At 36.4% G+C, this 72,089-nt stretch overlaps 3 protein-coding genes across 3 annotated transcripts in view; 2 read left to right on the plus strand and 1 right to left on the minus strand.

Annotated features, from left to right (window-relative positions):
- GEK1 (D-aminoacyl-tRNA deacylase) overlaps positions 1–8,708 on the plus strand; it is a 10,350-nt gene extending 1,642 nt beyond the window's left edge. Inside the window, exons 4-9 of the mRNA XM_086442695.1 lie at positions 1–17; positions 1,758–1,810; positions 3,185–3,240; positions 4,854–4,928; positions 6,404–6,592; positions 8,174–8,708. The exon at positions 1–17 is cut by the window's left edge and continues 47 nt beyond it. Of these exons, the coding sequence (XP_086298821.1) occupies positions 1–17; positions 1,758–1,810; positions 3,185–3,240; positions 4,854–4,928; positions 6,404–6,592; positions 8,174–8,261 (478 nt within the window). The 3' untranslated portion in view covers positions 8,262–8,708. The remainder of the gene's footprint in view (positions 18–1,757; positions 1,811–3,184; positions 3,241–4,853; positions 4,929–6,403; positions 6,593–8,173) is intronic.
- Positions 8,709–18,195: 9,487 nt separating this feature from the next.
- Positions 18,196–52,584, plus strand: BIG (auxin transport protein (BIG)). Its single transcript, XM_086442697.1, has 14 exons — positions 18,196–18,676; positions 18,787–18,893; positions 24,565–24,724; positions 24,913–30,995; positions 39,186–39,803; positions 39,899–40,079; positions 40,832–41,066; positions 41,141–45,679; positions 45,766–45,988; positions 46,286–46,690; positions 47,160–47,303; positions 47,577–48,602; positions 50,581–51,084; positions 51,538–52,584. Exons 1-14 carry the CDS (start codon positions 18,436–18,438, stop codon positions 52,366–52,368), a joined length of 15,297 nt encoding a protein of 5,098 aa, XP_086298823.1. The 5' UTR covers positions 18,196–18,435; the 3' UTR covers positions 52,369–52,584.
- A 5,616-nt stretch (positions 52,585–58,200) lies between these two features.
- Positions 58,201–59,704, minus strand: LOC147401401 (dof zinc finger protein DOF5.4-like). Its single transcript, XM_086442698.1, has one exon. It carries the CDS (start codon positions 59,207–59,209, stop codon positions 58,316–58,318), a length of 894 nt encoding a protein of 297 aa, XP_086298824.1. The 5' UTR covers positions 59,210–59,704; the 3' UTR covers positions 58,201–58,315.
- Positions 59,705–72,089: the final 12,385 nt, after the last annotated feature.

Here is a 72,089-nt window from a genome sequence, read left to right on the forward strand (position 1 = left end):
CATGTTTATAGAGATTGGTAAACTCCCACATCAACTTGATGAATTCTATGACTATGTTGCTTGACTTGCCATATGAACACATTGTTTGAGTTTGCTACATATATATATAATTGAGGAAAAGAGTTAAGAGTTGGATTTTTCTTTTTAACTCACAATGGTTTAACTCCTTTCTCAACCATCGTATGTTACTTCCAATTTATTGTTTTGTGATCCTATTTCACATTGTCAAACGACCACTTTTTGTTCCATTATGATTTGGAATTCCTAGCTAGTAATATATTTGTTATGATCTTACTATTGTGTAAATGTCTTGTATTTTGTTTGCGCTACATTGCGGGGGTGCAGAGGGCAACGCCCCCGCCAGTGGTCCCAATTTTTTAGGGTTGTGAAAAGGGAAATTGTGTAAAATTTTCTTAAGGGTGTTCTATTTTTTGGAGGTTTCTATTTTTGGGAGATAGATGTGTTTTAGCAACTCCCGCTTTTATAAATAGAGATCTCTAGGACTGTAAAACTTAAAAGAAAATAATGATTGTTCTTGATTTGATCCGTGGACGTAGGCACACTACCAAACCACGTAAATCCTTTTGTTTTGTGCGATTTTGTCCTCTTTGTTGTTTCGTTTTCTTTACAGTTACCTATGGTTCAATTCATTTAGTTATTCTAGTAACGTTTTCTAGGGTCTTAAATTCATTTCAACTTATCTTTACCGCATGGATATGGATCTGTATGGGAGGTTTTGCTGTGCTTTTCCTTGGACAGCTCTCGACCCATAAAATCTTTAAATACTAGAGAATGTATTAGCGGGTTTATTTTTGAAATATGGTAAATTCTATGGAAGGTTCAACAAAAGGCAGATATATGTAGAATTCATTAGAGGACTTGGGTGGTAGTGACCTCCCCGTCTGTTCAAAACAATGAATTTCCCACTACTCCTGACTTTTACTACTTTGAGATTGCATTTCTGTTCCTTTCGGAGAAGCCCCTTTTTAACTGCAAGTTAGAGTCTGGTGCTCTTTGTCGGGGGACACTCTGACCTAGATCTACCATGGTTACCCTTTGAGGTGTTTTCAGCAATAAAGTTTAAGTTGCACACGTAAAATTTAATCTTGTACAATCCATGATGGTAACCCATATTTCTCACGATTTTTTAATTTTTTTCACTGGTATCTCGGCAGTTAACTAGCACTGGGTTGATCTGGAAAAGTGCTTAATGTGGCTCGGGGAGGCAGACACGTAACCAACATCTTATCTGCCCTCCTTGGAACCTTAGCCAAAAAAATTACTGTAACGTGCTGTTGCTCCTACATAAATTGGTGCCGTGCAACATAAACTTCATTTTAGCAACTTCAGCTACATACCCCGGTTACAAGCAGCCATAAGACCTACCATTGGTTATTACCCTTAGAGGTGTTTCTAGTAATGAAATTTAATTTGCACACAGAAAATTTAATCTGGTACAATGCATGAAGTTAACTCTTACTGGTTTTCTTTATTGTAACCAGTATTTCGGGAGTTAAATAACACTTGTTTGATCTGAAAAAGTGCTTAATGTCCCTATGTGAATCAAATTGTTATCTGCCCTCCCAAAATTGTCTTTTATGTAAACTTGTTGACCTCTGGATGTGTGCACCTAATATGTTGGTACAACATTTAATTTGTTTGGAGTTGTGTTTTTTCCCGCATTACTCGTGAATTTATGTTAATATATTAGCTGGTTCTATCTGAGTTATGTCATTTGTTTCTTTTGGTTATTATAGGTAGCACAGAAGAGTATTGGAAGAGACAGGATGCTGCTCAAGCCATTGCTCTAGTTGGGTAGCCATATAATTTTTCATATATTTTGAGCATTGGTGCATGTCCTTTATACATATATATTTCTTTTCTTTTTCTTTTTTTGGGCCGGGGGGGTGGGGGATGGGATGGGGTTTGGGGAAGGAAGAATGAAAAACATGTCAAATATGTGATAAATAGAAGTAAACTAATCTTTTAATCAAGAAATTTGACTTGTGAATACATTTATTTGAGCATAATATTTTAATATTACAAAATTTTGTGATAAATCGAAGTAAACTAATCTTTTAATCAAGAAATTTGACTTGTGAATATAATTATTTGAGCACAATATTGTAACTATCTGACTTTGTCAATAGGAGGCTTCAAGTGTTTTGAACTGAATTTTGTAACTTGTGTAGTCATGTTCTTACATTTGGATTATTTTCTAACTCTCGTTTGAGCTAAATATAAGTTGCATTTCAAGACTACAAGTACAAATGCAGACAATAATGTACCTGTAATTCAGTCACAATCCTCAAAATCTTATGTTTCTTTATTTTAGATACTATAGTCATGAAATCGCCATCAAACATCTTGAAACAGAAGGAATACGTGTAAACTAGAATACTTTTATGTATGATGTTATAAGGGTACTGGTACACAAATGTGTGCATTGACATACAATTAAAAAGCATATGATATTCAAATAAGTGTTAAAAAAATTCGTTTAACATTACTTGTAAAAAAATTATATTAATTATAAAATTAATAGTGCTGGAATATTGATTTAAATTAACCAATTGTCAAAACTTGGTTAACCATTGTCTTGAGCTCTCTAATCTATAAAAATCTTAGTTTACTTGCTTTGATTTGACTAGGTTCCCGAGTCCTATCTCATTTATCAAACAATTGTCAAAACTTGATTTGACTTGGCAAAGTAGAAAATGGAAATTGGAAGGTGGTCTTCAGCTTCAGTTTCAAGTTTTTTAACATGCATTCAACATATGCATTGAAAAACTTCAATTTTATCTTGAAAAGAGGACTGTTACCCTACTGAAATTATCTTGGAGTTTAACAAATCAGTTTCATCATCTAAACTGAATCTTGTAATGCTCTTCACTTGGAAGACATCACATGCTTGTGACCACATTTTCTTTTTTTAAATTTTGGCTGAGGCAATTAAAGGGGATCTTGAAGTACATGTCGTGCTGAATTCCTGAAAACTACTTGGACATTGATTAGCAGCCATTAATGTGTTTGCTTTCAGCACCATGAGTGTAGCAGACTTATTTTTGACTATCTAAGTCTGTTCTTCCCGTAGATATATTCATGAACTTAATTTCATTGTTTGGCTTCTAATTGTTTTTCATTTAACAATTTTTAACAAGCATGTTGTTGTTGGTGCTTGAAGTTAGTGTGGGAAGGACTTGGGCTTGGGGGAGGTGTTGATCTGGGAAACTGGAACAGGTATGATTCCATGGCTTTTCTAAAGCAAGTGCCTATGCAATATTTGATGTCTTGATTTGAAAATTTGAATTACAACTTGTTGCATTATATGCAAACATGTTTCCTGTGTAATAGTTAATAAGTCTATAGGGGAGCATTAGTTAAACTGTGTTCTGTGTAACTATTTCCCTTTGATATAAAACATTTCCCACATTATAATGTGTCCTTTTGTCACACTTTGGCACTATAAGTGTTTATGATGAGCCTGCCCTTCCACTTTTATGTCAATGACTTAATCTTGTTTTTTATTCTCGTTAGACATGACACTTCCATGGATGAAGCACTTATTAGGACTGACTAAGGAGCAATACCCTGAGGGGACCAATTTTGTTCTTTGGCTTTAATCTTTACTATTATAATGACAGAAGGCAGAGTAGAAGTGGTTCAACACCAAAATTTGGATTCCAAAAATGCTTCCATCTTAATATTTAAACTTAATATAATCAGGGTGGTCAAAACCAAGAAAATTGAAATCTCACGTCCCTAAAATCACGTTGGTTAATTTTCAAATTTATAAAAGCGTCCTTTTTACTATGTAATCTTCAAAAACGCTTTAATCAATATTTTGAATTGCCTATAAGCCCTTCTGATACATGCGTTTGCACATGCAACTTTCTAGTTATATATAAAGATGGAGAGTAGAATTATGTTGGGTGGATGTAATGGAGGAGCATTTTTGGAATGTTATGTGATTGACATGTACTGATCAAACTAAAGGAAAAAATTTATACGAGCAACAATAAGGCCAGTCATGCTTTACGGATCTGAATGTTGGGTGCCAAGAAACAAAATGCTCATAAAATGTGCATGGCCGAGATGAGGATGTTGAGATCTCTAAATGACCAAAATGATGTCCAATATTGACATGGATGGAGGTAATAAGAAATATATTAATATGCCCTGAAAGAAGATGTGGTTCATGATAAGGTAAATCAGAGAAATAGGATTCATGCTGCCAATCTTGGTAATTTAGATAAGGTGTAGACACTAGACAATGATGTTGATTTGTTTATCTAATTGTCTAATCTATCTGTCTGTAAGTTCATTTTGCACTGTTTTTGTCCTAACTAAAAATTATTATGATAAAATGTGGCATGTGCAAACGCACATACATCAAAAGGGCTTATTTGTAATTTAAAATGTTTGTGTAGGTTAGATAGTAAAAAAGGATATTTTTGTAATTTTGAAAATTAAGAAACACAAATTCTAGAGTAGTGGGTTTCTAGGCTTTTGACTAAAATAACCCCGATTATATTAAATTTAAATATAAAAATGGGGGTATTTATGACCACTCAAGTTTTGGTGTCCGACCACTTCTACTCCGCCTTCTCATTATAAGAGTAGAGATGTATCAAAACGCTAATTAATGTGATAATACATTGTTTTACTATATTGCATTATTTAGAAGACCCCTAGTTGTCAGGTTTTTTGTTTGTTTGTCAAATATGAAGGCCCTATACTAACTCAAGTTTTGTGAACTTCAATAATTTGTTCTCGAACTGTTCAAATCGCTCTCATTTTCTTGTGTTGCAACCACCTTCGTTCCCAACCCCCACTAACACTTAATGATGCAGGGACAATGATAAAGGGAAAGTACTTCTTGGAATAGGAGGCGGACATTATGCACCTCGGCATATGGATATTGTTTTGTAAGTTTTTTTTTTTTTATCAGTTATTATTTTGTAAGTTATTATTATTACTAGCCCCTTTTCTACGTTGTGATCATTTATTGAGAGAACTGTTTCTCTTACTTCAAGCTGTGGGGTCCACCAACAAGATGGGTTCCTGAGATTGGTTGAATCTGGTGAAGGAACAATAATGACTTTGGTTGCTTGATAACTTTCAGATTTTGTCCAATACATTTAAATTCAACCAAAATTATTCTCTTATTTAAATTCAAAAAAGAGAAGGCAATTTCAACCAGATCTTGGCTATTGTCCATGCAAATCCATTGCTCTAGGGGGAGAGTTACTAAGGCTTTCCAATATATCAGAGGGGCATTAGATGCTACATCCAAAGAACAATGTGGATGAAACTGCCCAAAGTACTCTAAAGTTATGTGCAACTTGGCATGTATAATCATATCATCTTCACCACCATTACCTAATTCTTATCCCAATTATTGGGGTTGACAACATGAAATATATGTCACCATTCAACTTTATGTTGAGCAACATCTCTAATTAAAGCATGTACCTTCATATCTTTCTGTTACCTTCATCCACATCATTTTCAGCCTTCATCTTACCCTTTTACGGCCTTCAACTTGCACCAAAACACTTCTCACTATTGTTATTGATCTTCTTTGCACACTGCCAAAACATCTCAAACGACTTCAATATACTCGTTTCTGACTTTGCTTTTTTCCTTATTCTTACCACTGAGCCATCTCAACATCCTCATCTCTAGTTCTCTACTACACTCAGGTTCAACATATTGTTTGTTGATAGTCCAACATTCAACTCAATAAAGCATGACAAATATTATTGTTGTCTTGAATTTTTTCCCCTTTTAGTTTGATCAGTACACGTCAATCACTTAATACTCTAGAAGCATCCTCCACTTTAACCACCCAATACGAATTCTTTTTTTACTTTTTATAAATACACCCAATACTAATTCTATGAGTGACTTCTTCAGCAATTTCTCCATGTTCATGGGTAATGAGTCTAAATTAGTGGAAGTGGTCTCTTTTGAGTATTTTATACCCATCAATGTTCACTGATGTCTCCTCCCTTGAAGTGTCTTGAAAAAAGGTACACTTGCATACATTCTGTCTTGGCCCTGCTTATCATAAAACCCCTATTTCTAATGTAGCTTTCTATTGTTCTACTTTTGAAGTTACTCCTTATCTAGATTCATATATCAATACTAAATCTGCATATAACATACTCTTGAGTATGAGTAGTTAGTCCATCCATGACAGTAGCGAAAAGGTGTGGGCTTAGTATAGCTCCTTGGTGCATACCCACTGGTCTATGAACTTCAAATTTTATGCTGCATAAATTGTCTTATTCTCTTTGTCCATCTGGGACTGTTTTTCTACAACAAACAGATCATGCTTAACTATTTGACATGTTTTGTTCTTTATGTTGATGAACCATTTCATTGGAAATATTCTCAGGAAAGATGGTGTTTGGGTGGGTCACCTGCTCTCTGGATATAGCTTGCCCATGGAAGATCCAAGCCAATCAAAAGCAGATAGAAATTCAAATGGTATTGGTGGAACTTGGAGACAATCGATCAAAGTTTCACTTGAAGCTACTAAATCAGCTTTTCCGAACGGAGAAATTTTGGCACACCTCGATCACAAGTAAGTTAATGCAATCTCAAACTCTAGATTTCCCAATTTGGTTTTCTAGGGTAACACACGTATCTCGAGGTGACACTTTGCACCTATCAAAAGGAGTGCATATTGTAGAGCCCACATTTACCTTTTGATAAAGGGGTTAGCTTTTCATCAAGATCTGATTTCTTTTGTGTCAGCAGAATTACATGAATCCCTTTCTTTTTTTTTTTGTCAGTTCTGGTTTGGCCATCAGGGGGTTTGGTTTTTCATTGAAGATGAATGTGGGTCATCTTGGTTTAAGCAAGCAAACCAGCCCATAGTGTGGGTCAGAACTGTGTTACTGGATTCACTAATATAGCCCCAAACTGCAAACTGGTACAAACCGAACCAGTTACGAGCTTGTAGTGTTTTCATCAACATCAGCAAACCTGATGAATCCATGTTAGAGATTCCCCCACAGTTTGGTCAATATTAAACATAGCCCTCCTTTTGGAAATCCCGAGATTTGGTCAATAGTAAAGATACATCTCTTCATTTTCAAATTGATGCGATGCCCCCTTGACCCGGGTCTTCTTCTATGGCATTAACATAAATGACTTAAATATCCTCTACAAACCTGGTTCGTTCAAGAGCGGCGCTGCGAATTCAAGCCGAGCAAACCAACGGACCAGGTAACATAGGGTCAGAATGCCCCAATACACTTAAGCTCACATTTGGATGTTGCAGTTCTGGCTACCACAAAATATAATGGGCTGAAACATTAGGGTAAAAGGAGAACAAAATTGCAAGTTGTTGCCATGGTTGTTTTGGGGCCATTCAACTTGCGAGACCAAAGGCTTAATTTGCTAGCTCTCATCCTAAAAAGGTCCACTATCTATGCTTGAAAAAACATTCGAGGAAAAATGAAAGAAATTTACAATTTGGTGACATAATTTTTTGGGTTCATTGTGTGGATTTTCTGTATAATGTGGTGCAAGCTTCTGTTTAAATGCATGGGAAATCAAAATGCAGTTGGGCTTTTAATTGAAATACTTTGAAGAATGATACCAATTGCATTTTTTTTTCCATAGTATAGGTTTCTCATCATGTGTTTTGAGCATCTTTTTTCCATGAAGCATGTTGCTTTGAGCTTGCATTAGGAAACCAAGCTGTTGTTCCCAAATTAATGAGAAATAGGTTGTCAATGGATCAGATCAGACCCGAAATCCGATCCGTTCCGATAACTTGGGGTCTGGATCAATGTTTTGGATTCCGACAAGGATCCGATCCGATATCTTATTGGATCAGATGTGGATCAACCATGTCCTGATCCAATGAAATGTTAGAAAGTATATAAACTATATTATATATTTGCTGAAATATTTGAAGGTCATTTAGATTTAGTATATAAAATTGGGTTTGGTCCGATCCAATTGTTAATGGATTGGGTCTGGATCTTAATATTGAGATCCAATAAGAGCACAATCCCATACTTATTGGATCAGCCACTGATCCAATCCTTATAGAATCAGTACCAAATCGACCACGATCCTGACCCGATTCATTGACGGCATTCAGAATATTTGAATTATAATCAGTTTCCCTTTCTCTGATTGGTGGGTGCAGGAGTTTCAAGAGCTGGCAGAAAAATGCTATTACAGGTTTTCTAGCCGAACAGAATGTAAAGGTTGGCAAGCCAAATGATTTCTTCTAATCTTCATGTTAGCTTTGCTTATGGTCGAAGACATCTTTTCTCTTACATATGTTGACAACATCCTGATTACCGCAGCACAAGAGACTTGAAGTTACATTTGTCTAAGCAAGCAAATTATGTTTGTTTCATTTTTCATTAATATTTCTACAGACCTGGCAGAGGGGGGAAGTATACTACACAAACAGAAATTATAGATTTCTGTCAGGAATGTTTATAACTTCTTCATATTTCCATTTTATTATTCAGAATTTCAGATTAAACAGATACTGGAAGCCATACCTTTGCAACAGATTGTTAAGTAGTTTTTTTTTTTTTTTGGTTGAGAAAGATGGAGACATCATGGCAGAGATTTTTGCTGTAAATGTCAAGACCATAGAACATTATATGGCTTTATCAGATTAGACGTGCTCTTCCACATTTTGATAAATAAATTTAACATGTCCATCAGACCTTGGTCTTTTTTTAATAGACTAATGATTAATGACCTAAATGTCCTCATCTTCAATCTCTAGTAAAAAAAACCTTTGATTTTTCTATATAAAATCTATCTAATTTCAAGCTCTTCAGTCGCTATGGTAAATTATGTTTAATGTATTCAACGTCATCTTCAATATCTCATTTCGAACTTTAGGTTTAACCCCATTAGAAAATCCTATCCTGTTCTTGAGGTTTGAACTTCAAAGTAGATAAAATCTTTAGATTGAAGATGAGGGTGTTTATGTCATTTTTCATTTATATAGTTAGAGAAGATTGAGATGAACGGACATGTCATCCGTTAGAAACTATAAGATTCTCACATATTCACCAAATACGTGGAGGGTTACCCTGTATTTAATTGGATGGTCTTCAAATCTTAGAAAATATAATTTAATATCCTCTTTTGTTTGCTAACTGTTACTTTCTTGACCATCTCTTTCTAGTCGTGATTTCCAGACTACCCCTTTGACATATAGTTGAAAATTTTGGTTCTAAGTTCTTGGAACAAATAGATTTTAAATAATATTAGAGTCTAAAAGTAGGAAAAATTATAAAAACTTATCGATATCTAAGGTACGGAGAAGTCGTAATCCTTAAAATTAATTTTGCCTCTTTATGAATAAATTTTCAATGCAGTCGATTTTAGGCGTCTGATTTCTAAGATTCAACAATCACTATTTTTACTAACCGTGCACTCTAAAATAATAGATCTACGTCGAACTCGATCAAATCGAATGTTGTACAAGATTTTTCGGTCTCTCAAACATTATGGCATGATTTGTTCTATAGACAGTAGGCCCAACGATCTACTATGGTAATAATAGATACATTTGGACCTTAATTGGCTCGTTTCTGAACGTTGGAGGATCCAAACGGTCAACACATTAACTCCAAAGGTCAGGCATATCAATGGTTGAGATGAAAAGAAGAAATTGACCTAAGGTTTTCCTACACATTAAGGTTTTCCTGCAGTCCCACGGTGCCTTGAGCCCTCATGTGGGAGCGAGGCCCATTCTATTTCTCATTTACATTTACACTGTGTTTGGATTGAGGGAAGGAAAGAGAAAATTTGCAATTTTCTCTTCCTTTCTCCTGTTTGGATTGTTAAGTTAGGAGGGAAGAGAAGAAAAATGGAGGGAAGGGAAGGGAAGGGTAAAATGGCAAAATTTTGTTCCCCCAAAATCGGGGTGACGAGGAGGGAAGGGAAGGGAACAAAATTTTGTTTCCAAATTTGTCCTCAACATTTTCTTAATTTCCAAAGAAACATGATATTGGCACTCCAAATTTTACTAGTTACACCCTAAGTTATAAAATACAATGAAACCGTAGAGAATGGATGAAGAAGACGAGGAAGAAACTTAGAGAAGACGAAGAAGAAACCCTAGAGAAGGGACGAAGGCGGCGACCTTGACTAGGAAACAAACTTGACTAGAAACGACCTTGACTAGGAAACGAACTAATGTATTCTCTCTCTCTCTTCCTCATTATTCTGATTTTTTTCAAAAAACCAATAGTATTATTAGCAAATATTTTGATTTTTTTTCTCTCTCCCCATTTTGATGGTTTGGGTTTGCTGCATTTGCTCTTGAAAGTTTTGAAATTTAGTCATTTTATTTAGATTTGTGTGTTTCTGTAGATTTTAGAGGTTTATGAGTGTTTGGTAGTTGGGAATTTGTAGTTGAGAGTTTAGAGATTTGGGTTTTGCTTAATAAAATAGATTGTTGATTTGGTATTAAAGATTTGGGTTTTGTTTAATAAATTAATTGCTGATTTGAGAATTTGTAGTTTAGATATTTGGGTTTTGCTTAATAAAATAGATTGTTGATTTGGTATCAGAGATTTGGGTTTTGCTTAATAAAATAGAATGCTGATTTAGTATCATTGAAAGCTCTCTACAATTGTTGAGATATAAATCCAAATAGGAAGGTAAGTTACCTTCACAAAAGGCTGGATGAATTTCATACCTTAGCTGCTCTAGTAGAAATGTAGAGTTTTTAAAGTTGTTGATGGTACTCGAGTTCAGCTTCATCGACAATAACTGCATCATTACCAAAAGTTCCTAATTGCTTTAACACTGCCTGCCAAGCAATATAAAACTTTAATGGTACAACAAGATACATGATGGAAGTCGAAAATAAGAAGAAGTAATTTATGCTCAAAAACTTAATTAGGAAATAACTTCTTTCTGCTTCTATAGAATTACAAACGGAGAATGTAATCACTGCTTATAAGAAATATCAGAGCATGTTAACCTTATCATTTATCATCAATGACACACCACAAAAAATTTGTGTTGGTCGAATGAATCTAGTTCCCCATTCATTTCAGTCTAAATCTCCATATTCATCAACCCAAAATCCCAGATGTTTTCATGTCTGGTCTCACTACCTCAATCCATTTTTTTTTTTGGCTTTCTTCACTCTCTTTTATACATTCAACTTGATGATTCCTTCTAATAAGGGATGTAATTAGCCTCCGTTTCACAGGACTAAACTATCCCAATCAGTTTTCCCCTAGATTATCATATATGGGGCTAATCCTAAATTTTCATGAATACATTCATCTCAAATTTTATCTTATGTTTTCCACGTATCTATCTTAGCATCCTCATATTTTCAATGCTTAATCTATAAATATGTTTCTTGATTTTCCAACATTCAGCCCATTAAAGTATGGCTGATCTTACTTCTTATAAAGCTTCCCTTTTAGCTTGATTGGGCTGCACTATGACATTGCACTCCAAAAGCACACCTCCACGTTAACCATCTATCTTTAATTTCTATGGGTGACATCCATTGTTATCTAAACATACAATAGATCTCCAAATCCAATTTACACAGTTATCAAATTTTTAAACCTAAGTTGTCCAAGTTTCTCCAAACTAAATAAGCAGCATTGGCAAATGGGCAGATCACTTTAAATATACAGCAACTCCGAAAGCTTTGTTATACAAATGAAATAATAGTATATATGGAAAATTTTCATTCCGTGTAGAAGGTACAATTCTGTTATACAAATAAACAATCATGTACGTGGAAACTCTTGATTCCGCATAGAACATGCCAACTTGTAGTGAGTTGGTGAAGTCCATGAGTGGCAGTACCACAGACCCCGATCAAAATCCCACCTTCACCCTATTACCTATCAAACAGAAAACTTTGATTCTGTGTATCTTTACAGAATTGTCTGAAAAAAATCTCGCTTAGAAAATTTCCCGTTGTTTTTATAACAACTGTCACTACATAATGCAAATGCAATCACTTCTTCCAAATCAGTCTGAAACATAGGAAGCAGTAAAGAGAACAGACACTCGCGCACAGAACACACGGATTCATGTGGTTCAACAAGTGTACCTATATCCACAGATCAGATCAAGAATCCAATCACACTATTATTTTTTTCGAGTTTTACATCCCTAGAGATCTTGAGCACAAACAGGAGTAGAGAAAACGTGTCTAACCCCTGCACTCTCGCAGCTCAGTATACCCCAAACAGAATACAAGAAATTTACACAACAGTTGGAACGGGTGATCAACTCCACCGAAAGCAAGTCTATTGGGTATCCTGGGCCTAGTTGGCTGCCCAATTGATTTTCCCGCAATAATAGTCAATCTAATGTTGTTCTACTGTCCTTCTCAATGGATTCACAAATTACTCCTTCAAGAGAATCATTTTTGTTAATAATTTCTTTCTCCTAATTTAACTATACTCATGCTTAAAATAGTATTAATTGGTCAGTTATACTTACTATTTCTAAGAATATTATTACTTTATTTACTTGTATTAAATTGAACTTTTTTTTTTGTTGTTAAAATGGAATTTAGCAATAATAATTACTACAATTTCAAGAACAATGGGTTCAATAATGCATTTTAACAAAAAAAAAAAAAAACATAAATTAACAATAAAAAGTTAGCGAAAAATGATTCTAACAATGAATGTTATAACCATTGATAACATCATTATAAGGCTACGTGATTGATGAATTAACATAAAATAATGCAAACAAAACAAAAAATAAAAATAATAAAAGAAAAACAAATTTTATCAAAAACAGTAAAATAGATAAAGAAATTCAATGGGAGAGACGCAATTTATGATTAATACATCAATCAAAACCCAATTCCCATATTTAAACTTGCCTACAGCTTAGTGACATCAAATTTATTTTCCTTTTTTTGTGGTATTTCTGAGTTTCCAAGATTATTGAAGACACTTATTTCATTTCTAATGATCTTGGTGTGGTTTACTTTTTTTCGATGATTTAGATGGATTTCTTATTTCTAATTGTTACCATTCTCATATTTTTGATCTGGGTTTTTTGGGGCTAATTGATTCCAATCTTGAATATTTCTGAAGATGGTAGTTGGTTGATTATAATAAACGTTTATTGGGATCGAGATTATTGTTCAGTTGGTTTATGTGCTCTGGATTCAATCTGGACTTGCCAACTAGAAAACAAAAACAAGATGGATGTTTTTTTTTTTCCTTTATAATTTCAAAATTTATGAAGATTCATTTATTTTCTTGAACCACATGGTTATGGATTGATTGCTTTTAATTATGTTCCATGATATTAATTTTAATTGAGGACATAAATGAACGAGGATTCCTCTGTATGGAGATGAAAAATAGTTTATGTTTTTAGTGTGAAGTACCAAAGTTGAAACCTTGAGCTTAGAGTACATATACTTATTTTCCATAATTTTTCTTTGTAGATCAGACTATTGATGGAGAAATCAGCAAAAAACATATAACTATCATGTGTGGTGGTTAAGCAAGAATTGATCCCCACAACCTCATAGTTGGTTTGAAATATATTTCAACCAACTAAACATAGGCCCAAGCCCTAATGATTGTTGAAGTCTGTCAGAGTTAGTAATTCTTAAGTTACATAAGGATGGTTTTAAAAAGATAGGAGAGTTCTCTAAATATTTGGATACGAGTAGATGAAGGGTACTACCAATGGTGATTTTGAAAGATGGTATTGTTTTTTTATAGATATTTTTTTTCTTTGGGTTCTCTTTGATTGTATACTATCTTTTAATTTTCATTAAAAGAGGGGCATAAACATATAGATTGTACCCATTCACCTCACCTATATGGATTTAAAAATTTCTCGTGTTATAATGTAAACATATATGTGTACAGTTAATTACTACATAGTTGTTATAATTACTATTGTAATTGTTGTAGTTTGTAGATGGATATAGGGGAAGAATTGGATGAGTCATTTTGTGAAGATTATTTTCGTCGTCTTCAAATTTGGAAAAAAATTGTTGTGGAATGGGATCGAAGGCGTTGTATGGCTGCACACGTGGTTTTGTCTTGTGGCTGCCTATTGATCAAGTGATCAAGTTTGTTTCAGTAAGAAGTCTGAATTGTCAATCTTGAGGAAGGTGTACCCTGAAATGCTTTGCTGCACTCTTTCGAATCCACTGACCTTGCCAGTATTTCACCCACCCCTTCGGTGGGCCTTACGTACTGAAAATCTTTGTTTATTTGTAGACATTGAATTTCAGTATTTTTCAGACATTGGATTGCATTGTGATAATGGGTTTGAAATAATTCTTTATTACTTATTCGAGTGCCCATTATGTAAAATGCTGAAATCTAGCTAGAAATTGCTCATCAGGTACTTTTTGTCCACACCACTTCTGAAGTGGCATAGGATTTTCTTGGAGCGGAGTAGTGTTTGACTGGCTCGAGAACTTCAACCTTACTATCACGTGTTGTGTGATAGCTTATTGGTCGTGGTGGTCCGAAGCCAAATCGTTGATTCTAGAGAGGAAGTTTATATGTGCTTTCATCGTCTCCAATAAAGTTGTAGACAATGCTTTCACGCTAAGATGCACGAAATGAGGTACAATCTTGAGGTCACTGTAGCTCATGACTCAATTAATAATGAACCCAACCATAAAAACATAGAAATGGTTTAATCATGTACAACGAAAACCAATAATAATTCCCATAAGAAAGAATGTATAAATTGAAAGCTCTAAAAGAAACGATAATGCTTGGACAAGCATGCTATGCACGGCAAGGGTGCCATCAAGGTGAGTCAAATTGAATGGTACTTTATTAGATAAACGGTCCAGATTTTCCACATCAGCCATCCATGTGAAAATAAAAATCCATCTTCACAATTTTTCTTATTTTTATGCTCATTTCCCTTGCAAATATAAAGTAATAAAGTTGATTAGATAGCTTGCGAGACACTAAATCCTATCTCATTCAATTTGAAATAAATTTTTCTTTTTAAGTTGGGAAAAAATTTGAAGTTTTCCTCTAAAAAATCAAAAGGTTTTAACTTTCTTCTTTATTGAAACCTTCTTCTGATATTTTGGACTATGAAGGGTATAATAGTCATTTGACAAGAATAATTTCTCTTCTCTTATCTTATGAATCCTATCCAAACAAAATAAACTTGACTTTTTCTCTTCTCTTCCCTTTCAATCCAAACAGGGTGAAGAGAAACTAGCCTTCTCTTCCCTTCCCTTCCCTTTATGAGTTTCCCTTCCCTTCCCTCCCCTTCCCTCAATCCAAACACAACCTTAAGCAAGTGAGAGAGTGAGATTATTTATTAGGTAAACAATACTCTTGTATTTATCCAATTTGAGACTAAAATTTGAAAGAGTTTTTTCTACAACTCTCATAACGAAGAAAGCAAAGGAATCTTTGATTACAAATAATAAAAAAAAAACTCATTTATCTTAGATTTATTCAATTAAGAAAATATCTACAATTTACAAATAACGACTTAAGAGATATTGAGTTCAAAACTTGGCCCCAACAAATACATAAATAAAAATATGATAAAACTATGAATTTTACGACACCCTTTACTCTTCTAACGTGACATGTGTTAAAACCATATATTTTTTCCTCAGGATGCATGTTAGAGTGGGGGAGTTAAATAATCATTTTTTTAGAGTGTTGATTTCTAATTAGAAAGTCTTCACTCGATCAATACTTGGATGACGTGTCATGGACACGGAACCATAGTTCTTTTTTCTCAGGATACACAAATGCACTTCTCCCATAAAAGTGTAGTTGTGTATCCCAAGGAAAAAGATCTATAGTTCTGTGTGTGCCACGTCAATTGAGTATTGACCTAGTGAAGACTTTCTAGTTAGAAAATCATTTTTATTTTATTTATGAGTTGTAGAAAAGAAAAATAAAAAAACAGTCGAGGTGGTCTTCATTACAAGTAAAAGGAAATGAACAAGGAAAGAACAAAGAATACAACAAACCCAACTGTAGTTATGCATGACACATAACATCCCACTTAAAAACAACACCCTCAAAGAAAATTCCAACAAATTCCTTGCTTAACCTGCTCTTATGGAAAAGTTAGGCCAAAATGCCTAATATGTCCTTTTGGATCGACTTCTTCTTTCAATGGAACACCCTACCATTCATCTCTTCTCAAAGATCCTAACATACTCCAAAGGAAGAATAGCCTACAAGTATTTCTTTTTTTATTGGAGAAAACGTTATGAGTTCACCTAATGAACAAGGATAGGATATCCAAAGGAAAGACCAATTCCGAGTGAAAGAGAGAAAACAAGAGACCAAATTAAGGTCGAGAATGAACAATGAATAAGGATGTGATTCCTTTACTCTCTTGCCCTTTTACAAAGGAAGCACCAATTTCAGGGTTGAAAATCCTTTTTTAATCAGATTATCAAGAGTGATAATTTTTCCAAATGCGGCTGATTATATGAAAAAAGCCAATTTTTTAAGGGACAAGTGAGGATCAAATGGCAGTTTGTGGGAAAAATAACTTCATATTTTTAAACTTATGACATGCACCTTTACCTCTTAATCTATTATAATCGAGAAATGAAAAATAATGAAATTATATTTGTACCTTTTATATTAAAAATATATTTTTCTTAAGGTTAGAGTTTTGGTGCAAATTATTTTATTTAGATCCTATATGTAAGTTTAGATAAACCTTGAAAATATTTCATTAAAATGAAATTTCTCTTAGTTTTGAAAATTTTGAACTCTACAATTTTATTTGAAGAAATACTTCACATTATTTAAACATGGTGGACACAAACGAAAAAAAAAAAATTTGCTGACAAAGCTAAGAAATCTGGGATCCACCAATCATATATACCCACGTGTATTGAATGGTATTTTTAATTTACAAAAATACTCTTATTAATTACAAAACTACCCTCGAAGAAAAAAATCGATTCCCATAAACCCTCTTAAGGAAAGCAAGTTTGTGGGTTGATTTACACGTGGCAACATCAGGTCTGTTTTCATTTACTTTTTAGAAGAAAAAAAACAAGAACTCTTACTTGTCTTTGAGCTTTTGAATGTGCCGAAAGCAAATAAAACGAAGAAGTAAGAAAAAAGAATAAAAAGTCGTAAAAGCAGCCATGAATCAATAGATAGAAAAGGTGCTCCATCTCACACACCACCTACGCCTCTATTATAGAACCGTGGATCATTTATCTCGAGATATGCATAATTAAAAATATTTTCTTATGTATCTCGAGGCAAATGATTTATAATTTTGTGATTGAGACGAGGGGGGGGGGGGTGGTGCCTCTCTTCCTCCCTCCACCCCTTTCAACTTTATTATATAGTTAGTAGGTAACAAAAATCAGAATTGTGCGTGAAAATAGACAAATGCATTATTAAATCAAAATTAAAGTAAAAAAAAATTGACCATATTTTTCAATGAAATTTTGATATTTTAAAGAGTCAAGTAACATTGAAATGTTCATCATTATGATGTGATGGTGTACACAAAACCATATATACTTTTCACTCGTATCCCGATGAAATCACTCACATTTTAATGTTACTCTAGCATTAAATCATTTTTAAAATGAAAAATACTGGAATGACACAGGGTATATATTGCGATTCTCACAAATTTGACATGGGATGTGCATATAACCATTGATGTATTTTCTCACAATACGAGTAAAAATTATCTATGGTTATGTATGCATGTCCACATCAGAATTATGAGAATCACAGTAAATCCTGTGTCACCCCAGCACGACTCTTTAAAAAAAAACCTTTCAAAAATTTAAATTATTAAATTTTTTTTTTTTTCCTTCAAGATTTCAATTTCACCGTTAAAGCATGAAAAAAAAAAAACCTTGTCTTTATTCTTTCCTTCGTGCTAACCTTGCAGAGAGTTGCTATTGTCACACCAAATTTTATTATAGCCACATCAACTATAAGTTGACGTGGCAATAGTAACTTTCTAAACCGACTATCACGAATTTCGTAGGGTATTAGTAAATTAATAAGCTTTATTTTCAGGTCTGAAAAGAATTAAAATACGGAACTTCTCTTGTCACATTATGATGTTTCAAATAGAATGAGTGTTCTTACAAAAAAAAAACCTTGGTGTGGCAATAGAATCTCTCTAAAAATTATAAAATTACAGAAATGATGCAGAACGCGAATCCCGTATGTATAACGCAAGTATTAAAGCATTTTTGCTTTTATCCAAGTGTTCTTCCACCGCAACTTACTAAATTCTTCTCCTCTAAATTCTAAAACCCTTTCTTGAACATTGAGAAATTCTTCTCCTCTAAATTCTAAAACCCTTTCTTCTCCTCTAAATTAATCTGGGGCGTTACAGGGTTTAAGATTCTGATCGAAATTACAAAAGCCACAAACAAAAACAATTCTCCATTTCTTTGTTCGATTAGAGATCATGGATGAAATCGCTGCACTCGTTACGATTCTTCAAGAAGAAAAGACACCTAAAGATCTAAATCAGAGATTTCTGTCTGATTCTATTAAGGTTGGATTAGAGAAATTTTACTCGATCCTCGAACAAGGAGTTCGTGATGTTGGAGATGGAAAATTAGGGCTCCAGAGCTGGAATCAGTCGCAGATTCAAGCAGTGATGTCGATCGCAAAGTCAATTGTTTCTGCCACTCGATCTCTTTCATGTATTTCTCTTCTTTATTTTTTGATGCTAAGAGTTTTTATTTTTTATTTTTATTGTATAGTTTCTGTGATCGGATTGAAGTATTTAATTTCGATTGATTTTGACAAACAGTTGAGCAAATGGAACCGATAGTTGTGGCGATCGTTGAACAATCATTGGAGTTCTCTACTTGTTTTCTGGAGAAATCGATGTTTAACAGTGACGATTTGAGTATTCAGGTCTGTCTCGATGTGAAGTCATACTATTTAACTATGAGGATTAATTAGATAATGCATTCTTGAAGTGGTTTTTTTTTTCTTTTTCTGTTCTGGTCCGTAGATATTGAATTTCTTAGTTCAGTTTAATTTGGGTCCGTAAAAATCACTGTTTTGTCGAACTGTAAGTGCTTGATGAGAATCCAGAATTTTGATAGTCCTGTATGCAACAATAATTTTTTTCCTAATTTGGTTTTTGTTTGTTATGAAACTTATTTTGTTCTTTTTTTTCATTTAAAGTTTTGAATGTAGATAATTTGTTTTTGTGTTATATTAGTTTAAAAACTTTGTTGACTTTTGATTATGATTGCCCATAGTTTTTCATAGCCTTTTGGCTAGAATCAATAGTCTGGGAGCTTTGATCTCTCGTTGGGACATTTTCTATTACCAATTGGAGTGAGAAGCTTGTGCGCTATTACAGGTAAATTTGGACACACTTTTTGTAGGTGTTAAGTTTGGGAAACTAGAATCTGTCTGGTAAAACTTCGTTGGTTTAGACATGTATACTTATGTACACATAATTCACAGTGAAATAAAATAATAATTCACCCAGAACAAATCTTTTTGATGGTGACATTTTAGTCCATTTAACGTGTTTATGGCTCTATCATTTAACGTGTTTATAGCTTTGAAGTGCATCTATCATCGTGAGAAATTAAGTTCATCAATGGAATTTGTACATATTCCACGGAGGACATTGGAAGAATTAGCTAAAACACATACAGGGTGATGTGAATTTTGTTCCTTAGCTAAAAAAAATTATTTTTTTACAGGACAGGTGTTCTTGTTATGTTGCAAGGAGTAGATTATGCCTTTTCAATGTATTGACCTGGATTAACAAGTAAAATGGTGTCATTTTTTTAAGACAGTTATCACATGCAAGATCCAGACCATGACAATATAATCCAATTTGTGGTTGTATTACCATTGCAATGGACTAAGATTCGCGATCACTGATCAGTGGGGACTAATCAAAGCAGGTTAAATTTATAACATCTTGAATTAGAGATTTATTTTTAGGTTCAAACCCCCTTGAATCCAACTTCATTTGCTAACCACTAACTTTATAATTATAAAAAATATAAAAATAAAAATAAAATAAAATAAAGGTTTATATGTTTAGAAGTCCGAGATACTACTCTAGCAAATATATTCCCTTTTTTTTTTTTCCTTTGAAAAATGGGATAGTGTAGACATTGGAACTATCATCTTCTGTGATAGCGTCCTTTAGTCATTTTTAGTCTTGCTGCACTTAAGCTTGTTTATGCGGTTGTAGCAAGACCATGCATTTTTATCTTTGAGGTGAATAGTTTTTTATATGAATTATATTGTACTATTTTATCCTCTTACTTCTTTATTATTATTATTAATTTTTTTTATTTTTATTTTGTAATAAGTATGATGTACGAAACAAATACAAGCAAACAAGGTGAAGAAGACCGTTGATGCAGGACATGAGGGAAGAAGAATTAATATGGGGTAGGTGAACCTGGTTTGGATTTGAGCTACGATAGGGTTACTCTAAAGGTTTAGGGTAAACCCAAAAAGGTTTGGGTTGCGGGCTTTAGTTATGACTTTTTGCAATTAGGGTCAGGGGTTTAGGTTTATAGGGTAAATGTTTAGGAAAAAAAAAAAAAATAGGTTTGGGGTTTCAAGAATTCAAGAATCAGGAGTTTAAGAGTTCTTGAATTCAAGAAAATTATGAATTAGAAAAATAAAAGAAAAGCAAGAAGAGAAAGAGAAGGAATAGAATGATGGAACATTAGAATCACACCAATGGTTTCTCAAAATCACATTCAGAATAATGGAGAACTCATACCAAGAAATTCTATTGGAGAGTTCACACAGAAAACTCATTGAAGAAACTACTTCTTTATTCCATGAACTCTATTCTTCCTAAAACAATATATTACATTGTTTAAATAGAAAGAAGAATTTGCTAAAACCTAAAGGACTTCAAGATATTCCGTGAATCTTTGTAAAAGCAATATCTTTGGCATTGGGGATATTCTTATGTTAGACATATTGGTGACTTCTATTGGGTTCTAGGTTGGAGAGTTTCCTACTATTTATTTGGGGTTCCCGTTGGGAGCTATGTATAATAGTAAGGAGATGTGGGACCCTATTATTGAGAGGTTAGGAAAGAGACTTAGTGTGTGGAAGGCTAGATCTCTCTCCAAAGGCAGTAAGATGGTTTTTGTGAAGAGTACTTTGGCGAGCATCCCTCACTTCTTCTTTTCTCTATTTTCTATACTGAAAAGAATTGAAGTTAAGCTTACTAAAATTTGTCACAACTTCTTTTGGCTTGATAAGGATCGAAAAAGGAAGTATCATCTTGTCAGCTTGAAAAAATTGTGCTCCTAAAAAGTGGGGAGGTGTAGGGTTTAGAAGCTTCTTTGCGATGAATGCAACACTACTTGGGAAGTGGCTCAGGAGATTTCATCGGGGGGATGGAGGTTTGTGGAAAGAGGTCATTGCGGTAAAGTTTGGAGTGCGTAATCAGGGTTAGGAAAGTGGAGATGCAATATGGTTGTGGGGTTTGGAAATGTATCATGAACATAATCCATTTGTTTGGGACAAAGGTGAAGTTCAAGGTGGAAGAGGTAACATAGTCGAATTTTGGGAGGATTGGTGGTGGGGGGAAGTCTTCTCAAATACCAATTTCCTGATCTTTTCCAACTTTCGTCTAAAAAGGAGCACAACCGGTTTCTTCTTTTGTAAGGAGGGAAAAGGGGGGGGGGGATATCTTGGGACTTCGGTTTCAGAAGAGCTTTTAATGATTGAGAGTTGGATAGCTTGGAAAAGGCTTACAACATTGATGGAGCCCATTTCTTTTAATTAGGACGAGAATGATAGTCGGGTTTGGGTTGGAACTAGTAATGGCCAGTTTATGGTGAGATCTTTGTACCATGCAGGGATGCTGAATTAGGAAAGTGAGTTTCCACATGCCTTTATTTGGAGTTGTAAGGTTTCGTCAAAGGCTTTTTTTTTGTAGCACTTGAGACGATTTTGACCCTAGTCTAGCTCATTAGGATGGGTTTTGTCTATCCTGGTTTCTGTTTCTTGTGCTAAGAAAGTGGGGAATTGGTGGATCATATCCTCATTCATTGTGCGTATCCTGGATATTTTGGAGTAACTCCTCTAAATCCTTTTGTCATCTATTGGAGTTTATGGAAGGAAATGAATGGGTGTGTTTTTTGAAGGAAAGGAGGTGAATGTGCAAGATCTGTATGTATCTTATATGGCGTTGTTGTACTTTTGGTGTAAATTGTTTGAGGAATTTAGGGGTATCTTTGTGAAGATTTTCTTGCAAGATGGGATAGGGTTTATAATATCAAGGTGTCGGGGTTGCTTCTTGGGTTTGTTTTGCGTCTTTGGATAGGTTTTGCGTGTGTTTGTATCTTCCAGTTGGTCATCTAGAGCTCCATTTTGTTCTAATGAAATTATCTTTACCTTTCAAAAAAAATAAAAAAAGTTTGGGGCTTAGATTGTGGTCTTGGTCGGTGAATTTGCTCTTTTTGTTTCCTCTTGTTTTTTTCTTTTTGGAATTCTTTGGGTTGGTCACCTTGGTCACCCTTTTCAAATAATATGTCTTTGCTTATAAAAAAAACCCTAAGGGACTTCTAATTTGACTCTACCTTGTACTCCAAGGTAACTTTCCCAAAAATGTACATTTCCCAAAATAGAAACAATTCCGATATTGAAACTTTAAAAAAATAATTCCTTATTAAAAAAACTTTACTCATTTAAAATACCTAATAATAAACATCTGAAACAAATTGGACTCCAAAAATATAAAATAGGCCTAAAACTAAAGCCCAGTAACTAAAATGACATAAAACACTAAGACTAAACTATAACCCAAATATGATAGGCCCATGTCTCCATCAACCGTCCTACTTTCAAAGAGAAAAAAACCTACCCCTATAAGTTTCTTTTTTGAAGATTTTAGGAATTTCTTTTTTGAAGAATTTGTTTTTGGATTGGTGCTTCTGTGTAAGGAGAACTTGTAAGTTTGCAGGTATCCTGAGCTGTAGCTCCCCCCTTTCCTTCGTATTAGGCAGGTCTTCTTGATCTCTCTCATTTCTTTTGATTGAGAAATCTTATATCTATAAAAAATACAACATCCCATAATTTGATGAATAAAAGTTGCAAGGGAGTGGTAATCTACAATTTCCTGAAAAACCATTCTTCAACCACAATTGCCCATGTTCCAAACTTTTGACAAGTACTACTTGGATGTAATGAATTTATATCTCTTGTACTGGTACACCATTTTTGAATGGATGCATCTTGTTCTTATTGTCATGTAGATTAGGTGGTATCCTTCTTGGTAGCAGTTGCTGAAATTTATAGTTATTTTTATTTATCAAATAAAGTAAGAGTTGTTTTACTTGGATATTTTTTGGAAAGGAACAAGAGATGAAATTTGACTTCGTAATTATTTTTGCTTATCAAATAAGCTAAGATTTGTTTTAATAAGAGAATTTTATGGAATGAAATAAAAATCTGTTGTCGAGACTGTCAGTAATGAGGACAAATTATATAGAATTAGCCATCCAACATACAAGTTGAATCCCATCTTGAAATAAAATCTTTAAAGAAAACACACTTGAATTTCTCAAACACCTTACACCAAAGGGATGTAAAACACAAAATGCTAATAATGATCTCCTAAACTGGTTCTTCCTTCCCATCGAACACTCAAGTGTTTCTCTCCTTTCAAAAGCCCCGCAAACAACAAAAGGTAGTAGATGCTGTAGAATTCCCACTCTTCCTTGAAAGGTCCATCTCCGCCAACTTTCAAAAAGCAAAAAAATCAATGAAGGGAATCAACTAGAGTTGAAAAGACCCCCGACAAAATAGGACTACCCAATATATGCCACATTACAATCCATTAGGAAATGATTATTTGCATTTATTTTAATTAATTAGAAATATCAGTACTTACCTCTCGTTTGTTCTGATGAATTTTTCTTGATTCTTAGGGTGCATTACTGTGTCTAGGTCGTATGCTATAGCTATGAGTTTGCAGTCCAATTTCTGGTTCCTTTTTTTCCTGATCTTTTAGTTTGGCTTATGTATTGTGAATTATTTGTGTATTTTGCTTGGTTCTCTTGTGTGATCTATTGTTCTGCGATTATTTTGTAAGTGCAGTCTGTTATTTTTTTGAAGTGCTGTTTTAGTTTTTCCCTCCCAGCCTCTTTTTTTTTTTGGTGACATGATATGCCACACTATGGCCCTGCTTGATAGCATTGTATAACACCGAAATTCTTTGTAAACGATGAGTTTTACGGTGTTATGCATTATGAGAGCGCTAGGTAGCTTCTTATTGAGGGGGCCCACCTGTAAACTATCTAAAAAACTCTTAAAAAATGATATTTTTCTTACATAGTTTTTTACTGCCAAAAATGGTCCGCAAAATGTCGTAAAAAGAGAGTCGCAACCTATGCATCAGTTGCTTACTTTCTTCACTCTGTCAAATCAATCTTTATTTCCAATCTAATTTTAGATTATGTCTAAGAATAATGTTCTCCCCTCTCTTTTATGGAGATGATATGACACACTATATCAATTGTTTACTCTTCTTTCAGATCAGTCTTTATTTCCATTCTAATTTTGGATTACTTCACAGAATAATATGTTGCAACTACTGGAAATAGCATTGGTTGATGGAGTGGATGGTGATGCATCACTGCCATGCTCAGTGGATACTTTTGTAGAATCATTACCAATAGTTCCAGTTAAACCTGGTGGAGTGGAGTTGGATAATCACATTAAATGCAATCTGCAAGGTACAATTCATTAGTTTCAATTATATTGATATATAAAAATATATTAACCATCAAAAGAGAACGGAGGTCTGGAAGATTTACTTGCAATATAACTCATGTATTGACCATACAAATATAATTCGTGTCTTATTTTTAAATTTTTTAGAATACTTTTGTTTGACGTGATTTTCTTGGTTCTTTTGGAGAAGGGGTCAATTGCGCAAGGGAAGACGTGGACAGGGTTTTAATGACCCTAGCTTCTGAATGTCTGCAACCTGATAGCCAGGCCCCAATTTCTACTAAACTTGCTTTCCGCCAGGATTTTAATAGCATGCTTTCTTTATCTCAGCATTGGGCAGTTGTTCATACTAGCTGCATACCTCGCCTTGTTATGCGGTGTAAAGAACTCCTCGATCCACCGATATCGTTTGATGATCAGGCAGAGAGTGGAAATTTCCATGCAAGATTGTCCTTAAGTTTAAAGATTTTAAAGTTACTTGGAAACCTTACAAGGGTCATCTCATATGTTGCATATGATGCTGAATTGTTACAAGCAGTCGCTTCCTGTGCTGATGCATTCCCTAGCTTGTTCAGGCCCAACTTTGAGTTTGCTGCTGAGAACAGCTTTGAGAGTCTCATACTGTTGCTGTTGGAAGAGTTTCTTCACTTTGTCCAAGTTATTTTCTGCGACGGAAACATCTTCCAGAATATCCTGACATGTATCGTTGCTTCTATATTTGACATTTTGTATGCTGATGTATGGAGATACGACAAAACTGCTACAGACCTAAAGCCTCCTTTGGTTTACTTTCCTCGAAATGTTATCTACCTACTGAAGCTCATTGGGGATGTTAAAAAGCGGAAATCTCAGTCTCTTAATTGGCTGGAGAAACTTGAGACAAATCCTTTTGATTGTAGTGCTGGTTCTGAGGTTATTGATCCGTCGTGCCATGTTCGTTCTGAGAAGGTTTCTTTGCTTAAACGGTACACATGGGAGGAGCTATTGAAGATAATATTCCCTTTATCAAATCAATGGGTTGATAATTTAATGCATCTTGCCTTTTTCCTCCATTCAGAAGGAGTAAAGCTCAAGCCAAAAGTTGAAAGATCATATTCCAGTTGTTCGAAAACTGGTGGCACCTCAGACTTGGAGAGTGCAATTAGCCATGATGATGAAGCCCTTTTTGGAGATCTTTTCTCTGAAGCTGTTCGCACCGCCGGATCTACAGATGGATTTGATCAGCCTCCTGTTGTAGTTAACTGTATCTCAAGCTATTGCCATATGACCATTCAAGCAGCGACGGAATTATTGAGCTTTCTAAAATTATTTATCTTTTCTCCAGAATGGCACCCTTCGGTTTATGAGGATGCGTGCAAAAAACTTGGTGAGAATCATATCGATTTCCTGCTTTCCATTCTTAACTGCCAAACCTGCTTGTCTGAGGAAAGGAATACTGAGAGTGGTGCAGCATTACCCATGCAGAGAAAGCTTGGGCATATTAATGAGGTCTGCTTTGAACTGTTGCACAGCCTTCTCATGCGCCGTGCTTTTTCCAATGCACTGGAAGAATACCTTGTGGATCAAATCCTGAATGTGGAAAATGGCATCTTTGTCTACAATGATCACACCCTTACTTTGTTAGCTCATACTCTTATTTGCAGGGTGGGTTTTGCTGGTAGCCAATTGAGAACAAAAATTTTCAAGGGATATGTAGATTTTATCATTGAAAAGACAAAGAACGTGAGTTTGAAATGCCCCAGCATCAAGGAACTTCTTGAGTCTCTTCCATGTATTTTCCACATCGAAATTCTTCTTATGGCATTCCATTCATCTCCTGAGGCTGAAAAGGCAACTCTAGCAAACTTTATATTTTCTTCCCTCAGAGAAACTGATGCTCCTACAGCTGGATATAGCAGCATGGAGCTATCATGCTGGGCTTTACTAGTTTCAAGGCTGGTTGTGATGCTGCGTCATATGATCTTTTACCCGTCTACTTGCCCTTCATGGTTACTGCTAAATTTGAGATCCAAGTTGAGGGAAGTCCCATTTACTGTGTCATGTCTTCCTAGTTATGTAAATGATCAATTGTTGTCTTGGCCATCCATTGTCATAGAGGATATGATGGGTGAATGTGTCAAAGAAGAGCCTGTCATTGGTAGCTTGCTTCATCAACTAATTGATGTTGCTACTCTTCCTGCTTCAGTCTGCAGAGATGATCAGGCTTTGAGGCGTTTATGTTTAAGTTGGGATGATTTGTGTTCCTCCTTTTCAAGGATTCTTGGATTTTGGAGAGGTAAAAAGGCGGAGTCAGTGGAAGATCTCATTCTTGAGAGGTACGTCTTTGTACTTTGTTGGGATATTCCTACCATGAGCTCTACATCATCCCATATGCTTCCTTTTGGGAGTAGTTTGCAGATTCTTGACACATCAAATATGGAACATTTCTTTCGCTTTAGCCATCTACTACTGAGCAATTCTGATGTTATCGACAAGGATATAAACTTTTCAGAAGTTATAATGGGTATGCTTCAGCACTTCAGCACTTTGCATTTACCTGATGACATTCAGGAATTGGGTTGGGATTTCTTGAGGAATGGAGCGTGGCTGTCTCTAGCACTTTTCTTGCTTCATGCTGGCACATGGGGGTATTGTGTAAAGAATGGAATCTCCGGGGTGGAGCCGCTTTGGACAGGAGATACCTTGAGGGACAATGAGTTTGTAACTCTTGCTGAAAGTATGGTTTCCACTATAATTTGGGGTAATCATGTTGCTTGGCTCTTCAAGGTACTGTCATCTTTATTAAGGAGATATTTGCAGGCTCATCAAGAAGCTTTTCTTTATGCCCTTGACCGTAGCAGGGGCCATTCAGATAAATTTTCACCTCTACTGCTTCTCAAACACTCAGAGTTTGACAATTGCACGCAAAATGATCTTCTCGAGAAGAATGGATCGGATCCTTCTCAGCTGGAGTCTGTTTATGGTCTATTATCAAAGTTGGATGGAATTGTTACCAGAAGAGGTTCAGGAAACATTAATCAGATCTTTCTTAGTTGTTTGCTGCATGGTTTCCCTTCTCATTCTAGAACTCCAAGTGGAGTTCTTCTTTCTTGCATTCTCACAGTGAGGGGGATTGTATGCACTCTGGATGCACTTGTCAAAATCAAAGATGTGGGAGAGAATGTTAATCCAGACACTGAGGTAGTTCGCCAGCTTCTTGATTCAGTAATGACTGTTAAGTCTGACAGGATATTTCAATCCGTTCATGGAAAATGTGAAGCTATTTATCGTAGCTTGAGTGTGTACCAGGATAATTTGGACTACAGTTGTCTGTTTCCTTTGAAGCACATGGAAAATTTCATAAGGGATATCAATTTCAGAGGAGTAACTGATAACAATACCCATGAGTGGTTAATATCTAGGACTATCGATGCTATGGAGGGTCTCATGAAAGATCCTTTGAAAGCTGGTGTTTTCAAATTTTATCTGGGTGCGAACGAAGATGTGTCTGAAAAAGTTAAGGAGCTTTTTACCGAGCAACGTGGTAATCTGTTGGTTCTCATTGATGCATTGAATGAGTGTTACTCTGAGTCAGTAAATTTAAAGGTACTTGACTTCTTTGTTGATCTTTTATCTGGAGAGCTTTGTCCCGATCTCAAACAAGAGGTTCAAAAGAAGTTCCTTGGACTAGATTTGTTTTGCCTGTCCAAGTGGTTGGAAAGAAGGCTTTTAGGCTGCACAACAGAAGCATCAGGTGGAGTCTCAACTGCAAAAGGAAGTTCTGCTTCGCTCAGAGAATCAACCATGAGTTTTATTGTAATGATCATGTCCCCATCTTCGGATCTGCAATTAAGAGAACTCCACAATCATTTTATTGAAGCCCTGCTGATGTCACTTGATAATGCATTTATGTTATATGATATTCATACAGCCAAAGCCTATTTCCAATTTATAGTCCAGCTTTCAAACGGGGAACCTTCAATGAAACAGCTTTTGAAGAGGACTGTGAAGTTAATGGAGAAACTGGCTAGTGATGAGAATATGCTTCAAGGGCTCAAATTTCTCTTCAGCTTTCTTGGGTCTGTATTGAGTGACTGTGGAGCAAGTAAGAATTTCCTGGATAAATTTTCTAGGAAGCATTTGTCTAGCAATAGTCTTGGGACGGGATCTTTGGTTTCTAGGTCAGTTGGTTCAACGAAAAATGCAGAAACTTTACTTCTTTCTGATAATCGGGAATCTGGATCTACATCGATTGATTGTGATGCAACTTCTGTAGACGAAGACGAAGATGATGGTACATCTGATGGGGAGTTGGCTAGTGTAGACAAGGATGGCGAAGAGGATAATAACAGTGAGAGGGCACTTGCCTCTAAAGTTTGCACCTTTACATCTAGCGGTAGCAATTTCATGGAACAACACTGGTATTTTTGTTATACTTGTGATCTAACTGTTTCGAAAGGTTGTTGCTCCGTGTGTGCCAAAGTTTGTCACCGTGGTCATCGTGTTGTCTATTCTCGTTTGAGTCGCTTTTTTTGTGACTGTGGTGCCGGTGGTGTCAGAGGAAGCGGTTGTCAATGCTTGAAGCCTCGAAAATTCACTGGTAGCAATAATGCACCGGTTCGCGGTGCTAGTAATTTTCCGTCATTTCTACCCTTCTCAGAGGATGGAAGTCAGCTACCAGATAGTGATTCGGATCTGGATGAAGATATTTATGCGGATATGGACAACTCCTTCAAGTTAACTATTCCAAGAGAAGTGCAAGAGGGAATCCCTATTGTTCTTGAAGATCTTGATTTAGAGGGTCAGGTGCTTGAACTTTGTAGTGAACTGCTACCCTCTGTAATTAGTAGAAGAGACTCTAAACTTTCAAAAGATAAGAAAGTTATGCTGGGAGAAGACAAGGTGCTATCTTACAATGTTGATCTTCTGCAGTTGAAGAAGGCTTACAAAAGTGGATCGTTGGACCTGAAGATCAAGTCAGATTATGCGAATGCTAGAGAACTCAAATCTCATCTAGCTAATGGTTCTCTTGTAAAATCATTGCTCAGTGTGAGTCTTCGAGGAAGACTTGCAGCCGGAGAAGGTGAAAAAGTTTCTATATTTGATGTTGGGCAACTCATTGGACAGGCGACTGTTGCACCTGTGACAGCAGATAAGACCAATGTTAAGCCTCTTTCTAAGAATGTTGTTCGCTTCGAAATTGTGAATCTTATGTTCAATCCGGTGGTAGAAAATTATCTTGTTGTATCAGGCTATGAGGAGTGCCAGGTCCTCACTGTGAATCCTCGTGGTGAAGTGACTGACCGTCTTGCCATTGAACTTGCTTTACAAGGTGCCTATATTCGACGGGTAGATTGGGTTCCAGGTTCTCAGGTTCAGCTAATGGTAGTGACCAACAAGTTTGTCAAGATATATGACTTGTCCCAGGATAATATCGGCCCCATGCATTACTTCACATTGCCTGATGATTTCATTGTGGATGCAACACTTGTTTTGGCACCTCAAGGGAAGATGTTCCTTCTTGTTCTGTCGGAACTTGGATGCCTATTTAGGCTAGAATTATCAATGGAAGGTGATGTTGGTGCCAAACCACTAAAGGAGATCATTCAGATTCCTGATAAAGACATGCAGTCAAAGGGCTTGTCTTTGTACTTTTCATCCTCTTATAGATTACTTTTCTTATCATATCTAGATGGAACTACCTTGATTTGTCGGCTAGATGCCAATGCAACATCTCTAACTAAGATATCTTCTGTTTATGAGGATGAACAAGATGGTAAGCTGAGACCTGCTGGACTGCATCATTGGAAAGAGTTACTTGATGGTAGCGGGTTATTTGTTTGTTCCTCAACTGTTAAATCAAATGCCGTACTTACCATATCGATAGGTTCTCATGAGCTATTCGCACAGAACATGCGGCATTCAACAGGCTCAGCCTTGCCTTCAGTTGGGTTCACTGTTTACAGGCCTATATCCAAAGATAAAACTCACTACCTTGTTTTACACGATGATGGCAGTCTTCAGATCTACTCACATGTTCCTGTGGGGGTTGATGCTGGAGCAAGTGTTACTTCAGATCAAACAAAGAAATTGGGATCTGGAATTCTTAGCAATAAAGCTTATGCTGGCTTAAATCCTGAGTTTCCGCTTGATTTTTTTGAAAAAACAGTTTGCATTACAGCGGATGTAAAACTGAGTGGTGATGCCATAAAAAACAGTGATTCTGAAGGAGCTAAGCAAAGCTTGGCATCAGAAGATGGGTTTCTGGAAAGCCCCAGCACTGCAGGATTTAAGGTAGTATTGATTTTAAATCTGCACTTGCTTTGCTTCTTTTCTTATGGTTAGATGCTCTTTTTACCTTTACAAGTGGTAAGGTGGTGTTGCTTTGTATCTGGATATATGGTTTTTTTGGGTCTTAATGTCTCATGAATACTTTATCGTTTAGGATAGTTCTTCGTTTGACCCATATTGGCCAGGCATTACACAGTTCATCATCACCACCAGAGCCTTATGCCAGAGGTTTGGGTAGGGTAAGCATTACACACGAGGCAAAAATCTAATTTATCCCTTTTCCTCTTATTTTAAGCTATGTTTATCTAACAATGTGTGAGGGCATGGATTTTTTTACTTATTGGTCGTGTCAACCTATGTGGCAATAAAATGGTTGTCTGTTCGCAGAAGAATCTTGTTTTGACCGGCCACAGAAACTTTTGCTATATGTAATTGCTTTTCATAAGTACAGTGTTTTTGATAATTAGTTCTAAAACAATGTGAAGAACTTAAAACTTGGGACGAATTCTAATTTAACTATGAATAATAAATTTAATTGATGACGCATTGGTGAAATTGGAAAAGATTAAAAAGATATAAACTCTGACTTACTAAATTAGAAGCTGGATAGAATTTAATTCTACTTCAAAGGATCACTTAATCTAGTGTTCTAAAAGGCAAAGGCATAATACAAGGTGTTGGGAGCTCAAAATGTATGGCTTGTTTTACATGGACACAAAATTGGGTGAAGTACATGTGTCAGGCACTTATTAGATTTCGACTCTCAACGGTCTCTAGTGAGAAGCTTCAGATTTATTTTACCTTCTTTAGGTCAAGATATTGACAAGAATTTATCATAGAGATAATAAGTTCTAACCGATATGGATGATATTTTCAATGCACAAGTATTAAATTTTAGAATATTTATTCTTTTTGTCTATAGGCATATGATACATAGCATTTCCCATTGAAAAATCTGTTATTAATTAATTTGATAAACTATCCACCTATACTTCCTTTTTTTTTTTTTCTTTTTTGGTGCGTGTATGTGGGGGGGGGGGGGGGGGGAGGGGAAGGGGTGTTTCTAAATCCAACACTTCATTCCTATATCCAGAGAAACATAGGAGGCATATCACTTCCAGAGCCACCTTAGCTGGATTTGATGAATTAAGGGGAAGCAATTTCCTCATCTTAGATCATCCAAAATCTAGTTGATGATTCATTATGTATGAATGCAAATCATTTCATTTCACTTGGCACAAAGATATTTTAGCTTTGCATGAACGATTTATTTGGAAGGATAGAGTGATCGAGGAAGATGTTGCCCATAGAATATGATCTGGATGGTTAAAGGGGGAGGTGCGCTTTTGGAGTGCTATGTGACCTTTTTTTCTTCTTTTCTTATGCTTCTCGTGGGTATCCCCCCACCCTTTGGGTGAAACTAATCCCACGATCACGTGCAACATCCTCTCGGAAAGTCCTACGTGCAAATGGTTGTGTCGAGGGTTAACCAGACCCTGGAGGGTGCCCCCAAGGAATTCATTGCTTCGTGGGGTTTTGAACACTTGACCAACCCTTCATGAGGAGCTTATCAAGGCCCGGCTTGCCACCAAGGGGTTGAGTGCTATGTGACCTGCGCATGCCCAATCAAATCAAAAGGAAAATTCTATATGACGGTAGTAAGACCAGTTATGCTTTATGGAGCTGACTGATGGGCGATCAAGAAACATTATTAATAAATTGAGCTAGCAGTCACGAGGATGTTGAGATGGTTTAGTGAAGAGACTAGAAAAGGTAAGGTTAGAAACAAACACATTCGAGAAGCTGTAGGAGTAACTTCAAGAGGCGATAAACTATGAGAAAGTCGATTGAGGCATGTTTTCATATGTTTTTCTTTCGATAAATATAAAATTATTCAAAAGTAGAATAAAAGGAGGTCGAGAAGATCTGCCTAGTACAAGAAAAGAAAAAGGAAAACATAAGAAAACTGAGAAAACACTACACGAACGAGAGAACAACATCCCTCCTTACTCACTTAAGCTCTCTTTTGAAAGGAAATCTCCTAGAAAGATGCCCTTGAATTCATCAAAGGCTTTGCACCCAAAGATGAAGATGCCCAAAGATGTGTTTGAGTCTTGGCTGAACTTGGGTTACTCCTTCACGGCTTCAAAGTGGATTTTGTGGTCCATTATGCCCTTTGCGATTTGTTGGGGTGTTTGGAGAGAGAAATTGGAGGATTTTTTACGGGAAGGACTTGGCGGTTGAAAAGCTTCTAGTGTTGATCAAAAGTTTCTTGTTCCTCTGATGTAAAGTGTTTGAGGAGTGTTAAATAAGTCTGTAGGGTTATTTTAGTCTTTTCATTTCTTTAGTTATCTTATGTAATTCTTATATAGCCTAATTAGGGCTAATTAATCGAACTAATCTTCTTCTCTCTAATTCGAACTTGGTATCAGAGCCAAGCTCTCTACCTCCATCGAAACCCTTTAAAAAAAAAAAAATCACATTCTCTATCATTACAAACCCTAATCGCATCATGCGATAGGGAGGTATCATCTAATCGAAACCTGCGATCAGGCTGTATAGGGAGGTATCATCTAATCGAAGCCTGCGATCAAGCTGTTCTCATAGCAATGGCTGTATATAAGCCCTACGACACCCAAGGTGACTGTCTATGGGTATTGCGACACTCAAGGTAGTGATTTTGGTAGTGTGCGATCATCGTAGGTTGTTGTATGAGTTGTGCGATCACAGCGGGTGACTGGTTTTGGTTTTTTGAACATCGTAAGAGGCTGTTCTGGCTTCTGCGACACAGCAGGTTGCTGTTCTGCTGTCTACGACCATAGCAGGAAGTTATTTTGTACTTACGATCACTGCAGAGGGCAGTTTGATATCCTGCGACCATAGTAGAACTCTGGTTTAGACCTACAATATCTGTTTTTGGACCTGTGATCACTGCAAAGAGCAGTTTGACGACTTGCGACCATAACAGAAGGTTGAGTTGAGGCATACGATCACTGCAGAGGTGCAGTTAGAGATCTTTAGTCACTGCAGAGAGTAGTTTGATTGTTTGCGACCATAACAGAAGGCTGGTTCATCGTTTTGGAGCATTGTTTGAAACCTGCGATCAGCACAGGTTGTTATTTGGATCTGGTTCGAGGGCTACAATTAGCATAGAGGCTGTTTGGAGACTGTACTTACAACAAGAGTGCTGTTAAGAGCTTTCCCTTGTTCTCTTTGAACTCCCTTCAAACCAAAAATACGTAGATTTTTTTTATATATATTTAATATGGCCTCTGAGACGTCATCTTCTTCAGTCACTGATAATAATAATGACTCAAGTGGTCTTCCTTCTCACTCAACCGACTTTCCAGGAATTCAGATTACCACCGTGAAATTAAATAGCCCTAATTATCTTCTTTGGGCACGATCGGTTGAAATGTTCATTGGTGGCAAAGGAAAGATCGGTTACCTCACGGGAGCTGACAAACAACCTGCACCGATCGATACGTCCTACTCCCATTGGTTTGCTAATGATTCAATGGTCCGATCGTGGCTGGTTACATCTATGCAACCACACATTGCAGCTGGTTTTATGTTCTCCTCTACAACAAAACAGATATGGGATTCTGCTAAGAGCATTTACTCGCAGCGCCAAAATAACGTTTGGATCTTTAACTTAGAGCGTGAGATTTCTCGTCTTTCGCAGGGTGATTATTCAGTTACCACCTATATATCACAGTGACGTGCTTGGTGGGAGGAGTTGACCTTCTATTCCTTGTCCTATGCTTGGAAGGATCCTTTCGATGAGACATTGTATGCGTCAATTCTGGATAAGAATCGGATTTTTTAGTTTCTGGCTGGTCTCCGGGATAAGTTTGAGTATACGAGAGTTCATTTATTGGGAATAGATCCTTTTCCGTCCCTACAGATTGCGTATTCTTATGTCTTGGCTGATGAGAGTCGTCGCGCAGCTGTCCTATCTCTTTCTTCAGGAGATCACTCCGCTGTGGTTGCTCGCCTACCTTCTCTACTTCTACAACCCTCCAGCGGGTCTCTGCTTACCCGTCAGCGACATAAGTGTGATCATTGTGGAAAATTGGGTCATGTGAAGGCTTGCTGCTATGCATTTCATGGTCGTCCTAATCAGAATCATCAACAGTCTCAACGCTCTTCAGCTCATGCAGTTTCTCAGTAGACGACTGACTTAGCACCTCCTTCAGCTCCTACCTCCTCCTCGGATTCGGTATCTCTATCCCAAGCTGAACTTGACAAGTTCAGGAAATTCTTCAATCAGATAGAGACTTCATCTCAGCTGGTTTCTACCTTCGCTCACTCAGCTACCTTTGCATCTGCACACAGTGTTTCCACCACTTCCTCACCATGGATCATTGATTCTGGTGCCTCCGATAACATGACCGGTACATCCTCTCTATTTAACACCTATAGTGTTTGCTCTGGTCATCGCAAGGTTCACCTTGCTGATGGTTCTTTGTCTCCCATAGCTGGTAAAGGTCTTGTACCTGTTACATCCTCTTTATCCTTAACAAACACACTACATCTTCCTCAATTTACTACTAACTTGTCTCCGTTAGTAGTCTTACAAAAAATTTGAACTGCAGTATAACCTTTTATTCCACTCATTGTGTCTTTCAAGATCTGGAGTCGAAGATGACGAGTGGCACTGGACATGAAGTGAATGGATTGTATCTCTTGGACATTCCTGATTCACCTAGCACCCATTCTGCTCTTCAGCTTAGTAGTAGTAGTAGTCAGTCTAATAAGGCTCTTGTAATGCATTGGCATTTACGCTTATGCCATATTTCTTTCGGATATTTGAAACACATGTTCCTTAATTTATTTAATAATAATATTTTGCTTGATTTTTCTTGTGAAACTTGTCAATTAGCTAAACATGTGCGTTCTTATCCTATTAGTATGCATACTACTACACTTGTTATGTTTGACTTAGTTCATTCTGATGTGTGGGGTCCTTCACCAGTCATATCCACTCTTGGTTTTCGTTATTTTGTCTTGTTCATCGATGACCACAGTCGTACCACTTGGATTTATCTTATGAAACACAAAAACGAGGTTTATGGGATCTTCAAGTAATTTCTTACTATGGTTCATACCCAATTTGGTCGTACTATCAAGACCTTCCGTTCTGATCATGGTACTGAGTACACCTATAGTGAAGTCTTGAAACTTTGTTTAGAGTCTGGCATTGAGCATCAAATGTCTAATGTTCAGACCCCTAAGCAGAATGGTCGATCAGAACGAAAAAATCGCCATATTTTAGAGTTAGCCCATACCATTTCTATTGGCATGAACGTGCCCCAGTCCTATTGGGCCGATGCAGTTCTTACTGCTGTTTACTTTATTAATCGGACCCCCTCCAGTGTTCTTCAGTTTGTCGCACCCCTCTCTAAGCTCTCTCCAAATCGTCCCGTGTTTCCACTTCCTCCGCGTGTTTTTGGGTATGCCTGTTTTGTTCAAATTTTTGATCGAAATCGTACTAAACTTGACCCTAAGACCGTAAAATGTATCTTTCTAGGTTATTCCTCTACCCAGAAAGGATACTGTTATTACCATCCTCCTTCTCGACGACGTTTCATTTCTCGAGATGTTTTCTTTTTTGAGCATACTCCTTATTATAGTGGGTCCGTTGGCATTCAATCTGAGTGGTTTCCTTTAGATTCACCTGATGATCCCTTTCCTTCTTTATTGTCCCTTTCCATGCCTGTTTCTCCTTCTCCACTCCCTGTTAGTTTGCCCCTCCTTCATTGCAGGTTTACTCTCGACGTCCACGTGATACTACCATCACTCCTATGTCCGACCCGCTCGCTTCCTCGCCTCTAGCTCTGCCTCCGTCTGTTCCCTGTGATGATCGTCCTATTGCTACTTGTAAGGGTAAGCGCACTTGTACTTATCCCATTTCTAATTATATATCTGATTCAGCACTCTCACCCTCCTATCGGAGTTTTCTTGCTTCTGTTTCCGCTGTTTCTCTTCCTACTACTGTTGCAGATGCTGTTGCCCATCCTAAGTGGCGAGCAACTATGATTGATGAGTTGACTGTTCTTGAAAAGACTCAAACTTGGGAACTCGTTTCTCTTCCGCCTGGAAGGAAAGTTGTGGGATGTCGCTGGGTATTCACGCTTAAGCATAATCCGGATGGTTCCATTGCTTGTTATAAGGCCCGTCTGGTAGTCAAGGGTTATGCAGACTTATGGGATTGATTATCAGGAAACTTTTGCTCCAGTTGCCAAGATGACCACCATTCGCGTTCTCTTTTCTGTTGTCGCTATCAGAGGATGGCCTCTCTTTCAGTTAGATGTCAAGAATGCTTTTCTCAATGGTGATCTTCAGGAAGAAGTTTATATGGTTCAACCTCCTGGGTTTCTTACTTCTGCTTCTCCTACCTATGTTTGTCGTCTTTGCCGGTCTCTTTATGGCCTGAAGCAGTCTCCTCGTGCGTGGTCTGAGCGCTTCACTAAGGCCATGCATCAGTTTGAATTTCATCAGAGTTCTGCTGATCATACCTTGTTCTTGCGTCACTCCCACGGCAAAACTATTGCTCTAATTGTGTATGTGGATGATATTGTCATTACTGGAGATGATGACGATGGCCTTATCGAGGTCAAAACTTACTTAGGACGTCAATTTGAGATTAAGGACCTTGGACATCTTCGCTATTTTCTGGGTATTGAGGTTGCCCAGTCCCAGTCTGGTATATTTATTTCTCAGCGTAAGTATGTTCTTGATTTACTCAGTACCTCTGGTCAGTTTTGATCTCGTCCAGCTGATACTCCTATTGAGCAGAATCACAAGTTGGCTGATTCTGAGGGGGAATGTGTGTCAGATATTGGCCAATATCAGCGTCTTGTGGGAAAGTTGATCTACTTGTCCATGACTCGCCCTAACATTGCCTATGCTATTAGTGTTGTAAGTCAGTTTATGCACTCGCCTCGAACATCTCATCTTGCTACTGTTTATCGTATTCTTAGATACCTTAAGGGATGTCCTGGTCGAGGTATTTTATTCAACAATCATGGTCATCTTCGCGTTGAGGCATGGACAGATGCAGATTATGCTGGTTCAGTGACTGATAGAAGGTCTACTTCTGGGTATTGTACTAAAGTTGGTGGTAACTTGGTAACTTGGCGTAGTAAGAAGCAGGATGTGGTTTCTCGGTCGAGTGCTGAGTCAGAATACAGAGATATGGCACTTGGAGTATGCGAGTTGTTGTGGCTCAAAATCTTACTAGCTGATTTATGTCTTCCTATGCCCGTCCCCTTCTTACTATATTGCGATAATAAATCAGCTATTAACATAGCTGCAAATCCGGTTCAACATGACAGAACGAAGCACATAGAAGTTGATCGTCATTTCATTAGAGAAAAGATAGTTTCTGGACAGATTTGTACTCCCTTTGTTCCTACCTCTCAACAACTTGCTGATGTTCTTACTAAAGGTGTTAGTAAAATCTCCTTTGAAGATGTCTTGTCCAAGTTGGGCAGTGTTGATATCCACGCACCAACTTGAGGGGGAGTGTTAAATAAGTCTGTAGGGTTATTTTAGTCTTTTCATTTCTTTAGTTATCTTATGTAATTCTTATATAGCCTAATTAGGGCTAATTAATCGAACTAATCTTCTTCTCTCTAATTCGAACTAGGAGTTTAAGAGTGTCTTCTTTGAGGATTTTACGGGGAGATGGGATTGGGTTTGTAGACTGTCTTAGTGGGGACTGTGCTATTCTTTTTTAATGTTTTTTTCTTTTATTTTCTCTTTTGTACTCTTTCTTGTTGGCCAGGTCCACCACTTTTAATGAAATCTGCATTTACCTAAATAAAAAAGAAGATGAAGATGCCGAAAATGCTAAAATTAGGATTTCATGAATGAATGCACCTTCCCCTCAGCAGCTTATTTATTTATTTATGAATTATGTATGTATTAAACATGCTATTTTGTTGCATTGTTTTGTTTGTACCCTATGTGTATGGGATACATAGAGTAACCTAATCCAGCAGCACACACTTTTTGTTGCTCTACCATTGATGCTTTTGCGTCCCAAGACACATGACTAGTTTTGGGCCTTTACTTGAAACCTTAAAATGCTGTGTTGCTGCTGCATCAGGCCACTGTAATGTATTAACATAATTTCATTGGTTTAACATTCAATTAATTTAATAGCTTTCTGTTTATCTGTCTCAGGTAACTGTCTCCAATTCAAATCCTGATATAGTGATGGTGGGTTTCCGTTTACAAGTGGGTAGTACTTCAGCAAATCACATACCTTCTGAGGTAACTATTTTCCAGAGAGTAATCAAACTGGATGAAGGCATGCGGTCTTGGTACGATATTCCATTTACAATTGCTGAATCACTCCTTGCTGATGAAGAATTTACAATCTCTGTTGGTCCAACTTTCAATGGATCAGCTTTGCCAAGAATAGATTCATTAGAAGTGTATGGTCGAGCAAAGGATGAATTTGGTTGGAAAGAGAAAATGGATGCATTACTGGATATGGAAGCACATGTGCTTGGTTTTAATTCTGGGGTGGCAGGAGCTGGGAAGAAGTGTCGTTCCATGCAGTCTGCTCCTATTCAGGAGCAGGTGATAGCAGATGGACTGAGGCTTCTGTCTAGGTTTTATTCATTGTGCAGGTCACAGGGATCTTCAGAAGTTGAAGAAGTAAAATTGGAGCTGAGTAACCTCAAATGCAAGCAATTATTAGAAACTATATTTGAAAGTGACAGAGAGCCGTTGTTGCAGTCTGCTGCTTGCCATGTCCTTCAGTCTATGTTCCCAAAAAAGGAGATATATTATCAAGTACACAATTTGTCCCATAATTATTTATGAATAACCAGTGTTATTGCTTTTTGGGATAAGCATATTTATCAATTACTAATTTTGTTTTTCCTCAGGTAAAAGACACAATGCGCCTTCTTGGGATTGTAAAATCTTCACCTGTGCTTGCTTCAAGGCTGGGAGTTGGTGGTGCAACAGCAGGTTGGGTAATTGAAGAGTTTACAGCTCAGATGCGTGCAATATCGAAGATTGCATTGCACCGCAGATCAAACTTGGCCACTTTTCTGGAAACTAATGGTATTCTTACATGCCCTAATGCATACAATGTTTAAAAACTTGTTTTTTCCTTCTTCTGTTGATGTTTATATTGTTTAGATTTCAGAAATATAACCATCTATTTGAAAGTGTTGGTCTTGGATCTTATTTGTTATTTATGTCTAAATGGGACCTGAGGAGATGTATTGGTTTTGTTCAAGCTAGTTTTAGTTGGAACTGAAGCCAAAGTAAGGCAGAGATGATATGACCCTAATTCAGTTGTAGGAATATTTATATCAATTTCTTGAAGTGGTGAATGATACACACGTCTGTTGTTGATTGTACCACTTCACCACATGTTACCTGACCCCTCACCGAGTAACACTCCTTGGATTGATTGCTTGTCCTGTAGATATATGTGGTTTAGATTTCGTTTGATATCTGCATCAGCTTTGGTTCATGGAGTTAATTAGTCTTCTGCTAGATATAGACTTCTGGTCAAGGTTTTAGTGATCTACTTGAACCATTAATGTAACAAAGCCGAATGATACTTTGCACCCTGGCTATGAACTCCAAATATTCTGTACTTGATAGAATCTAATTCCGTCATAATTTCAAAATGACTTGTTTTTGGGAACATTGTTCGGACCTTGGGAAATCAACTCCAAAAGTAGTTCTCCCTGTTACAAAAATGATCATTCAATGCATTCATCCATCTGCTTGGTATAGAGGAACATACTCATTTATTTCCTATTTGAGTTCACAGTGCATCAATTTGCATTTCATGGATGTAGGTCCTGGAGTGGTGGATGGGCTGATGCAAGTTCTCTGGGGAATTTTGGATATGGAACAACCTGACACACAAACTATAAACAACATTGTTATTCCGTCTGTGGAACTCATTTATAGTTATGCGGAATGCCTGGCATTACATGGAAATGATGTTGGAAGACGCTCTGTTGCACCTGCTGTTGCATTACTTAAGAAACTACTTTTTGCTCCCTATGAGGCTGTTCAGACTTCCAGCAGGTCTTCATCACTACTGTATCCTTCACTTTTTCTTTTAGTTCTTTTTGTTGGTACTGACTTATTTCTTGTCTCAGCTTGGCAATATCTTCAAGACTGCTCCAGGTTCCATTTCCAAAGCAGACTATGATGGCTACAGATGATGTGGCGGAAAATGCGATGTCTACACCCGTGCCTTCTGATATTGCCAATGCTACTGGTGGAATTTCCCAGGTTATGATCGAAGAAGATCCTGCCACATCATCTGTTCAATACTGCTGTGATGGTTGCTCCACTGTTCCTATACTTCGGCGACGATGGCATTGTAATGTGTGTCCAGATTTTGATTTATGCGAGGCATGTTATGAAGTACTGGATGCAGATCGTCTTCCTCCACCACATTCTAGAGATCATCCTATGTCAGCAATACCCATTGAACTGGAATCATTAGGTGGAGATGGCAATGAAATTCATTTCTCAATCGATGATTTAAGTGATGCAAACTTATTGCCCGTTGCTGCTGATGTTAGTGTACAGAATTCCCCTCCTTCAATTCACCTGTTGGAACCCAATGAATCTGGAGAATTCCCCGCTTCTGTGATTGATCAAAGAATAGTTTCGATATCTGCCTCGAAACGGGCTGTAAATTCCCTGCTTCTCTGTGAGCTGGTTGAACAACTGAAAGGATGGATGGAGACGACCTCTGGTATCCGTGCAATTCCTGTTATGCAGCTGTTCTACAGATTATCATCTGCAGTGGGTGGACCTTTTATGGATAGCTCAAAACCCGAAAACTTGGATTTGGAGAAATTTATCAAATGGTTTTTGGACGAGATCAACCTGAATAAATCTTTTGTAGCCAAAACCCGTTCTTCTTTTGGGGAAGTTGTAATCCTGGTCTTTATGTTCTTCACCTTGATGCTTCGAAACTGGCATCAGCCCGGGAGTGAAAGTTCTCTACCAAAATCAAGTGGGATTGCAGACCCACAAGATAAAAATGTTTCACAGATTCCATCCTCAACTTCAGCTGCCACTCCTTCTGTAGATGATCTAGAGAAAAATGAGTTTGCATCCCAGCTTCTTCGAGCGTGCTGTTCTCTTAGGCAGCAGGCTTTTGTTAATTACCTAATGGAAATTCTACAGCAGTTGGTGCACATTTTCAAGTCATCGACTGTAACTGTTGAAGCTAGTAACCCTGGTTCAGGATGCGGAGCTCTACTAGCAGTTCGAAAAGAGTTACCAGCTGGAAACTACTCTCCATTCTTTTCCGATTCATATGCAAAAGCCCACCGTGTGGATATTTTTATGGACTACCACAGGCTACTGTTAGAGAACACTTTCCGATTGGTCTACAGCATGGTTAGGCCAGAAAAGCAAGACAAGTCTGTGGAAAAGGAGAAAGTTTACAAGGTTTCTTCGAGCAAGGATTTGAAGTTAGATGGATATCAGGATGTTCTCTGCAGCTATATCAACAACCCACATACATCGTTTGTACGGAGGTATGCTAGAAGGCTTTTTCTTCATCTGTGTGGGAGCAAAAATCATTATTACAATGTCAGAGATTCTTGGCAGTTTTCAAGTGAAGTTAAGAAGCTTTACAAGCTTGTAAATAAATCTGGTGGCTTTCAAAACCCTATCTCATATGAGAGAAGTGTTAAACTAGTGAAGTGCTTATCTGCTATATCTGAAGTAGCAGCTTCCCGGCCTCGGAATTGGCAAAAGTACTGCTCAAGACATGGAGACGTTCTTCCTTTTTTGATGGATGGAATATTCTATTTTGGAGAAGAATCTGTCATTCAGACTCTGAAACTTTTAAATTTGGCCTTCTACTCTGGAAAGGATATGGGCCATTCCATTCAGAAAGCTGAAACTGGAGATGCAGGAACGAGTTCCAATAAATCAGGTACACAATCTTCAGATTCAAAGAAGAAGAAAAATGAGGATGGAGCTGAATCTGGTTCGGAGAAGCCGTATCTGGATATGGAGCAGGCCGTTGATATCTTCAACAACAAGGATAACGCCGTATTGAAGCAATTCATCGATTGCTTTTTACTGGAGTGGAACTCAATCTCTGTGCGTCTTGAAGCCAAGTGTGTTCTCTATGGCATATGGCATCATGGAAAGCAGTCATTCAGGGAGACCATGTTAACAACTCTCTTACAGAAAGTGAAATGCCTACCTATGTATGGTCAGAACATTATTGAGTACACAGAGCTAGTTACCATGCTTTTGGGGAAGGGGCCTGATAGTAGTTCAAAGCAACATGATACAGAGCTTGTCAGTCAATGCCTGACCCCTGATGTCATAAGGTGCATCTTCGAGACTCTTCACTTACAAAATGAGCTTTTGGCCAATCATCCGAATTCACGCATATATAACACCTTAAGTGGTCTGGTGGAATTTGATGGATATTATCTTGAAAGTGAGCCTTGTGTAGCTTGTAGTTGTCCGGAAGTGCCTTACAGCAGGATGAAGCTAGAAAGTTTAAAATCTGAAACAAAGTTTACGGATAACCGTATAATAGTGAAATGCACTGGGAGCTACACCATCCAGTCCGTGACCATGAATGTTCATGATGCTCGCAAGTCGAAATCTGTTAAAGTGTTGAACCTGTATTACAATAATAGGCCAGTAGCTGATTTGTCAGAGTTGAAGAACAATTGGTCCTTGTGGAAGCGTGCGAAGAGTTGTCATCTTGCTTTCAACCAAACAGAGCTTAAAGTAGAATTTCCTATTCCGATCACTGCTTGCAATTTCATGATTGAGCTTGATTCCTTCTTTGAGAATCTTCAAGCTTCCTCTCTCGAGTCGTTGCAGTGCCCTCGATGCAGCCGGTCTGTCACTGATAAGCATGGTATTTGTGGTAATTGTCATGAAAATGCATATCAATGCAGACAATGCCGTAACATAAATTATGAGAATCTGGATTCTTTCTTATGCAATGAGTGTGGGTACAGCAAATATGGCCGTTTTGAATTTAATTTCATGGCAAAACCAAGTTTCTCATTTGATAACATGGAGAATGATGAAGATATGAAGAAAGGGTTAGCAGCTATTGAATCTGAATCTGAAAATGCTCACAGGAGATACCAGCAACTTCTGGGTTTCAAAAAGCCCTTGCTTAAACTTGTATCAAGCATTGGTGAGAATGAAATGGATTCACAACAGAAGGACTCTGTCCAACAAATGATGGTCTCTTTGCCTGGGCCTTCTTGTAAGATAAATCGCAAAATTGCTCTTCTTGGTGTTCTATACGGGGAGAAGTGCAAAGCAGCTTTTGATTCTGTGAGCAAAAGTGTCCAAACTCTACAAGGGCTTCGCCGGGTTTTGATGAATTATCTTCATCAGAAACATTCTGATAATACTGTGGCTTCTTCAAGATTTGCAGTTCCCAGGTCACCAAATAATTGCTATGGTTGCGCTACTACATTCGTCACACAGTGTTTAGAGCTCTTACAGGTGTTATCGAAACACCCAAATTGTAAGAAACAGCTTGTTTCTGCTGGTATCTTGTCTGAGTTGTTTGAAAATAATATTCATCAGGGTCCTAAAACAGCTCGTGTTCAGGCTAGGGCTGTACTTTGTGCTTTCTCTGAGGGTGATTCAAATGCGGTGACTGAGTTGAATGGTCTAATACAGAAGAAAGTCATGTATTGTCTTGAACACCATCGATCCATGGATATTGCCCTGGCCACTCGTGAGGAGTTACTATTGCTTTCAGAGACGTGTTCTGTGGCAGATGAATTCTGGGAATCTAGGTTACGGGTTGCTTTCCAGTTATTGTTTTCTTCCATTAAATTGGGTGCTAAACATCCTGCTATATCCGAACATATCATTCTTCCTTGCCTGAGAATTATATCTCAGGCATGTACTCCTCCAAAACCTGAGACAGCAGACAAAGATCAATCAATGGGGAAAACTGCTTCTGTTCTTCAGCAAAAGGATGATAATAAGATAAATCCATCTGCATCTTTGAATAAACCTGCATCAGAATTATCCGAAAAACATTCAGATGGATCTCAGAAGGCTCATGATATCCAATTACTAAGCTATTCTGAGTGGGAGAAGGGAGCTTCGTATCTTGATTTTGTCAGGAGGCGGTATAAAGTATCTCAAGCAGTTAAAGGTACTGGCCAGAGGTATCGACCTCAGAGATTTGATTACCTAGCTCTCAAGTATGCTCTTAGATGGAAACGCCGTGCTGGTAAGACAGCCAAGAGTGAACTGTCAAAATTTGAACTGGGCTCGTGGATCTCGGAATTGGCACTAAGTGCTTGTTCACAATCTATAAGGTCAGAAATGTCCACACTGATTAGTTTGCTCTGTGCACAAAGTTCATCACGACGATTCCGATTGTTGAACTTACTCATGGCATTACTACCGGCAACACTATCTGCTGGAGAAAGTGCAGCAGAATATTTTGAATTGCTCTTCAAGATGATTGCTTCGGAAGATGCCCGGCTGTTCTTGACCGTGAGGGGATGTCTAACTACAATATGTAGGTTAATAACCCAAGAGGTGGGCAATGTGGAATCCCAAGAGAGAAGCCTTCATATTGACATATCACAGGGATTTATCCTTCATAAGCTCATAGAGTTCCTCAGCAAGTTTCTTGAGGTTGCCAATATCCGATCCAGGTATGCGTGCTTCTTCGTTTTGATGAATTTGTTTGTTGGTGCTTTTCTGTTTATCCATTTATTGACCGATTTTATTCTGATTTTAGATTCATGCGGGATGACTTGCTATCAGAAGTTCTCGAGGCTCTTCTTGTCATTCGGGGCCTGATAGTGCAGAAGACAAAGCTAATAAGTGATTGCAATCGGCTTCTAAAAGATCTTTTAGACAGTCTCCTGCTCGAGAGTAGTGAAAACAAACGACAATTTATTCGGGCTTGTATCTCTGGCTTGCAAATCCATGGGAAGGAGAGGAAAGGACGGACTTCTCTGGTATGTGAGGGGCTACCCTCTAAAGTCTTTGATGTTTTTGTATTATCTTCTTGTTCGAAAGAATGAGTGCTACATATATGATGTCATTCTTTCCACTTTGTTATTAGGTTTAGTTTAAACTGTAAACTAACAAACATTATTAGCTTACAGGTTAAACTGAACTGTTATTAGCTCATTCATCATTACTTCTTTTCTGGTAGTGAAGCCTTCATTGTTGTACATTCACATATAAAAGTGGAAGATTCTGGAGTTGAACCTAGTGTTCCGTCCTAACCAAATTTTCAACCTCTTTTGCAGTTTATTTTGGAGCAACTCTGCAATATGATCTGTCCATCAAAGCCTGAGTCCGTTTATCTTTTGGTTCTGAATAAAGCCCACACCCAAGAAGAGTTTATCAGGGGATCTATGACTAAAAATCCTTACTCTAGTGCTGAGATTGGTCCGTTGATGCGAGATGTTAAAAATAAGATTTGTCATCAATTGGATCTGTTAGGTCTTCTTGAGGATGACTATGGCATGGAGTTGCTAGTCGCTGGAAATATAATCTCTCTTGATTTGAGCATCGCTCAAGTTTATGAGCTAGTTTGGAAGAAGTCAAATAATCAATCTGCAAATACCATTGCCAATTCTGCTTTGCTATCTTCAAGTACATTCACACCTGTCAGAGATTGTCCACCTATGACAGTGACTTACAGGCTTCAGGTATTTAATCTTTCTCGTCTGTGGTTCTTGTTGGTATAATATTGTAATATGATTCGAAATGGTGATGAAATTTTCTTATTGAGTGATTATTTACTACTCGTATCTGTCGTTCAGGACTTTCTACACTTATATACTTCACACTCATGAATTCCTCTATATCCATCAAATCTCTGAATAATTTGGTCTTTACATTATTAATATCATGATGCACGAAGAAGTTGCACCATGAGCACAGCGATTCTTGTACCAGATAATGTATCCCACTGAAATTGTGTTCAATTTTGTAATTTCTTTCTTTCTCTTTATCTTCCTGACTTCCAAATAAAGATTAGTGTCCATTCATAGGTGAATGCATATTCAAGGAGTTTCGGCATTACTTTGTTACAAACACTTTTCTACTTCAAAGTTTGCCATGCATGAGTGACTTCATTCTTATTTGAATCTGTACTTAAAAAATAATAATTTTCAGGGATTAGATGGTGAAGCTACTGAGCCCATGATTAAAGAATTGGAGGAAGACAGGGAGGAAACGCAGGATCCTGAAGTTGAATTTGCAATAGCAGGTGCCGTTCGGGAGTATGGGGGGTTAGAAATTATTTTGAGCATGATCCAGGTGAGCAGTTTACCTGATGTTGTAGTTGGATACTGGGTCTATCCCCTGATTCCTTTGTTAGTTAAATCTTATGTTCCTTTCTTGGTGCTTGACCTTTTATTTTAATTTATTTTTTCATTTGTTTTTATATTGTTAAGAAGTCAAGTCTTGTTGAGCTTATTCCGTTTCCATTTTTTTCCTTATTTTATACAAAGAGTTCACATCTATGTGGCAGGAGAAGTTTACACCATATATTCTTTTTAACCTCTTTGATCTTCACATCCAAATTGACAGCATTTGCGGGACGATGAATTGAAGTCCAACCAAGAAGAGTTGGTTTCAGTGCTCAATCTGCTGATGTATTGCTGCAAAATCAGAGAAAATAGAAGGGCCTTATTACTTCTCGGTGCTCTTGGTCTGCTGCTTGAGACTGCAAGATGTGCTTTCTCAGTGGACGCCATGGAGCCAGCTGAAGGCATTCTTTTGATTGTTGAGAGTCTAACAATGGAGGCAAATGAGAGTGACATTAGCATCACTGAGAGTGTGCTTAGAGTCACTAATGAAGAAAATGGTACTGGCGAACAGGCCAAGAAAATAGTCCTCATGTTCTTGGAAAGATTGTGCCATCCATCAGGCCTCAAGAAGTCCAACAAGCAACAGAGAAACACTGAAATGGTGGCTAGGATATTGCCTTATTTGACTTATGGAGAACATGCAGCGATGGAAGCACTTATACAGCACTTTAATCCCTATCTGCAAGACTGGGGAGAATTTGACCGGTTGCAGAAACAACATCAGGACAATCCCAAGGATGAGAACATGGCTCAACAAGCAGCCAAGCAGATATTTGCATTGGAGAACTTTGTTAGAGTCTCTGAGTCACTTAAAACAAGTTCTTGTGGGGAGAGACTCAAAGACATAATTTTAGAGAAGGGAATTACTGGCGTTGCTGTTAGGCATTTGAGTGAGAGCTTTGCGTTTTCTGGGCAAGCTGGCTTGAAGTCGAGTGAGGAATGGTCAGTTGGTCTAAGATTGCCGTCTGTTCCACTCATCTTGTCTATGTTGGGGGGACTTTCCAGGGGGCATTTGGCTACTCAGAGGTGTATTGATGAAGGAGGAATTTTACCATTACTTCATGCTCTAGAGGGGGTCTCCGGGGAAAATGAGATAGGTGCAAGGGCTGAGAACTTGTTAGATACACTGTCTGATAAAGAGGGTAAAGGGGATGGGTTCCTTGAGGAGAAGGTTTGCAAGTTGCGGCATGCTACCAAGGACGAGAAGCGGCGTCGTGCTCTGAGGGAGAGGGAAAAGTTGCTCCAGGTAATTTTATTTGTAGCATTTTGCTTCATACATGGTTTTACCTTCATATTGATTTTTTTTAAAGTTGTTTCTGTTAGTTATTAGTATATCCTTGGTAAAGGAGTCTGGTTCTCATGATAGAGGAAAAACTAAATGAATTCTTTGGCTGATGTCATACCTCAGGTGTATAAGCAAAAATACCCTCTTTATACTGGGAATGGCTCATTGAGCTGAATTTTTCTATGCTAAATTCAACATGATTCCTATGACAAAACATATGGAGACGTGATTGATTGGGTGGAAATTCATTTGGATTTTCTCAGTCCATTGTGATTGGCATTTTTCTCTTTTAATAGTTTCTTTGCACTTTAACCACGGAGCCTTCATATTTTATATGTTTCTATCATCTTACTGATTTAAAGCAAGGAAGAACTTGAAAATAATGTAGTCTCTCATATTCAACTTTTCAGTGTTCGTGCTTGGTGTTGTGTTTCAGTGTTTTGTTGGCAAGGGTTGGCTAGGGAATTTTCTTGAAACACGACTTGGATTAAGCAAGGGGATGGGTTATTCGACCAGGTTGGATGAGTGAGGGTAATGAAATTAGTCTAGCAAATGTGATTCGTTTTGCTACTAAGGGAGTTGCAAAGAGGAGTAGGAGTGTGTTGAAAAGGAGAATTAACATAATATGCCCGCAGGAGATAAAAATAAAGGAATTACATAGTATTATATGAAGGAGATGATAATTCTAGAAATGGAGTCGGTGGTCGAGAAAATATGGCAGATAGTGTTGTATGTGTCACAAGAGTAAGTGAGATTTATGTTGTTGGGGTCATTTTTTGGAGAAGAGATTGCTGACATTATTAGCATGGTTCAAAGTTTTGTTTTGTTATCATAATTTTTTTGTGGAAATCTTGGTTTCATCCATGATCATAACGAAACATTCAATGTTTCTGTCAGGAACTGAAAAATTGTATAGACTTTATTTTAAATCTTGATTATTAGTGGTTTGTGTGCCCCCTAAGTAGAATTAGATAAAAGCATATTGAATGAATTTTTTTTTTCTTCCAAAAAAGATGGATGGCTAAGTATAGGGTGTTCTTGATTGAGAAATATATTTATAGGAAAGTTTTAAATGGACATGTAGCAAAAGGTGGTAAAGAATACCAAAAAGTGCATGGAGGACTAGGCTTTGGAGAAAGAAATGAAATGGAGGTAAATACTACTTGAAACATAAAATTCGTGATGGTACTTAAACTATTGGAGCACTTCTCTAGTGTTATGTGAACGATGTGTACTGATAAACTAAAGGAAATTTTTTTTTTTAACAAGATTACAACAGAACCAACTATGTTTATGGAGCTGAATGTTGGACTATCAAGAAACGAAACGATTCATCAAATGAGAAAGATGAGTCGTAAGACTAGGAAAGATAAAAGTAGAAGTGGGTATTACTCTTAAAAATTTAGGAATAGATCCAATGGAAGGTAAAATAAGGAATAGTTGTTTGAGATGGTTTGGGCATGTGCAAGGAAGGCTGCTAATGGCACCAGTGAGGATTGTTGCAGTGCAAGTCGAGGGCTCTTAAAAATGGGCATGGGAGATTAAAAAAATATGGATGATGATATGTAAAAAAATACGGAGAAGTAAAAAATATGGATAGGATAAGTTGTTGACAATGATAATTAAATTATGTTAAACTGTTTCCATTTTTCATCAGACTTGATAGTCATGTAGGTCCTGGCCACAGATCAGCACCAACACAAAATATTGCAACATGGGTACAATCTTGGATTAAATTTTATGATATTCTTTTTTTTCTTTTCTTTTCTTTTGATAAGTCAAGTGATGTAGTTATTTTTTTTAGCAGTGATGTTTCATGTTGCGAGTTTCTTCTTCTTTCCCTTCCTTTCAATTGTTCCTAATCGTACAAAGTAAAGAAAAAGAAATATATTTATCTTATCTGAAATTGATCCACGTTTGTCTCCTGCATATGGAACAGGATCTTGGGATGCGTCAAGAACTGGCTTCGGATGGTGGTGAACGTATTGTCGTTTCACAACCAACCATTGAGGGTTTGGAAGATGTGGAAGAGGAAGAGGATGGGCTGGCATGCATGGTGTGCCGAGAAGGGTACAGTTTGAGGCCTAATGATATGTTGGGCATTTACTCTTACAGTAAGAGAGTGAATCTGGGTGGTGGCACTTCAGGGAGTTCCCGTGGTGAGTGTGTTTACACAACTGTTAGCCATTTCAACATCATTCATTTCCAGTGCCATCAGGAGGCCAAGCGAGCTGATGCAGCTCTTAGGAATCCAAAGAAAGAGTGGGAGGGAGCTACACTTCGAAACAATGAGACGCTTTGCAACTGCATTTTCCCCTTGAGAGGTCCATCTGTTCCCATGCCTCAGTATGTTCGTTGTGTCGATCAGTACTGGGACAACCTCAATGGCCTTGGACGCGCGGATGGGAGCCGTCTCCGGTTGTTGACTTACGACATTGTTCTGGTATGGAAAAATCTATCTACATTGTTTATTTATTTTTCCAAGACTGTCCCACCTGATGTATATTGCCCCTTATCTTTAGTTTAGGAAATTATATGGTATTTATGCAGCTCTGTACATGACTTGAATAGCATGTGAGGTAATAAGTTCATGGCGCTGTGCACTACTGGGGTTCACCCTTTTGGGGAGGGGCATAGTTCGAAGATATCTTCTTCTTTCGCATCAGTTTCTCATACTTATAAACTTAGAGATCATAAAACCAAGGGCCTTGTTGGTAATTTTATCAATACTTGATGGGCCTTAAACATATTTGACTAGTTCGCATATTTCAATATCTTTGAAAGAGATCCCGTCAAAGGGTCTTCTACCAAACACCAATACACTAAACTCAGAACGTATTTAGTAGCCCTTGAATTCATTGTAATCTATATATAATATTGTATTATTGTGATGCAGATGCTAGCCCGATTTGCAACGGGTGCTTCGTTCAGCACAGACAGCAAAGGTGGAGGAAGGGAGAGCAATTCCCGCTTTCTTCCTTTCATGATCCAGATGGCACGCCACCTTCTTGAGCAAGGAAGCTCCACTCAGTGTGAGGCCATGGCCAAGGCTGTTTCATCTTACTTAACCACCTCTGCGTCAGATTCCAAGCCATCAACTCCTGCTGGGACCCGTTCATCTGCTGCAACTGAAGAGACAGTCCAATTCATGATGGTGAACTCGCTTCTTTCCGAATCCTATGAATCATGGTCAAACCACCGACGTGCCTTCTTGCAACGCGGGATATATCATGCTTACATGCAGCACACACATGGGCGGTCCATGCTCCGCGTGTCATCCGATCCAACATCCGTAGTAAGATCCGAAGCTGGGAGTACCAGTGAAACTCCTGGTACCGAAACTGGAGGTAACAATATTTTCACCATCATCCAGCCAATGCTCGTGTACACGGGGTTGATCGAGCAGCTTCAGCGGTTTTTCAAGCTTAGCAAATCTGGAAATGCTGCTGCGGCTGGAAGAGCAGAAGGAGCTTCAACAGAATCAAAGGGAGATGATGGAAATGTTGGTTTGGAAGTTTGGGAGGTGGTAATGAAAGAGAAACTTGTGAATGTGAAAGAGATGGTAGGATTCTCAAAGGAGATACTGTCGTGGCTCGAGGATATGACTTCTTCTGGGGATATGCAGGAGGCATTCGACGTTATGGGAGCTTTGTCTGATGTACTTTTGGGTGGATATTCACGGTGTGAGGAATTTGTTCAGGCTGCCATTCAGGCCGGAAAGAGTTGAAGAATCAATAGGAGTGTGTTCTTAAGTTTCTAGTCGATAAAGAAAGGGATGTGTGAATTGTGCTTAAAACATGTTAATGATTTCCTCCAAGTTAAACTTCAGGAAGTCTGTCTCTGTCCCAATATATATATATATATAAAATTACAGTTCCTTGGAAAATGAAAGTCTTCGTTGTTTCTATGGCTGTCAATGAATTTGGTTTGTATTTGATTGGTATCGATAATTTCTTAGACCCAATAAATCTGGTGAAGTTATCAACTTGTCCTTATTGGAATCCGAATCCTTAATCTGAATTTGGTGTTCGAATTGAGTTTTGGATCTGATCGATGCATCCATGGTAAAAGTTCAGATTTGGTAAATATTCAGCTGAGTCAAATAACTGTAAAAAATATTGCTAAAATTTTGGAAAATACTTAATTTTCGATTAAGTGGTGCATTTTAGCCTTTTAGGGGAAAAAGTGGAAAAAGATAGCAAAAATATTGATTTCACAAAATTCTTACGATTTTGTTCATAAACTTTATCCAGTGTTGAGCATCAATGCTGAAATGTATTATAGCTCTAGCGTTGAGGTTTCAATGGTACCTATTGTCTAACTTCAACTTAAATTTTTGTAAGTGAAAAATGTCTGCAACATCGAACTTCGACAATAGGTACTGTTGAGCCTCGACTCTATAATACATTCCAGTGTTGAAGTTCGACAATAAATAAATTTTATGAGCAAAATCTTGAAAATTTTGTGAAATAAAAAAATTTGCTATCATTTCATTTATATAACTATGGACAAGAAATGTATCTAGATCATAAGAATATATGAATGATTTAAAAAAAAAAATGATAAAAATAGAAGAGAGATTGATAGCCTTTGGTGGAAATCTTCAATGGATTGAGAATCGAACATGAGAGTGCGTAGATCATAACACCTATGTATTTTCTACTATAATGAAAAGAATCATGATAGGTAAGGTGTCTCATTCCTATAGAATATGAACGGTGTCTACGTAGCACATTTTGGTAGTAGTTGAAGACACATCAGACTCCCGACCAAGATGTTTTCTTCTTGCATGCAACACGATATGCTGTTTTGGCATGGCAGGCCACTTTGGATTGTAACTCATAAGAGAAGACCGAGTAGAAGTGGTTACACCAAATTTTTAAGTCCAAAAAATGCTCACATCACCTTTACATTTAAACTTAATATTATCCGGATCATTTTTGTCAATAATCAATAAAATTATAATCTCGAGATTCCCTTATCCTTAAAATTGTATTAGTAAGTTTTTTAAATTACAAAAACATCATTTTTCCATCTTACAATTCTTGTTATTAATATTATTAATTACAAAGGGAACATTATAATAGATGTGCATTTGCACATGTCACCTCCTGAGTCAAATAGATTAGAATAACAATTAGAAAATAAATGTAACAAAAAAAGAAAAAGAAATGTTGAACGGTCCAAAATTATCAGACACCATCGACCTGAATCAAGTCATTTTTTTGGGTCAGAGCTGGATCCAGATTTACTGAAAGCAAAATAGTTCAAATATGATTTTAACTAATAGGATCCGAATAAAAAAATCCGAATCTAGATATGGATATACTCATATCCAACCCGTTTTAAGCCCCAGTGCATTTACCTAAAAGATTAATAATTTTCTGATGTCCCCCTTTGACACGCATCCCCTAAATTATCACAACTCTTGTAAAAATTGGTACATATAAATAAAACAATCCTTGAGAGAATTTTATGAGCTTTTATAAAAATTTCGAGAATTATGAATTTTGTGACCAGTGCACCTCATATCACATATGTGGAGAGGTTTTTAGGCTTTCCACTCCTCTAGATGTGATAGCTCTTAGATGATGAGTTTGATATTGATTTTTCGATCTTTTCCTTTGGATGGTCAAACTTTGACTTTCTTTTGTTCCTTAGGTTTCTCTTTGATCGGTTGTGAGTAGAGAGGTGAAAGAGGTGGTTGAACTTGATTTCAAGCCATCTTGGAAAGATTTTAGTTTTGAATTCTTGTTCCCAAAGCCTTTTGCCTACTACCTTCAAACCTTCTCAGAAACCTTTTAGCCTTCCACGCCTCGGGCAGAGGATCACTACCCACTTCGGTCAATAATCTGATGTACCTCTTCTTGCACGTACTTCTATGCCATGATCGACTTTCCTGGTTGATAGCCTCGACTTCTCTTCTTAGTTTCCATCTTTCTCTTTCAATTGAGCCTTGATTCACTTTTAACTTGAAGTTGGAGTGATTGGGGTTTATCTTCTGATGACAGTTTGACTTCTCTTCCTTAATTGATGTTAGGTTAGAGGCTTTTGTACATCGAAAGACTTGGTTTTAAATTGCATTTTTTTGTTTTCTTCTTCGGTTCATTGATCCCTTTTCTCTCCTTGCTGAGTTATAATTTTCTAATTTCTTTTCAGATTGATTTTTCTCCATTGTTGGTAGATTGGTTGGACCATCATTCTGTTGAACTTTACTTCACTTTCTTGACTTCATCTTCTTCTTGACACTAGCTTAAATCTTCTCCATTGTTTTTGGAGTTTCTAAGCGATAGAGGACATGAGGGTAAGAGGTAGAAGCCCTGTTGTGTGGTCTATCATCATTCCTCCGACGATCTTGTTAATATAATCTTAAGAAAGAATGAATAAAGATATGCATACAAGGATGATGATGAATAATATAGTTGCAGAGTATTATATTTCTAACTTATAATCATCTAGCCAAAAAACCCACCCCCTTCTTAATGTTTTCAACTTAGTTTTTATAGTCGAGTTCTCCAGACAAGAGTCGTTATGTCATTGATCCAGGTGTTCTTCAACGAATCATCCTATTTGTTACTCAAGTTATTTGGGCAAGGAACTCATCATGTTAGTAGGAACTTGATGTGAAAGTGTTACAGGTTCTTAAATGTGGAGAGAAATATTTCTGACTTGTAGTATCTCATCAATTAGATTCAAATCTTTTTTGAGCTTATCTTTGATATGCTCGGTCTTGAATATTTATCTCGGGTGCCTATTTTGATAGCATAATTACGGTCTATATCTTGAGCTCGATTTATGCAAAATGACTACATAGTTAGTCTTTAAGTTGTTCATCTTCATGAATCTTCTGTGTCCTACAATCTAGATGTTCTACGTTGATACTAGGGGTGTAACTTGGTTTGGGTTGGTTCGGTTTAGAGTAAAATCAGAACTGAACCGACCAAAGTCGATTCCATTATATAAGAACCAGAACCGAACCGATTTGATCTAGAACCGAACCAACCCAAATTGACCTTAATTCGATTTGGTTCGGTTCCATGAGTTGAAAAAAAATACACAAATTAATCGATAAAATAATGGAAAATACCTTCGTTAGCAATTTAAGATGGAGATAGCCAATCGTCACCTCTGCCATTACTAATGGAGAAGATCAGAGGAAAGAGAGAAAAAGAAGAAGGATGGAAGAAGAGGCCAGTTGCAGCCCATAGCCCTCAGCTGTAAGAAACGACTAATGTAAGAGAAAGAGAGAGAGAGAGAAGCGACTTGTCGACCGTCGGAGTTGAGAGAGCCTGTAGCCGCACGCCCATAGTCGAGAGAGAGAGATTGACCGCCCGTCGGAGTTGAGAGCAGCCAGGAGCAATAAAAGATGATTGAGAGGTAAGAGAGAGAGAGAGAGAGAGAGAGAGAGAGAGATGGTAGTTAGGGTTTTTAAAATGAAAAAAAAAACTTATATTATATTTAAAAAACTTATTAGTTCGATTTTTTATTAAGTCTGAACTGAGAACCGAATCGAACCTATCGATTTTTCATTTTCAAAATCTAAAATCAAATTGTACTTAATAAAAATCGAACCAAACCAATCCAAATCATATGATTTGATTCGATTCTCGATTTGAACCGAATTAACTTGCACCCCTAGTTGATACCGTGCTCCTCTGACCTTTTACTCTTCTATGCTTATATACTCCTCATGATTTTGGTTTTAATTTTAGTAACATACTTGTCAGTCTATGGATTTATAGAAGTCTAGTTAAGTTGCATCTTAGTTCCTACTTTTCATTATACGTGTCTTTATCATGTGGTGTGACAAATATGATCCCCACGATATGTATGATTTTAAAATTTATTTTAATTCTGGTCTCGTCTTTGAATGAAACTAAGGTGTCTCAGACGAGTTTTCCAATACTTTTGAGTTGTCTCGTTTAACAATTAAAAAAAAAAAAATTGAATTGTGATTTTAAATCTATCCGTCTCGTTAGTGGACGATACTGTGACGTATCGGAAGAATCGTCTCGGATTGCGAGGAGATTTAAAACCATGATCATATATCGATGCACTTAGTGCGCACTATAGCATGGTTGGGTTGGGTTGGGTAGTGTATGCGTGCGCAACTGTTACAGGGCACCTTCAGTAGGGTAGGAGTCGTCCTCGTCATCACTGAATGGATGGATGACGTCGTACAAGTGGTGGAACACTCAATGTCAGACTACCATAACAAACAAACAAACCAACAAACAAACAAACCGACTCTCTCTTTCTCTTTCTCTTCCTCTTCCTCAAGGAGTCTGCGTCACTGTCACGTGTCATTCGCACTCGGATAAATACCTCCCATTGCTACGTCACACGTGGGGCAGGGCACCTGCTCATTGGCAAGGTTGTTGGCCCCCATATCATCATCATCTTCTCTTCCTAATTGGTCTTGATATTTTTCTCTTTGAAATCTCATTATCTCATATATTATTTGGAAAAACTTGTCAAAACATATTTATCTCCATTAACTTAAAATCATTTCTTAGAGAGATCCTAATTTGAATATAATGTTTTTTCTATATAAGATATTGAATGTCAAATAATTTGTAAAAAATAAAAAGAGTCGATCATAAAAATAAATCCAATTATTAAAAAGGAATGTTGTGGATGTGGCCCCCTTGTTGAATTGTAAAGATTTATTTTTAATTTCAACTCAATATTCGTATAAAATTAATCTGATCTTCATCATCTAAATGAATTCGAAACATATATTTTGAAAGTGAATTAAAATAATTTTATTTTTTATTTTTTTGAAAATTATCGTCATCTCTGATTCAGATTTTTAGGATCAATTGTAAGTACCTCTTTCCTTCAACGGAAAATTTGACCCTTTGACACATAATTTGACAAGAGGAAGATCAATAGTGACATATATAAGAAGGGAATGAGTTCATTCTAACAAAATTGAGTACTTTTGATACTAATTTTAAGATATACAAAAATTTTCAAAATGATTGAATTTGCTAAGATGATAAGACACACTGAATTTACTCTTCAAATAATTATTTCAAATCTTTATATACCCCTCCAAATAAAATGACTACTTAGCTACTGTAACACATGATAGGATAGGATGGTGTGATGCACGCACCCTAAGTAGACTAGTCAGCACCTAAAGTAGGGATACTCCTGACTTAAAAAAATAATAATAAACAAATAAAATTTGGAATGTCTCAACTAAATCATTCTTAAAACTCAACCTTTAAACATATAAAATAATTCCAAAACAATGTGTAAATGTTATACCAAATATCAAACAAACAAGAGAAATAAAGCCTAAAATAATTCCAAAACAATGTGTAAATGTTATACCAAATATCAAACAAACAAGAGAAATAAAGCCTCTCTATCTTCTATATTTGAAGGTAATAATTCTAGAAAACAGTAGAAAACTAGAAAATAACTCCTCCTCAGTCCTCACCCCACCCTCCACACACAATTATAAAAAAAAAAATTAAAAAAAAAAAAAAGTTGCTAAATTAGTTACACGCAACACCATCATCAAGCCAAACAAACTCCACGACACCCAAAAAAAAAAAAAAAAAAAAAAAAAAAAGTGCAAATTTACATAGATGGATAGTTTTTTTTTTTTTTTCTTCTTGATTGTGTTTTTCTCGAGATATGTGATGTAAAATGGGTGAGATTTACGGGAGATAGAGAGGGTGATCATTGTCAGTCCATTGACTTTGACTCCAGTAACCATGATCAACGGTGTTGGCCATATCAAACAACCCCTGATCGTGATCGTGATCTTGATCCCCACTACTTTGCCAATCTAACGCGGTTAACTCTCCGTTAGTCATCCTGTTTTGAAAACCAGGCAAACTAACGGGAACCGTCTGATCAACACAACCAGCCGTTAACTCGTGCTGCATCTTCATCTCCTCAACCATGCTCGTCATCTTCTCTTGCTCCAAACGAATTCTCTCCTGTTCTTGCTGCTGTTGATGCAATCGAAATGGTGAGATTCCATTGAAATTAAACCCTAAAATCGACGGATTCGAAACCGTCATCAAGCTCGTAAAGCTACCATTTTCACAGAACGATTCAAAATTAGGGTTATGTTCGAGATTTTCCAACATCGAAGGCTCGAAACTAGGGTTAGGGTTAGGGTTAGGGTTAGGGTTTTGAGAGACGAAAGGAAAACCGAGTAATCCAGCAGAGCTTGACGAAGCTGCTTCTGTTACCGTGTTTGTCGTTGTGGCTGTAAGACTAGAACTCTCACTACTTGAATGTGAGTTTGATTTTCGTTCTTTTTGAAGATCTGTTGAGGGTTTTGGTTTGGATCGTTTGGTTTTCCTACATCCTCCACCAACTGGAACGTTACGAAGAACACCTCCTTTGGTCCAATAGCGACGACAATTCTTGCAGAAATGGCGAGGTTGTGAGAGATTGTAGTTGTTGTAGTAGCAGAATTTGGTGTTGAGTGAGTCGCAACGAGGGCATTTCAAGGCTTGGTTAGGGTACGGTCGTAATCTTCGCTCTCCACCGAAGATCCGACCACCACTACCTCCTGTTATCGATCGAAGATCTTGCATTACGAGAATTCTTCAAAAAATTTCACCAGAAATTACAGATATTGATACAGATCACCTTCACCTTCAACCGCAGAATTATGGCGAAATTTACTTCGGATTCGCCCAAATTCACTCAAATTTAACTTTCAGAGTTTCAGGAAACAGTTTGATTCGGATTTCCCGACATTTTCCCTTGAATTTTCTGTAATTAGAGCTCCAATCTCGGAATTACAGCCGAAATTGATCTCTCTAGTTTTCTGGAAATCTTTTGTTTCAGATTTTCAGTAAAATTTACCGCCAAAACTTTGCATTTTAAGGCATTCCTGACCTCTCTCTCTCTCTCTCTCGATCTCTCAATCTTCTACAACTTGATAATTGAACAAGATAAGATCAAGAATTACGGAGATTTACTAAAGAATCACAGAATTTTGATCAAATTTAAATTTGTTTCCGATTTCCAGCAAATTTTTACAGACAAAACCCTCTCTGTTTCTCTCATCCATATACTCTCATCAAATATCTCCCTACATATTTTTTATTTTTATTTTTATTTCAAAATTTTCAGTTAATGTCACAATGACTAAAATAACCCTACTAAAATATTCGTTATCTCTTTTGGGTGAGGGATATTTAAGTGATTTAACAATAATTGCATTATCTTCGGTTGAAGAGGAAGACGCCTCATATCTTCTTTCCCCAATCGTACATTCGTGGCAGAAATCAGTCCATCCCTAATTAAACACGTGTACGGTTACGAGTAAAGGATCCTGACTTCCACAAATCCTATTGTCGGCCACCTGCTCTCCGTGTGTTCGTTTCGAATGGTCAAGAGAATGCCACGTCTCGTAATTTGATTGGATGGTATCCAATGATTGCTGACAGTGGAGGTTACTGCGGAACTTAGACAAAGTCTCTACAGTACAGTACGAGCTCGCTCGTTCATTAGTCTCATACGAACCTTGTTTTTTTCCTAAAATTACGAAATTGCCACTTCGTATTCTGTGGTAGTGAGAGGTTATACTTATTGATATGGTGGTGTTGAGCTCCATAGAGGTTGATAAATCTTATCATCGTGATTGTTACTTGGATCATCGGATGGATAATATTGTTCATCTGTATGTTTGGAATGTGTGGGCCACCATGCCTATAGTTTTGTCTCCTTGACCATAGGCCATAGCTATGGTTGATTTCGATTTATTTCCAATAAATCCATGAAAAATAATTGAGAAATCTGACTTCAACTTCCCTGAAAATCTTAATTTGTCCTTTTGATTTGAAAAGAGGAGAGAGGATGATTAATCGATAAATCAAATCACCAATATAATCAATTAGTCTCTTATTCAGATATTTTTTTGAATATTTGAAAGAAAAATCAAATTTTATCGTAATGTCCAAAATAGAATCTTGAGGTTGAAAAGGGTGGAGGGGACGAATAATTGACAAATTATTGAGTAATTCCTGGATTCATCAGTTTAATCAGTTGATCTCAGATATATAGATAGATAGTGTCCACGCGTCCCTACTCTTCCTTCTTTTATATGAAAATATGAGGTAAAAAAAAAAGATGATTGGTTCTTATCATCACACTTGAAAACAAAAAATAAAAAACAAAAAGAAGAGATTTAAGATTTGATTTGTATTATTTTCTAGATTGAATTGGATATAATTTATTGATCAGTTTGATCTTCATAAAGAGGTAATCATGTTTTCCTTGATTACAAAAAATTAGATATATATTTTTTTTCCTTTCAAAATTAATGGATTTTTTTTAAAATAAAAACATATTAACTCAAATAAATATGTATGACATAAGGGTGTCAATGGGTACCAATTTAATCAAAATCAAATTGGAATCGGAATCGAAATCGAAAACCCTAGTTCCCTTATTATTGGAATCGATTAGAGTTGGGTCTAAATAGAACCAAACCCCTAAGAACCAAAACCATTAGGTTCTATCTAATGAATACCCGTGGGTACTTAGAACTGATTTATTTTATTATTTTATTTTATACTAAAGATGATTTAAGGTGTAGACATGAAATGTTCGCCATGAACTTCAATACTACATTGTTTGGAGTCGCCACCATTCTTTTTTAGAAATGGGTGTGAATGGGCATCCGAATTGATCATTTTGAAAATCATTTTTTTTATGGCATTGTAGTGACTCTCATATGTTGAAAAGGGCACGGTCTACCTAAGATCTAGGTAAGGAGGTCCGGTTAGAGGATGGGGAAGGTGTTAGGCACCCCATCCTCTCCACCAAAGGTGGTTACCTTGCTTGGCCATTTTATTTTGTAAAACTTGATAAAACAAATACTAGAGATGCATGAGAATGTATGACAATGGTGGTGTGTGTATTAAAGTGAAGTGTCCCCTTTTTCAAAAGGGTTTTGATTTCAAAGTGATATTAAGGGGCATTCTATGGAAGAGAATGACCCATGTAATCACATTGCACTTATGAAATGAATGTTGGTTTAAGCTCTTAGAGAGACTCCATGATGGAGTTCCCTTGAAACCACAACCTTGATGCATGTATGCATGACTAGAAACTTAGTGTTTCACCCCATCAAGAGGGTGACACATTTCTTCATCATTGTCATGCATATGTGAGTGTGTGCATTGTGTACAATATGATGCATGAGATTAAGGTGAAAAGGGCTTCAACCCCCATCCTTTCGATCGAACCTTATTCCAATCTACCGGGGATGGGAGAGGGTATGCATTACATCCTAAGACTTTCTAAAATAAAATAAAGTAGAAGGTTAGAAGAAGAAGATGCAAGCTTTGAAATAGATAGACTACATGTTAAACCCTACCTTGTCCCTTAATGAACTTGAACCTTGAAGAGTAGACTTGAGAGATGAATGAGATGGTTGAGGGTTGAATTGAAGTTTAGAAGATGAGAGAGTGAGTAGAAATTTGAGTAGAGTTTTAGGTTAAGAGATGGGGGCTTGAGAGCATGAGTTGTTCATAGAAAATGAGGGTATTTATAGAGTTTTTGGAGGACTTTTGGGGATAAAGTGGTCCAACCCTAAAAATAAAGAAAATGGACATGAGATTTAGGTTGTTTCTTTTTGGATTTTCCATTTGTATTAGGGTAAAGATGACATTTGTGAAGAAACCCTAAAAGCATGCTTTAATCCTTGGTTTTTTGGTAAATAGAGGTGAGAGAACAAAAGTACTTTTGGAAGGATGAATGGGGGAGTGACATGTGTAAAGGTGGAGTGGTAGGTAAAAAGTAGATCTTGGTTTATTTGTAAATAACTCATAAAGTAAGGGTGGAAGTGTAGTTTTGAAATTGATCAATGGGAAAACAAAAACACATTTGGGAGGGTGAATTAGAGGATGACATGTGTAAAGGTGAAGTGGTAGGTGAAAAGTAGACTTTGGTTCATTTGTAAATAACAAATAAAGCAAGGGTGGAAGTGTAGTTTTGAAATGGACCAATGGAAAAAACAAAAGCACATTTGGGAGGGTGAATAAGAGGATGACATGTGTAAAGGTGAGTGGTAGGTGAAAAGTAGACTTTGGTTCATTTGTAAATAACAAATAAAGCAAGGGTGGAAGTATAATTTTGAAATGGACCAATGGGAGAACTCCATGTATGTACTTGAAGATTCTCACCTTTTGAGGGCATAAAGGGAAGTTCCCTCACCTTTATGGATTATTACCAAAGACCAAATAACCTTTTTGGTTTGACTAAGCTCTTTGAGAAGGGCATTCTTGAGTTTTCACAAGAGAGAAGTTGACCATCCAATTAGATGATGCATTGGGTGTTGAAGGCTTATGAGGTATCAACATGTGTCATCTTATGAAGGGGTGAGAGGATGGACTTGGGTTTGGATTTGGGATATGGACTTGGGTTTGGGCTTAGGATGAACTTGGTTTTGGGTTAGGGATATAGACTTGGGTTTGGACTTAGGATGGACTTGATTTTGGGTTAGGGATATAGACTTGGGTTTGGGCTTAGGATGGACTTGGTTTTGGGTTAGGACATGGATTTGGATTTAGGTTTGGGATATGGGTGATGAGCATAGGTTTAAGTGGATTAGAGACAAGGTATGGGCATGCGATGATATGAGATGATGCATGTATGCATGAAAATGATGCAAAATAGCAATGTGGGTCCGTCGAAGAGCTTGAGTTCTAAATCGAAATTAATTCGAGAAAATTTGGATTTTCCTATGGGTTCGTGCAAATTGGGGTGTCTACATAAGGTATTCTTTTATTTTAAAATTAATGCATGTTATGTAAAGTTCTTTAATTTTTTACATAATTTATCAATTGAAGCTTAAAATGAGCCATCTCTTCTAAAAGTTTATTACTTTAAATAATATCATTAACATATATCTCTAGTGTAACAAATTATAATTAAGTTAAAAATTTTGTACATAATATGCAAATTTTTTGAAAGGAATTTTTTTTTTTATAATGATTGAAAATACTTTTTTTATCATTCGATTCTTGAGAACTGGAACAGATGGGTACCCAAAGTTTTCGAAGGTGGCAAGAACAAAAATCAAAATAAATATAATGATTATGATTTTAAGTTTCTTAGAAATCGAATCACAATTGACCCATTGACACTCGTAATATGACATAGGTGCCAACTAGTTGGTAATGTCTTTGGGTGATGATATCACACCTAACTTTGTTTAACTCCCGTAAACACTAAATTACTAAATTCATTAAATATAAAAAAAAAAGGCTTACGGATAATATATATGAGGTATTTTAGAAACACACACTCCCTTTAAATTTTGATATAGGTTTACTTCTTCTTTGGACGTAATTCAACATTGCTTTTTCTTAATGATATATATATACCCAATTTACAAATATATATATATATATATATATATATATATATATATATATATATATATATATATATATATATATATATATATATATATATATATATATATATATATATATGTTGTGACAATCAGGTAATCCACCCAACTTACAAAAATATCTTTGTAGGATGTCTCTTTCATTCTGAAATCTTCGATGAACTATTGAGCAATAGTTACATATGCCAAGTTACATAGGAAAGGATTTGACAATTTAAAAAAAAAATAAAATTTGTAAGAAAAATAAGTAGATATTAGAGGACAAAGTGAAGGAGGGGTAATCAATAAATATCCCCGATTTATTTGTTGATTCGCCAATTTAATCCTCGAATCTCTAACTTAGAATATATATGTATTTGTTGAATTTAAAAACAAAATCCCCAAATTTTGTGAGTGTCTGGTCCCTACTATTTTTCTTTTTAAACTTTTATACAAAGATTTAAATCAGATATGATTTATATTGATCTGTTTGATCTTAGTAAAGAGGTAATCATGTGTATTTTATTTTTATAAAGGATTAGATTGAATTTTTATATTATTTTTAAAAATAACTTTTTTTGTTGTTGTTGTTGAAAGTAGATAAATTTGAATAAATATTTTGATTCTTGGCAATCAACGCCTTACAAACAAAAATCTCCATGTAGGGTGCCCATATCGGTCCGAAATCTTGATTTGAATTATTGAACAATAGTGTGATGTGACAAGTTACATTGACAATGACTTGACATGTTGATAAGAATCACGAATTACAATCAAATTGATATTTGAGTTGGATCAGAACACTTATAACCAATAATATATGGTTGGCCGATCGAATCGAATTCAATTATTTTTTTTCTTATTCAATATAAACTTACCAAGATTTACCTTTGGGGATTAGACTTTTGAGTGCCTACATTGTAATCCGAACATGTGGGCCAATTGAATTGAATTTATAGTGTTTGTGTGCCATAGTCAACATTTAGAGCGATAAGGTGATCTTAGCCATCGAATTAAATATACAAAGTTCGCAAAAATAAACTCATAATTAATAGGGAAAAGATTGTTTTGGGACTAAGATTGTCAATCGATGGGCTAAACTGTTAATATGGTTCACCTAAACCCTAAATAAACGAGGGTTAGGACCTTGATCTTGAGCTTGTAAAACTATGTCGTGTTAGACTATCCTATCGTACAATAATTTGAGAATTAATTCCTTAGGGACCACTCACGAGGAGACATTTTCATTAACTTTGTGTGTGTGTGTGATGTGCAAGTGTTGCCTGTGTCCTACGACTAGTCCTTTGACAAAACTATGGTCTATGAACTCAACAAAAGCCCAAATACGGATTCGGTTTACTATCTACAAGGATACCTGAACATATCTATATATATATGTAAAAATAAATTTTCAAAATATGGGTTAGAAGTTTCGAATTGAGTTGATTTTTTGTGATGATAATCTCTATGATGGGAAGATTATCCGGAATAAAGAAAAAAATAGTCCAATATGAAACTTCTAACCCCATTAAAAGTGATTTAGAATGTAGATCGTTGATTTTTTGTCAATTTTTGCCAATAATTTGTAAATCACTTTTGATGGATTTAGAAGTTTCATATTGAGTTAATTTTTTTGTGAGGATGATCTTCTCATCATAGTGACCATCTTCGCAAAAAAATCAGCTCAATCCAAAACTGCTAACCCATATTTTGAAAAACCATTGTTTTTACATATGTCCCATGAATCACCCTCGAATATATATAAATGATCGTATCTAGAAAGTCATCCTAACAAAAAGTCAATCATCATTATCGTCATTAGCAAAGCCTTATCTCAAAGATTAGGGATTAGGATCAAGATTCATGTTTGGGGGTGACGAATCTTTACATTTGATATCCACTTGATGCAAACATCGGGAGTACTACATAAGCAAAGATCCTTATAAAGATTCAATTTCAATCCAATCTAATATTCATAATCAGTGGAAGATTTGGAAGGTTCATTTAACCATTATTTTAACATAACATATTTATTATTATAAAGAGAAAAGGCAGAGTAGAAGTGGTTCAACATCAAATTTTGGATTTCAAAAATGCCCTCACCTTAACATTTAATCCTAATAAATCAAGGTCATTTTGGTAAAATCAAGTAATTGCAAATGAACGTCCCTAAAATCATGTTGGTTAGTTTTTAAAATTATAAAAATATCTTTTTTAAGTTGGTTAGTTTTTAAAATTATAAAAATATCTTTTTTACCATGTGATCTTTAAAATACTCTTTAATTAATATTATAAATTACAAATAAACCCTTTTGCTATATGTTGACCCACGTGATAAATACTAAACTTTGAAAGGACCGACTTTTCTTGAAAATGGTCATTGTAATGAGAATGACTCGGTTTTTCATTCAAAATAATGTTTTAAAAACTCAACCTATTATCGGACTAAATTTTTTGTCAAATTGAATCAGAGATCACGATCCAATTTTGTTGGATCAATTTATACCTTCATTTATTTTCAGAAAAAATAATAACATTCACAAAAACTGATGTTTCGATGACTAAACAAACATAACCGCCAATTCTATCTAACCATTGGTTCAGCCTTGTAATACAAAACATTAGTCCAAAATATTATTGTGTTGTCAAATTCCTTCGTACTATACTGAGCTGCTAATCAGTATAAAGTCGTGATTCAACCAATTTGTACTAAGTTAGTGGAATAATTAAGGTGGACCCATTCTAACCCATTTGGGTTGAGTGAATTAAATATAGAGAATATACAACATAATTTATTCATTAATTTTTTGAAAAATTCGATTATGCACAAACGAATTTCTTAACTTTATAGCTGTACTTGTAACTTACATGATTAAATTATAAATATACAAAAATGAATCGAAATAGTTAACCTAAGTGAACCAAAAAGTGAATTATCTCTACCTTGTCAAATTCCAACTCAAAACCAATTGGTACTAAGTGGAGTGGCCCAACAGATATATGAAACCATGGCAACCAACCCACGTTTTCGATGTGGGATAATTCCCGTAGGCTAACATACCTACCCTTAAAAATTAGGGTGGAGAAACCTGAACCCTGAACCCCGAACCCCGAACCCCAAAAGCCCTTTGTTAGTGATGGGGAAAAGTGGGTGGTACACATGTGAACCACGTCGCATAAGTGTAAAAATTAATCAAATGAGATGACACATTGAATGACAGGAGTAGTAGAAAATAGGAATAGAAACAGTGGGTAGTGAGAGGCACATGGACATGCACATGCACATGGGACGGTAGGGCTCCAAAGTCCAAATTAGGTTTTCTGATATTTGTCTCCATCTCTATCTATAAATGGGATTGGATTCAGATTCAAAACACATCTTTCTCAATCTTTAAGATTGTAAAAAAGATATGGTGGTGGTGGTGTTTGGCTTTGGTTGGGGTCTCTTCTTTGTGTGTATATGTGTGTTTGTGAGTGGATGTCGCTGTTAATTCTCCACCAACTTAAGAGGCTTAGCCCTCTCACTCTCTCCCTACCCCCAAGGGGTCCAGTCGGTTGGAAAGGGGACAAACCTTAAGTCACACTTCTCACACCCACCATAACCATGTGTTTATGGTGGGTCCCATCTCCTTTGATTTCTTAACTGTTGTACATGTACTATATGTGATTTTGGTCCTTAGCCTTAAACAGGGAAAATCTAACATTGGGAAGTTGATATACTTCATGCCAGTACACAACTGTGCACATGGTGCACATGCAAGGTTGTGGGGTCTATGGGTTTTAATTAATTAAGAACCAATGGTTCAACCAGGTCTGACCGGATTTTGTAATAAGTTAAGTTGGTTTGGGTCAAGTAGAATTGGGATCTTTTAAAAATGGTCGAGTCTTTTTCTATAGAATCAATGGCCCAACCATATGTTACTTGCTTTGTTAGAGGATATATGTCGATTTCCTCATTTTTAGCTCCCTCACCCATATTCGAGGGGAAAAGACAAATTGTTCCAATGGCCTACTCAAATCCTTCCCCTCTCTCAAATTTGAGGTAACTTTTGCACAAACGTTACAAGTAGTGTCAAACCTCAAAATCACATAATATTACAATATTGTCATTGTCCTTATTTACAACTTGTGCCACTTATCAAATTAATGAAACTATTCATCAATAAAGATGACATTATGAGTCTCTTTTGCAAATGGAGAAAAGAAGACCACTACAACGATCATCTTTATTTTTACCTCCCCATCTTCTTTTTTTCTTTCTTATTTATGAGGATATGGAAGAGGAGACCATTTGGAGATGCTAGTTTACTCAATTCCTATTAGAGTTTGTGATTTTTGATACTACCAAACAAACTCTATTGTATTGGAAGAGTTTGTTTCTCGATTCAGTTCAATTCATTGTTTCAATGAAGGTGCCAGTTTGCTGAGTTGGTTAAAGCCTGTGAGTTTCAATACCATGACATGAGCTTAAAGCCCACATCCATCTACTAAGTGGTAACCATCACTATTCCAAATTTAGTGATTTTTTTCAAAAAATTAGAAATCAATCGATCCCCCTCCAACATGTAAGGGCCTCAATTGTATTTCTTTTCTTTGAAACCCTCCCAAGTCCGAATTCTATCTCTTCATCTACCATGTCTTCTTCTTTCTTTATCTTTTTTTTTTTTTTTCCTTTCCTTTTCAAAGTAAGGGTTTATAGGTCCTTTTTACAATATTGATTTTTCCTACAATTTCATCTTCTTCAACCTTAATTCTTCTTCTTCCAAAATTCTATCAAATATTCCTTTATAATTCATTGCAAAAATAAAAAATCTCAATTATTTCCTAAAAGCCCATCATCTCCGGTCACTACTGCAAATTTTTACTCTTCAATCTTATACATAAAAAGAAATTACCTCGCCCTCTGACTCATTTCCTGATAATGATCTCCTTTTCCTTACAAAAAGTCCCAAATTTGTGAGGGTTTCCTATATCAAGACCCTTTGATGCTTAACGTTGGCGAGAAAATGAGTCAAATGTCCTTTACCTGTGTGTTGAACCTGTTATTTATAGACTTCCAAAGTCTTCCCTACATTAGTAACTTTTTTCTTATTGATCATGCAGATACGTACGTATCATAATCAAATTAAGATCTTTCTATCTTTATCTTTTTAGCTTGTAACAAATCACAATTCTTTCTTATATTGATCTCTTCCTAATTCGATCTGAGAATTTTTCTCTAAAAAGAATCATTGTGATCCTAAGAAACTTTCCATTTGGGGTTTACTCTGATTCTCTTGTTAGTTCTGTAATCTTTACTATTCCTCAACGAACTAACTACTCAGTCATGATCAATCGAGTGCTCTGGGTTCTGCCATATTAGGGGTGGAGCCAAAATTTTCTCATTGGGGGAGGGAACTATAGTTGCCTGATAAGGTTGAAGGACTAATTTTGAAGAGAAAATTCAAGGGTTTTTTTGTTGTTGTTGTTAGAAGTTGAAAAATGGTATTTAGGTCATTTCTCATTAGTTTATGAGAGAAGACCTAAGTCTTAGGACAATGCCATCAGTTTAGAAAAATATATACGAACCTCAAATATTGACCAAAATGATTACGGGTTTTCATGGCTTTGGTCTTTTCTAATAGATTAATGCAAAATAATCCCAATACCCTTGGCTTCAACTTAAAATTAAAAAACCCTTTGACTTCTATTCCCAAAGTCAATCATCTTGAACATCTTGGGTAAAAAGTTTTACCCTAATCATGAAGCATATGATTAATCTACTCCAATCTTCAAACCTAGAGAAAAAGATAAGATTAAGATAGATGATGTGATTTTTTGAAAGAAAATTTTAGGAATTTTTACAAAGACATTAAGACGGGGTTCAAAAGAGATGGATCAAGGATGAGGTTAAATAGATTAAAATTAATTTTTTATATAAGTTGATGAGTTTAAAGATGGTTTGGTTTTAGGATGAAATATGAAGGTTTTTTAGTTATAAGTTGAAGATTAGTGTATTTAAGTTATGTTTTAGTAGGAAGGTTGAAAATAATAGGGTTTTGGGAAGAAACCCAAAAACATCATTCATATAATCCATGAATATTTTTTAATTTTCTTAAGAACTTTCCTCACTTACCCTAATTAAAACAATCTGGTTGAAGGTCTTTCATATAAAAATGTTGATTATTATTATGTAAAAATAAAATTACTTTTCAAGAGAAAGAGAAAAGAAGAGGAATAAAGTATAAGAGTCGTCCTCGAGTGACCTCAAGATGTGGAAGTGTGTAGAAAAAGCATCTATGGTTCGTACACATTTCCATGTCAAGAAAGTGCAATGTGAGGTACGATCTTGAGGTCACTTCAGCATTATTCTAAATATATACCACGTCATAAAGAGGCTTGATGATATTATTAGGCAATTCTAAGTAGAAGGATTTATCGGACAGACCTATCTATTACAATTTTATTACAAAAACTCCCTTACTTTATCAAGTTTGTTATTGAACAAACCTGAATGACTAACTCATTAAAGTTTCAAATCTTACTAAGGGTCATTGGGCCCACATGGATTATCAATTTGGCAATGTACCACCACAGAGTTCTAAGTAACATGGAAAAGTTCAAATTCAAAATAAATAAATTAAAAAACATTCATTTTTGAGCTTTGATTGAAGGGGTTGAAATTGGATGGCTACCAAACTCACAAATTTAAAACTAAAATTCAACGGTGAAATTTAATTTTTGTTTTTCAAAGTTCTTAAAATTTTGTCATTTATAATCTTGTGGCATCGGATCATGTTTTGGGATGCCACAAATTGATGTGGTTAGGAACCCCTCCAAAAAAAGGAGAAGTACAAATTATCAACACCACTTTGAATTTTATGACATGGGTCCCTAGTCCAAGGTTTGGATGGTAACCCTTGAAGTTTTTCTCAGGATACATAGAATCATAAATCTTTTTCTTATGGTTTTGTGTTGGGGTGTTTGAAAAAAAGAGCATCAGATTATCATGACTCTAAAAAAATTGAACACAAAATTGAAGAATAAAAAAAAAAAAGGACATTTTTTCATTATTGTTTGATGCATTTTAAATTTGGATTTTAACGGTTGTCCATTTTGAAACCTTTGACCAAGGCAAAAAATATTTTTTAGCATATTCTAGACCATGAAATCTAGAGTGCTGAAAGTGTCATTTGGTGGGTCAATGTTACAGTTCACGTGGCCTAAATAAGGATGTTAATCCAAGCTTTATCTAGTCCTTCATCCCTGATTAATTGTGAACATTTCAGGTATAAGGAATTAAAACGATTTTTTGTTTTGATTATGAGGTGACTGGGCCTCTTAGAACACCCAACTAATCCTCTAGGCATGTGCGGTCCTCTCTCCCCACAAGCACCAAATAATTTCTGTGAAAGTCTCTGAAGGTGGCCAACAAGGGGGATTGAACTCAAGACCTCTCCCTTTTTAGAAGGAGACCTAGATGAAAAGTACTTAAGTCTCTCAAATTACCATAATATATATAGTCATTACACATTACATATATGGTGCTTGATTCTCTACTGATTGCTGCAAGTGAGAAGACTCTTATTGAAGTCAAATATAAGAAAGATATTCCAATAAGACAACCATTCCTTTTAATTTGGAAAATATCCAACCTTTTGGGCTTAAATAATAGACCGAAACCTCCAGGCACCAGTAAATGATATTTAGAAAGTTACTATTGCCACACCAACTTTTACTAATGCCTCACCAAATGTGTACAATTTTTTGGTCATTTAGATAGGAATTGGTGTGGCAATAGCAAATCTCTTTATTTATCACCAATTTATATGGAAGGGGCCTAATCGATTAAATATTCAATTTTAGGGATACAATTGCAATATATATAGATATGTCTATCTCACGCCATGTGTATGTTGGTATTCGATTCGAATTGAACTGTCGAACCCCTAAAATTTTAATTCCATGTGGCATGCATGTCGATTTTTGAGACCCTTGATTCGATGACTACAACTATCAAATTTTATTTGGTTTCTTGGGAAAGGTTGAAAAGAAGTACGATGAACGATCTAGGATTTTTTTTTTTT

This window comes from Akebia trifoliata, chromosome 5 (genome assembly GCF_017979445.1).
Source record: "Akebia trifoliata isolate Shusen 1 chromosome 5, ASM1797944v1, whole genome shotgun sequence".
Classification (NCBI taxonomy): domain Eukaryota; kingdom Viridiplantae; phylum Streptophyta; class Magnoliopsida; order Ranunculales; family Lardizabalaceae; genus Akebia; species Akebia trifoliata.

What these genes read in the sequence shown, in the direction of transcription:
- BIG (XM_086442697.1), top strand. Translation starts at nt 18,436, where the DNA reads ATGGATGAAATCGCTGCACTCGTTACGATTCTTCAAGAAGAAAAGACA. An exon ending in GTGACGATTTGAGTATTCAG is followed by an intron (nt 18,894 to 24,564) that starts GTCTGTCTCGAT and finishes ATTACTTCACAG; the next exon opens with AATAATATGTTGCAACTACT. An exon ending in TGACTTACGACATTGTTCTG is followed by an intron (nt 51,085 to 51,537) that starts GTATGGAAAAAT and finishes ATTGTGATGCAG; the next exon opens with ATGCTAGCCCGATTTGCAAC.
- LOC147401401 (XM_086442698.1), bottom strand. Translation starts at nt 59,209, where the DNA reads ATGCAAGATCTTCGATCGATAACAGGAGGTAGTGGTGGTCGGATCTTC.